The 72089-nt window shown below is 38.3% G+C and overlaps 2 protein-coding genes, 1 long non-coding RNA gene and 1 other non-coding gene across 4 annotated transcripts; 3 read left to right on the top strand and 1 right to left on the bottom strand.

Moving 5' to 3' along the window:
• Positions 1-27432: 27432 nt before the first annotated feature.
• On the top strand, positions 27433-28648 carry LOC126596903 (uncharacterized). The gene is made up of 5 exons (XR_007614065.1): positions 27433-27634; positions 27730-27833; positions 27927-28022; positions 28117-28210; positions 28326-28648. It is a non-coding gene; the product is annotated as an uncharacterized LOC126596903 (long non-coding RNA).
• A 42-nt stretch (positions 28649-28690) lies between these two features.
• On the bottom strand, positions 28691-31733 carry LOC126595402 (uncharacterized). The gene is made up of 6 exons (XM_050261708.1): positions 30881-31733; positions 30546-30796; positions 29946-30428; positions 29337-29507; positions 29150-29206; positions 28691-28753 (listed from the first exon to the last, which is right to left on the bottom strand). The coding sequence occupies exons 1-6, from the start codon at positions 31731-31733 to the stop codon at positions 28691-28693; spliced, it is 1878 nt and encodes a 625-aa protein (XP_050117665.1).
• On the top strand, positions 31083-31187 carry LOC126598249 (small nucleolar RNA R71). Its single transcript, XR_007614763.1, has one exon. It is a non-coding gene; the product is annotated as a small nucleolar RNA R71 (small nucleolar RNA).
• A 19533-nt stretch (positions 31734-51266) lies between the features above and the next one.
• Positions 51267-54845, top strand: LOC126596902 (probable receptor-like serine/threonine-protein kinase At5g57670). The gene is made up of 7 exons (XM_050263596.1): positions 51267-51741; positions 51849-52103; positions 52296-52453; positions 52549-52628; positions 52776-52911; positions 53211-53360; positions 54431-54845. The coding sequence occupies exons 1-7, from the start codon at positions 51534-51536 to the stop codon at positions 54593-54595; spliced, it is 1152 nt and encodes a 383-aa protein (XP_050119553.1). The 5' UTR covers positions 51267-51533; the 3' UTR covers positions 54596-54845.
• Positions 54846-72089: the final 17244 nt, after the last annotated feature.

Raw genomic sequence — 72089 nt, 5'->3', positions numbered from 1 at the left:
TAGGAGGGCTTGCTAATAACCTCTAAGCTGACTCAAAAACATAAAACTAAACTTAAAAATACTTAACAAGACTCACAAGACTCAAAGCAAACTTAAAATACTCAAAACAGCTTAAAACAACTAAATAAACTTAAACTAGACACTAGGAATGACTTTGGATGAAAATTGACTTTTACTTGAATCAAAACATTTAAAAACACAAATTAAAACAGATTCTAACTAATTAGACACAGTAAAGTAAATGGGGATTGACTTTTGGATGAAGTTGAAATAAACAAACAAGTAAGTATGAAAAACTAGACAGATTGTAAAACAAATTTGAGAAATAAGATGATGGATGGGATAGCTAGAGGCTTTTTCTCCACACATGACATGTATGCAAATAACTTAATTTCCAGTTACTACTTCATTGAATTATGAATGACAATGCTCCAAATTAACCGTGACATCATTAATTAACTCTCAGATTTTCCTTGTTTTATTGGATTGGATGACATCATTCGACAACCCAAAACGTTCTTCAAAAGTTCCCTACATGACATCATAATAGAGATACAATCAAATATCATTACGTTTAATGAAAATCATAAGCATTGACAAAGCACTTCCAACTATGACATCATGTTACTCATGCTAGGAATTGAACTTAACGCGATCGTTTATAAGCGACCTTCACAACATGTGAATATAAGTTTGTAACGATTATGTGAAACTTCCTTATATTCTAGCAACGGATTTATGCATGCCAATTAAGTGTAGACCCTTAATTAACAAATAAAAATAAGTTATCAATCAAATAGTTAAGCCAATTGCATTCACGATTCAAGAGTTCATAACTGGAATTTATCAAATTATATTGCACACATAATCATGGCTTTGAAATCACCCCTAGCCAAGAGGGGTTTAGCCACTCATATTTACAACAAAACGAAAGGAAATGAATTTAAACATTAGAAACAAAAGAAAGAAAACACCTAAACGCTCCAACGATCAAGTTGGACAGCAAGCACGTCCAAGCACTTTCCTTCCCTTCCTTTGCTACAACACAAGGTGTTGGTAAGTGTTTGAAGGTTTGTTTGTATGGAGGAATGGATGTGAAGATGAATGGATGTGTTTGGATGAAGGTTGTATTGAATGCGGCAAAGAGTGGGGAATTATGTAGATGATGTGTGTGTGTTTTAGATTGATCTATCTCCCCCTTTGGTGAATGGTGGATGGATGTATTTATAGGCTAAGGAGAGGGTGTAGTGGGTGGTGGTAATGAGTGGATGTAGTGGTAGGTGAATGTGTTGGGTGGTTGAAATGAGTGGATGTACTGGTAGGTGAATGTGTTGGGTGGTTGTAATGAGTGGATGTGTTGGGTGAAATGAGTGGATGTAGTGGTAGGTGAATGTGTTGGGTGGTTGTAATGAGTGGATGTGTTGGGTGAAATGAGTGGATGTAGTGGTAGGTGAATGTGTTGGGTGAAATGATTGTGCTAAAATGGTTATTTATAGGGAGAAGATGATGCACAAACTTCAAATTTCGTCCATTCCTTTTGCTCCAAGCATATGCTGTCCATTCCATGCCCAAAAATGCTCCAAAATGCACTTCTTTGCCATATTAACCCTTTGGACCTACAAACACACGAAAATATCTTAAAATACTAAAATAACTACGAACTAACAACATAAATGCCAAGAAACAAGCTAACTAAGTCGCATAATTATGCTCCTATCAATGATCTATATCCACTTTCATGGATAGACCTATTAGTAGATTCATCTGCGGGCCACAAACTTTTGAGTTTCATGGATGCTTACTCCAGATATAGCCTAATAAACATGTACGAGCCAAACAAGGAAGCAATATCCTTTTTCATTGACTGGGGTACATACTGCTATAAAGTCATGCCTTTTAAACTTAGAACGGAAGATTGGGGACACAATGAAGGTCTATGTGGACGATATGGCTGTCAAGAGCTAAGAAAAAAAAGACCATATAACACGTCTCCAAGAGAGGTTCAATCTACTCCGGAAGTATAACACGAAGCTGAATCCTGAAAAGTGTACATTCAGAGTAGCATTAGGAAAGTTTTTAGGTTATATGGTCACTAAGCGTGGGATAAAGGCTAACCCAGATCAGATCAAAGACATCATAAATATGAAATCACCCAGAACCATAAAAAAGATACAAAGCCTGACAGGGCTAGCGGTAACCCTCAACAGACTCCTTTTGCGATCCATCGACAAGTGTAAACCATTCTTCACTGCAATAAAGAAGAGAAAATGTCTACTTTGGACGAATAAATGTGAAGAAACCTTCACTAAACTCAAGGAATACCTTTCCAAACCCCGTTGATGTCCAAACCAATTGACGGAGAAGACTTGTGCTTATACTTGGCATATCTTACTGTGCAGTAAGCACAACTCTAATCCAAGGAAACTCAAGGGAGCAGAAACCGGTATACTACATATCAAAAGCTTTTCTTGAACCAGATAGAGTATCAAAAAATTGAAAAACTCATCCTAGCACTAGTAATGGGAACCAGAAAACTTCGACCATATTTCTAATATTTCAGAGTAATCTATACGATAAAGTATTCATTGAGTTCTATCTTGCACAACCCCGACGCCTCATCTAGAGTCACCAAATAGGCTATCAAACTAGGGTAACGTAAGATAATCTATCGACCCAAGGCATTAATCAAGGCTCAAGCACTGGAAAACTTTGTAGCCGAATTCACGCCAGCAGCTTAAAGTACCACAGACACAGCAAAATACCAAGGCTACCCAAAAAATGCATTCCTTTGGAAGTTTTACGTAGACAGGTCTTCTAACATACACGAGGCTGAAGCAGGGATGGTTTTGCAAACACTGGATGGTTCTATTCTCAAACAGGCTTGGAAACTTGGGTTCAAAGCAAGAAACAACGAAGCGGAATACAAAGCTCTCTTGACAAGGCTCAAAGTCGCAGAAGAACTCTAGGTGAAAAAAACTGCTAATCCATTATGACTCGATACTTATAGATAATCAGGTTACAAGGGATTACATCACCTATAATTCCACTATGGGGCTCTACCTGGTAAAGTTAAAACGCTACTCAAGAAGTTTGAAAATATGAAATCAAACATATCCCCAGAAGAGAGAATAGCCACGCCGACGCATTCACCAAGATAGCTTCAAACATAGATTACTCCATCCAACGAGCAATCCTATTCAAATATCTAGAAGTCCCTTATATCCATGAGATTGAACCTGAGGTATTGTCATCATTAACGCTCGCGAGAATTGGATAGACGAAATCATTGACTACATACGAAATGAAAAACTACCAGAAGTCTGCGACATGGCTAGAATGATAATCCATAAGGCGTCAAGATATACCGTTGTTGGAACCAAATTCACACACATCTGCAGACGGAGGCAAAAACCCAGTCGTCCTAGCCCATGATCACTAATGAAATTGACTTGGAGGGTGTGGTTAAATTCGGGGAAGGACTACCTAAATATCTCTAGGAAGGAGAATCAAATCATGGGTCTAGTTCTATGAATGAATGGTGTGAACCATCCTTGATGAATAACTTTTGGCGGGGTGTTGGGAGATGAGTTCTCCATGGACGTGTCTACGCATAGACGGTGATGTAAGGGCCTCTTCTAGGCATCGAGAAATTATGTATGTTTAAGTATGAGAGAGATAGGTTGATGGAAAGATGTATATGGTAGTCTTGTAGAGAATAAAGTGATCGTTTATGAGAAAGATCGATGTCCTACCTAGAAAGAATTAGATGTCCCCCTGATAAATACCTATGCTAGTGTATTTATAGGGATCTTAAGAGTTCTTGTAGGGAAAGTAGTCTTCATCAAATCGGGAGACTATCTAGGAGGAAATCTAGGATAAGATACCCAAGCTTGCTAGATTATGATTATATTGCCTGATACCTAAGATATCCTATTTTGACCTTAACTAGGGTTTCCTTTACTTGGGAGACAAGTAATATCTTTAATAAGCCAAAGCATATCCTATCGGACTACAATCTATGGGCTTCGGGGATTCTGATCATTCTCTCCACCTGTCATGGACCCAGAAAATCATGATCCCACAATTACCCCTAAGTATGCTCCTAAGAATGTGCTTTACTTTGAAGATGGATAGTTACCAATAGACCATGAGTGAATTGTCCTAGAATAAATTCTTAAGAATGGCTTTCGAACTTCTTGTTGATTCGAAGCCAACTAAGACCAGCTAATCTTGCTTGCTTGTCTCTTTAACGACTTGATTTTTCAGACTTCCGAACGATATTATAAACCCCTGGTCGAAGTTTCAGATGTATAGCTGGAAAGATGAATGCAAGGCGGATTGTGCTTATATATTCCTGGAAGAACTTAAATGCCTTAGGAATATTCTTCTAAGTTTATTTTACTCAAGTCGTTAAGCCTGGTAGAGTAAAATACTTGGACTTTTCATCTCTTTGCTTCCTAATCACGGAATATAGTTTAATCCATCAATCTTTCCAAAGTAAGTTAACTTTAAAGTATAGAGTACTGAGGTGAAACACAATTAAGCTTGTGGGCCCAATACAGAGTTAATCAAAACCCTCTTGGTGACGTTGATTTGGAAAAACATCACCTCCCAAACTTAGTGTTTATAAAGATTCCTATCGCGATATCCAAAGTACCACCTTACTTTGGTACTAGTAATTAAATATTAAACCCATGGAAAACATTTTGCCCCAGACTTGCGAGAATGCATTGATCAAATTAAGGATGAGAAAGTGTCGAAACATACTCGGAATGGCCTCTAGAGTTTAATGTCAGTCTGACATGTTTGAGTTGTCGTGTGTGTTAATTCCGTTTGTTCTTTCACCTTGCCCCCATTCAAGGCCAGATGATTGTAATAGTACAACGTGTAACCAAGAAGGGATTTTCTCCTTAGTCTGAATTGTTGATTCATCCCTACTGAATCTTAGACAAAAGTTCGCTAGGGACTTGTTTGCCTGCATGTGGGTCGGAAACACTTTTTGAATCTTGTTGTTGACCCTATGCGTCAAACTTGAGCATTTTTTATCGGACTACACTTAGCTGGCTTAGCTAATGCACTTCCATGTATCGGAGCTCCATTGGAATAAAATTTCTCTTAAGGATTTCCTAGTCTGGATGCCTCATTCAAACTTGCTGACATACAATGTTGTAGAACATAGTTGGCTTAGTACGGTGGTTCAGAATAGAAGATGTCGTACTCGGATCGGAGTTCAGAGCCACCCTTAGATGATTTTTGGACCATCATTTTGACTATTCCCTTGAATGACGTAAAGCCCGAGTTTGAATGTTATAACCTACAACCTTGCTAGTTGCATAAACTTTCCGAATGTCAGATGGTGCATTGGACTTCCAGGTCAGGGTGTCATGTGCCCATGCTTAAAGCCTGCCAATTTTAACCGCGCTTATTATGGCTCGAGCCTCTTAAGCTGCTAACCATTCCAGACTAGATGGGCTTAACAGAGACTCATTTGACCACTTTGAATTTTTATAATTGCCTTCATGCGAAGTTTCAAAGTTCTTCGTAGTTCTGGAATTTGGGGTATTCCATATACCACAATGAATGGTGTAAGAAAGAATTAACAATAGTATGTGAAGATCTAAAAAAGATCATTCCCAACTTTGGGTCTTCTATCCTGGACATGCATTTATTTGTGTATATAATAAAAAAAAGTAATTATCTTTTGGAATGGTACCATGGTTTAGGCCAAGGTTGTTTACCGGTCGGATGGGCCTCCAAGTTGTACTCCTCGTTTATCTTTCATGATGTCTTTGAGAATTCCAGAGGATATATAGGGATAGATAGTGTTCTTTTGGAAATGTGATTACTTGTGTCGCATGCCAATTCCTAGATTGTAGAAACTCCAAGACTTTAAGGATTTGATTGAGTCTATATCCAGATCAAAGCGCGTGTCTTGCAAAACAAGCATGGTCATCTAATGGAGTCACAAGGACTCTGCCTATTGCTCAAAGTTGGTGAGTCCATGACTGGACTATGAAGGCATTTCTTACGCCTTACTCTGAGTGGTTTTAGAGTGAGGCAAAGTCGTTCGCCGTTAAGAATTCTTTAAGTGTGGGAATTTGGATGAATCCTGCCATGTAGTGTAAGAGTCATTTATATTCATGAATTTTTTCTTCTTACTCCATATGGTATGCCCCTTTTCCTTTTCCATTACAAGCTAGTAGTGGAGGAGGACAAATGTGGAGCTGTCATGCAATTCTTTGCGAGTGACCTTCGGTTTTTGCTTGTTAGAGCAGACTTTAATTGATTGGAACTTTTAGGTTAACTATTGACTTGATCATGACTGTGTGCATCCTGAACTCATAGGCCATGCAGCACATTGTACGTCATTTGATATGAATTTTGGAGGAAGAACTTGAGGAATCCCGCATAAATTTCCAGCATGCGCTACTGGTAAAATACCAATAACGTCTTCTATGTAACTCGGAATTGAGTTTTACAAAATTCTACAGAAAGCTATCTTTCCTATCTTTGCAATGAAATGTGGTATAAGGCTCAATTTACTTCTAGTAGGTATAGTTTAACTGGGAAGTTGTCTGTGCTGCTGCAACGTGCTTCTTGTGCTGGCTTGTTGTTCAGCTGATTTGTGTGCTAGATTTGAGACCATTCTTTCTTCTAGAAAATTTTGCAAAAATAAGAATATTGTAGCTTAGCCTCTTATCTTTCTAGGTATATATGGCATGTTAGGGGGAAAATTAGGAAGGCCTTGAAATCTTCGTTCTCTCATAGCGGCGTAGTTTTAACTGGAATGCAGCTTTGACTGCCTTCGTACGTAAAACTAGAAAGGTTGGCTTTGTAAAAAATTCTAAAACTTTGACATAACAATATTGGGTGTCTTGGTTTTTGTTTCCAACTAGTCTTGTGTCAAGATTCATTTAGGAAATCGGCTTTTCGTTGAAAATCATTCAAGTGCATAAAATGGGTTTTAGGCACGATTACATTGCCCCTATAGCTTTGCGCAAACACATTCCCCTTGTCGGAGCATTAATGACTCAAACTAAGTCCCATCTAGATGAGAGTTCTATGAGTTAAACCTACAATCATGTGTTGGTCCGCACGGAGCCAATTCTACCTTCGCTTCCTGGCTTGAAAGCTTTTCTTTCTAAGTCTTTTTGTAATTCTTTGTGTTGTAGCATGATCGCTATGTTGTGTTGTCGAACCATCATGATTCATATTCAAGTTTGGAACTCCGATGAAACTTGAGATCTAGTTCCAGAGTTGAACTTTTATGCCATTTCTAAGGGTGACTTGCCCCCAATGTACTTCTCCTCCTCTTGAGAGCTTGTGTTGTTGTCGGAGTTACTGACTCAACCAGAATAGAGTAAGACTGAGTTTGTCCAATGCCATAAGATGTGAAAGGAAGAATGGATGGGTAATCAACACATACCCCATGAAGAATGGATGGGTAATCAGCACATACCCCATTTGAAAAAGCGGTAACAAATAGTTAGGTCAAGCTCTTTGTTTCATGGTAAAGTGATTTAAAAATTTCGAAGTAATAGGATATTAGAACAAAATAAATAAAGGTATTAGAAACCCTCCATTTTTGTGTTTTTTCTCAAAAAAGCCAGGCCTTGTGACAAACTCTTCTTCACATCATATGGAGTTGCCGCTTGTGATTCTTCAATCAATCATGAAGTAATTGTGATCGTCATCCTTGTTTCTGTTGTCACTCATGGATAGGAACTTTACCATAAAATCAATGTCCATTTGATCCCCACGGGTTTCCTTTTAAAGCTTAAGACATTCTCAACATATCTTCAAAAGGAACCTTCCCCTAAATATGCCGTCTTGACCTTCAAAATATCCAAAATGTCAAAAAATGTCAACCTTGGAAAGTTGCGCACTGGGCCTTATATTCTTTACCCTGGTCAAACGGCTTGGAATTAAATTCTAAAATTTTGGCACAATTGTCTTGAAAGACTTCCAAATATACTCCAATTGAAATTACTCCAAAATTCCTTCGTTTGATCATTTTTTGCCCAAAGTAGATTTGCATGTTGATAGAGTGATTTGGAAGGGGGAATATGAGTTTTCTCTCAATGAAAGCACCAATTATTGGAACAAAATTCACTCACATTTACTGATGGAGACAGGAACGCAGTCGAACTAGCCCATGATCATCGATGAGGCAAGAATGGGAATGATTTGGGGGGGGGGGTGTGGTTGAATCCGGGAAATATTGCCTACATGTCTCTGGGAAGGAGAATCAAACTGCAAGTGTAGTTCTACGAAAGAATGGTGTGAACCATCCTTGTTATGCATAAACGGCAGGTAACTCTTCTATGTGTTGAGAAAATATGTGTGTTTAAGTCTGAGAGAGATATAGGTTGTAACATCCCACATTGCCCAGGGGAGTGGATCCTGTAAGCCTTATATGTATATTCCCATCTCTACCTAGCACAAGGCCTTTTGGGAGCTCACTGGCTTCGGGTTCCATAGGAACTTTGAAGTTAAGCGAGTTCACGTAAGAGCAATCCCAGGATGGGTGACCCACTAGGAAGTTCTCGTGTGAATTCCCAAAAATAAAACCGTGAGGGCGTGGTTGGGGCCCAAAGCGGACAATATCGTGCTATGGTGGAATCGAGCCTGGGATGTGGTGAGGGGCCGGGTCGGGATGTGACAATTTGGTATCAGAGCCAATCCCTAGCCAGATGTATACCGACGAGGACGTTGGGCCCCTATGGGGGTGGATTGTAACATCCCACATCACCAAGGGGAGTGGATCATCTATGCCTTATATGTATATTCCCATCTCTACCTAGCACGAGGCCTTTTGGGATCTCACTGGTTTCGGGTTCCATCGGAACTCTGAAGTTAAGTGAGTTCGCGCGAGAGTAATCCCATGATGGGTGACCTACTAGGAAGTTCTTGTGTGAGTTCCCAAAAACAAAATCGTGAGGAATGTTACAATCCACCCCTATGGGGAGTAGATTCTGTAAGCCTTATATGTATATTCTCATCTCTACTTAGCACGAGGTCTTTTGGGAGCTTACTGGCTTCCCGTTCCGTAGGAACTCTAAAGTTAAGCGAGAAAGGGGCCAGAGCATTTCCAGGATAGGAGACTCACTGGGAAGTTCTGCTCGCGTGAGTTCCCAGAAACAAAACCGTGATGGCGTGGTTAGGGCCCAAAGTGGACAATATTGTGCTACGGCGGAGTCGAGCCCAGGATGTGGTGGGGGCCCAGGCTGGGATGTGACATAGGTCGATGAAGAGATGTATATAGTAGTCTTGTAGAGAATAAAGTGGTCGTTTATAAGAGAGATTGGTGTCATACCTAGAAAGAATTAGATGTCCTCCTAATAAATACCCAAGCTAGTGTATTTATAGGGATCTTAAGAGTTCTTGTATGGCAAGTAATCTTCATTAAATCGGGAGACTATCTAGGAGGAAATCTAGGATAAGATACCCAATCTTGCTAGGCTTACGATAATATTGCCTAATTCCTAAGATATCTTATTTTGACTCTAACTAGGGTTTCCTTTACTTGGGAGACAAGTTATATCTTTAATAAGCCTAAGTTTATGGGATTTGGGGATTCTGATCATTCTTTCAGCATGTCACGGGCCTAGAAAATCATGGTCTAACAACTGTCATTTGCGAAAAGCTCCATGAACATTCCTACTTTGGACCTTATACCTTGTGTGTCCCACTGGAGATTAGCCTACAAATTCTAAGTGACATCCATTCCAGGGTCTGCGACAATCATGCCGGAGGAAGATCATTGACCTAGAAAGCAATAACTGCAGGTTACTATTGGCCCACCATGCGATAAGATGCAATTAGTTGTGCCCAAAGTTGCGACAAATGTCAAAGGGGGATCGATTTAGTAGAACCCTTTAAGAATACCCTAGGAAATAGACAATACTTGATAGTGGCAACAAACAATTTTTCAAAATGGATAGAAACGGAGCCCTTAGCAAGAATCACAGTTGTGGTCATCAAGTCTTTCATTTGGAAGAACATCATATGCTAATTCTAAATTTCCCACACCATACTAACCAATAATGGGTTATAGTTCACCAGTTTCGAAGTCACATACTGGTATAAAAAACTCGGGATCTGTCACCTCACCTCCATTCTAAGATATCCATAAGGTAATAGACAGGCAGAAGCTTCAAACAAAATTATCCTACAATGTTTGAAGAAAAGACTAGAAGCAAAGAAAAGCAAGTGGTTGGAAGAACTGCACGGAGTCCAATGGGTGTACTACACGACAATCTGAAAAGCCACTGGAGAAACACCACTTTCTATGGCTTATGGAATAATGGTCGTCATCCCAGTTCAAGTCACATCTAAGCCAAATTTGTATACCAAAGAATGAACCGTCCTAGAAAAAATATTGGGATTTTGAAAACTGATCTCAACTTCATGGATGAGCGTCGAGAATGCGCTTAAGTCCGACTAGAAACCTACCAGTAACAGATTTGGTTGTATTATAACAAAAGTGTCAAATCCAGGATATTGCAAGCCGGGGAATTGGTCCTAAGAGAAGTTTTTGAGAATACTAAGATCCTAGGGGAAGGTAAACTTGGAGCAAACTAGAAAGGATTGTACAAGATCACCAAAGTAGGGGGCACCATAATCTATCACCTAGAGCATATGGACGGAACCCCAATCACCAAGAAATGGAACATCGTTAAACTCAGAAAATATTATCCGTAAGCACACCACACGAACTACATGTGGTTTGATTCCCTCCAAGGGATATGTCCGCAGTCATCTCTAAACTCAAACGCAACGCCACCGTCTGTGTGAAGATAAGTCTATTAAGAACTCATCTCCTCACACCGTACCATAGGCTTATCGTCTAAAGTGATCCCTGGTGTAATTTTTACATCATATCATCTTTTTCTTAAAACTACACCAGTGATTCGATTCTCCATCCCGAAGATATATACGCAATACTTTTCGGATTCAATCACACCCTTTTATCAATCTAATTCTACTTTGAGTCATGAATAAAGAAAAGTTATTTGTCATAAATATTTGTTCTTTCTTTTCCTTGTGATGTAGGAGAGTACCCTACTCATTTCAAACAGGGCACCAACTTTGAAAAACTTCACACGAATGCAAGTCTAAAATGTTCAAGGTAAAATTGTCAAAGCAGTTTCCCTTAGCCCAGTCCATCTTGAATGGTTAGCAGCTTAGGTGACTTAATCCGTAATAAGTGCGGCAATGATTGGCGGGCTACAGGCACGGGCACATGATGCCATGACTTGGAAGTCCAATGCACCATCCGGCCTCTGGAAAGTATATGTAACTAGCAAGGTTGTGTGTTATAATATTCAAACCCAGACTCTACACCATTCAAGGGAATAATCGAAAGGGCGATCTAGAAATCATCTGATGGTGGCTCTGAACTCCGACTCTGAGTACGACTACTTATTTCCAAGACCAACATACTAAGTCAAGTATGCTCTGCACAAGGTTCTAAAAGACGCTAGGCACTAGGCGAGCGACAGGCTAGGGCCTAACACCTAAGCAGCTAGGCGGAGGGGAGCCTAGGTGGGTTCATGTAAATTTATTATATATTGTATAAATAAGTGTCCATTTATATTTAGAAATACATAATTATATACATAAATTACGAAATAAAATGACATATAGATTATAAAGTATTAAAACATATTGAAAACACAGGAACATGCATATAATAAGTGTTCATCCAAGTATTCAACAAGTCTCTTACATTTTATTGAAAAAATAAAATGTAAAATGACAGTTATCAATTTTCTATCTAAGTGAGAGTCGCGACCTAGGTGGGCTAGGCAGATGCCTAAACGGGTCTGGCGCACATTCTTAATTTTCAAACACCTAAGGACAAATCGGGGTAATGGTCAGCCGCCTAGTGCCTAGGCAAGGCCTGGGTGGCGCTAGGTGGGGATTTTTAGAACAGTGGCTCGGCAGCACCATGTGTTAGCAGGCTTGAAGAGGGTATCCAAACTAGCCAATCCGCAAGAGGAATTTATTCAAACAGAGCTCCGATACGTAGAATGCTTTGGGTTAGTTTATCCGAGTAGTCTGATTGGAAACACTCAAGTCTGATGCATAGGGTCTGACAAAAAGATTCAAAAGTGTTTCCGACGGACATGCCGACAACCATGTTTTCAAAGAACTTTCGTTTAAGATTCACTGGAAACGGACGCGCAATCTAGTATGGGAAGAAAAATCCTTTATGGTATGAAAGGTTTTTCTAACTTATCTCCCGCAGTTACCAAGGGGGTTTAGGAGGTAATGTTTTTTCAAGCCTACATTACCAAGGGGGTTTCTTAAAACTTTGTCCTGGGCCCATAAATTTATTTGCATTTTGCTCCGTTACGTATTTTATTTCTCGAAGTTTGTTTACTTTGGAAACATTTATCGGATTGGAAATTCATTATGCCAAAAGATACACAAGACAGGAAGATTCTCACACAAACGAATGATTGTTATCAAAGTTATAAAGAAAATCATACTAGTACAGTACTTTGAGACAGAACAACATATCAGATTGGAATCATTGGTCTTAAAGAGAATACCATTGTCATCACGCTGCACCAACTTTGCTGCATTCTAGACACTAATTACATTGAGGGCGAGTATTCAGATAGAGATCTGCCACCATCGCCGTCCACAAGTAAAAGAAATGGAAAGAGACTAGGGCTTAGAATGCTAGAGCATCCCATTATCCTCAAATGAATTGAACACCGGTGCAAATTCTTCATAAGGTGTCCAACGAAGGAAAAGGTTTGTGATGGGGAACTCTAGTGCAATTTCAAACATGCCAGACACATGATGCCACATGGGTGAGTGTTTGAACGAAGGGTCGTCACTATCATCGTCAACGAGCATCATATAAGGAAGAAAGCAGTGACAAAAGACCCTTTAGTGGATCTTCACACTTCGTGCAGATCTTACCCTTCCACGAATCCCACATGGAGAGCCTTACAAAGGGATGAATGTCATAGAACAAGTTGCAAGAAGTGTGGAATATTATAGAGCGAGTTGCAGGAAACAAAGAAACATTTCTGAGAATGCGTAAGGGTTTATTGTGTGCAACATAATTTTCTAGGATTGAAGTTTTCTTCAACAAAGAACCAAGAGGAATACTAGGGTTAAGAAAAGGAAAAACAGAAGTCATGGCACAAATGAGGAAGGAATAAAGAAATTTGTGATTTGAGAGGGCTATATAAAGGCAAACCAGGAAAAAAATTCACCATTGAAGATAAAAAGATGTCATCCTAGACCCGCATGGACGAGAATCAAGACCAATCAATGAGATGCATGATTTCTTTCTCAAGGAGCATGTGTGCAAAACGGAGGCGTGCATTATCATGATGGTTAATTTTAGATGAATGCATGAAGGAAATCGAGAATGACTCAACTGCCTCAATTTAATAAGCCAGACCAAATTTCAAGAATTTAAAAACCAAACGGTATGTATTCCAGCTTACTTCGAAAGGCATGGTCTTTGGATAACAATCCATCCTCAAGGAGAACGAGTTGCCTCTTAGATGGATAGTTAGGAGTAATTGTGGGACCATGACTTTTCAAGGCCGAAGTAAGGCTAATCCGAATACAGTTAGCTCAGAAAGCCAGTCATGGAATCACCAGCTTTGGGCGAAGCTGTATCAGATAGAGTATCGGTACCACCATCACTCTACTCTAAGCTTGTTCCACAAGACACGCGATCTGATTTGGATATGGACATAACCAGATCCTATAAGTCTTGGCGCAAGTAATCACAACTCCTAAGAGGATGCAATGTCTACTTCTAGATATCTTCTAGGATTCTCCCAGCTTAGAATGAGGATTTTAACCTAAAAAGGCTTCTCTCCGACGATATAAATATACTCATCTAGGGTTCATCTATGGTAACACAATCTAAACCCTTGTATTCTCTTGCCCACTACTTGAGTCTAAAATTATTCACTAACTTGACCGTTAGAGAGCCTTTGGCCGACACCAACCCCCTAGGCTTGATCACGGTTGTTTCACTATATTGCGTATTGCTTGGATTAGTGCTCAACCACCACTCACGAAGGTGCGCGAATTTGGTTCCAACAGAGTGTTTGAGAGTATGGGAGTTTGAGCGTATAGGTGTGAGGATGTGTCACTCTTGATTACTCTTCCAATTTTGATGAGTCATGTTTCATGTGTACGATTTGTTAGACACACAATGCATGCCATGTAAGCCCTTACATGTCGAGATTTTAACGTGTTGGTAAACATTTACTTCACTGAAAATTTGATGTCCACTGATCAATTTGTCTTTGGTCAAGCGGTATTTGTCTTTAGTTGATTGGGGAATTCTCAACTCCAACTCACATGAATGACAATAACGATAAATATTTCATGAAGTTGAAACCTAGTTATGAACTTATGGTTAGCTCGGTTGCGGTGATGTAGCTTTGTTATTACTCACCTATACTTGTAATCCATTTGTATGTCAAAGATATAAGGATTAATCACTCGCATTACTAGTTAAACTTCAAAGTATGTTACTAACAGCTAAGTCGAGTCAAAGCAAATTATAGCCAAAGACCGAGAGAGGATTTGGATCCTTAATGCAACTCCCCATAATATCTAATGGGTAATTAATGTTTACATGCCTAGAGTCAGTGTTCTAAAACGCGACCTAGGCGGCCGCCTAGGCGTTGGGTGATGGTTTGCCACCACGATTAGACCAAAATCGTTGAAGAAATCGGAAAGGGGTTTGCGGTTTGGCCCTCCCCACTGTGTTTCTTTAAAAACTAGGGAATAAACTTTGTTTTTTATTAATAAGAAAACAAGGCCCAATTCATTTTTAATGAAAAACAAAAGCCCAACAACGATTAAAATGAATAAGCTTACTAAATGTTACAAAATCAACATAAAAAGTTTTAAAATTTTACACATATACTTAAATCTGCCTCGGTCGTCTAGGTGCCCGTCTAGGCCCTGCCTAACCACCTAGGTGCTAGGTCCCAGTCAGCCGTTCGACTAACGCCTAGCGTTTAATGGAATCTTGCCTAGAGCTATAAAACCCAACAAGTTTTAGGCCTCATTTGGCACACCGGATAAGACTATCGGATAGTATTAATAATACGAAACGGGTGTTTGGTGAGCTTCGTATTAAATAAGCACCGGATTATTTAATCCGGCCCCACTTATTTTATACCCCTCCCACCCGCTTATGAATCCCGTCCAAAACCTCTGTATTATTTAGTCAGGTGAGATTTCTCTTGTTCACTCCATTCCTCTCTCGCATGACTCTCCTTCAACTATCTCACCCGCCTGCTCTCTCTCGTTTGGATCTCAAGTTCATCTTTGTCGTCTTCTTTTTTTCTTTATGTTCCTCCCTCCTCCCTCCTCCCTCCTCCTTCACACACACACACCTCCCACCTCCTCCGTTCGCCTTCGATCTCTGACAAAACAACAATACTTCCGTGGGTTGAAGGAGGAAGATGATGATTCAAATTTTCCGATCTAGGCTCCAACGAGAAGGATGAGGAGGAGGAAGGGAGCTGGGCTCCGACAAGGAAGGGAGCTAGGCTCCGATGATAAAATTTGGTTTATTAACATTGAAAATATTTAATTTCTGGGAATTTTTTGTTTTTTTGGTTGGTGAATCGATGTGGGTTTTGGGAGATTTGAAGAAATGAGGAAGTGGGTTCGTATGGGAGGGTGGGAATTGATGGCGTGGGGAAGATGGTGTAGGTAGGAAGACACGACTGGGAACTGGGAAGAGATCTGGGTTTTTTTCTCTTCCTTTTTTATTTTTATTTTTTAATTTTTGTCTGTAATGATGTTTAATTTTTTTTTTCTCACTTGTTTTTCTTCCTTTTTTTTTTTTTTCATTTTAACAACACTTATCCTGTGAAATTATTTAAAAAAATTATTATAGTCTGACCTATTATCCGATGTATAAATTAATTCAATGCAACACCAAACGCTCGATTAATTTAGTCAGTCATATCCGACAACTATTTATCATATCCGACTGAAATAGTCAGTAAAGTCCAAACTGCCAAACGAGGCCTTAGAGTTTAAGGATATCAATGGAGTGAATATTAAAAACCGGTCCTCTGATTTGACTGCTTTCCCCCTTCCCCATGATTGATTACCATGAAGATAACAACTATACCTAAAACGAGAGGCCCTGCATTGCACGCGTACACCGAGAACTGGAAAAAGCAGTTAACACTTGGACCCTCCCATGTCCATAGATACAGATAATTTTGGGGACCAGCGATCCATATTGGAGCTGTTGCTGTTCGCCAGCTCCAAATATACATAGCCGTATACGGTCAAATTCTTTTTTAACATTTCAAAGATTCTACTGCTCCCCAACAGTCTCGTTTCAGATTTTACGGACTTGGATTCTCTGCCCTCCCATTTCGGTGTCCTTTTCGTGCCCTCCTGTTTTGTATGGTCACGGTTAATCCATGCTAACATTTTATATTATTTTTTATAAAAATAATAAGACAAAAAAAATAGTAATATAAAATATTGACGTGACTTAACCGTGACCATACAAACAGAAGGGCACGAAAAGTGCACCGAATTGGGAGGGCAGAGAATCCAAGTCCTTCTATCTCCTTTCAAAACTCGGTTAATTTGATTAAAGAAATGATCTTATTGTGAACAGTAAAGCATGCATCACTTTCTTTGTTTATTAAAAAACTGCATCTGCAAAGATAATTTGGTGGAAAAGGTCAAAGCATTTTTATAGTTCTTGGTTCGCGGGAAAACAACCCTTTCTGAAGATAACCCTTTATTTTAAAAATGTTTTTTCCTGCTAGGCCCAAGAACTGTTGGGGAACTCCCTTTGATGATTTTTTGTTTTTTTTTTTTTAGGTTTGTTAAAACTTAAAAATATATGGTTATTGAGCATCCAGTCAAAATATAGGCTGACCAAACAAAAATTAGAGTAACCCGGTGGTTCTACATACTCCACCTTTCATTATTCCCTTTGGGCTTTGGGCTTTGGGCAGTAAAAGCTAGGGTTTCCCAACAAATCTTGACCAAACAATTTGTCATGATTTTATGAGCAGAATAAGATTGTTGCAGTCATATTTAGAATATGAATGTGATTGTGTAAATCCTAATAGATATTGAAATGTATCTTATATTCCTATTAGGAATAGATTACCTATTAAATGTTGTAATCCTAAGGGAAATGTTTTTATCTATCCTACTACTACAAATAAAGGCACAATGAGGTAAATTAAACACATCTCACAATTAAATCACTAACTCTTCTCCCTCAATATTGTCGACCCCCTATCTCTCTCTAAATCCTAGATCGTTCAATAAAATAGGCTTACAACACGTTATCAGCATGCTCTTGCCAGAAGCTGAGGAATTTGACGGATCATAGCAGGAGGCTATCTTCCACAAAATTCAAAGGCTTATTCATTTTTTGCTAATCAGGTATGTTTAAAATAAAAGAAGATGTTTGAAACGTCCATGAAACATGAAAACATTCCCCATGATGCATGAACCCCTCTATATTTATATTTTCCGTTCGATGTATATTGTAAATGTTCATATATTTGTCAATATATATATATTTGTTTCATACATCGCACAATTAAATTGTTATGTGGAATATGTGAGTCAATGTATAAAATTAAATTAGAGGCATATTTAGGGTTTTCTCAACCCTATGGGATTTCGAAAAAAAGGGAAATTAGACATGGTGCGGCACACCCACCGTACCATCACTGTGCACGCAGAAACCAGGCCTCGGCCTAGGGTTAATCTGATGCGCCTGAAGCCCTTCGCTCGTTTGCACCATGGCCCGCGCCATTCAACCAACCCAGATTGGCTGGGTTTTTCCCCTGCATGCAGCAACTTTTATGGTCGCTGGATGTTGTATTGCCCAGGTCCATAACCTGCACCTTGGCCTGCGTCACGACCCGTGTCCTCCACGCCAGCCCACAAGGCTGGGCTTGGTCCCTACAGCCCACTCCACGCATCACCTGTAGCCAGCCTATGCGGCTGGGCTTCTTGTGCCAAACCCACAGCCCAGCTTTCGCTAAGCCTTGTGTCGTGCCCTCCCCTAGGCCAAACATTGAAACCCAGCTGTTGTTGGGGTTCCCCCCCGGTGGCTTGCAGCCCATTCCCGAGGCCCTTTTGGGCCTTGCCTTTTACTTAAGGCACCCAACCCAAGCCCAAATATTTTTTTGGGGCTATATTTTCGATCCAATAATATTATTTTAATATTATTTAGCTTCTATAATCGACCCCGTATGGCCCGATTTATTGAATAAATTAAAAGATACATGCAATCCATTAATTTGATAATGAATCCAAAATTATTGACCTGAAGATCACTTTTGAACATTAACGATTCAATAATTTATTTTTATACTTTGAACTGTGACATACTTTCGTAGTAACGAAGCTCTCACACTTGAGTTCCTGAAGAACCTCAAATCCACTATATTTAAATTAGTATATTGCATTATGTGTTTCTTGCAGGAACCTCTCATTATGAACTAATTGCTCATAAAACCAAATTGAACATGTAGTTTCAAATTTAGTGCCTTTGAAACCTGAAGTTTTCATTCAAAACATACCACATAAAACCTGTAGTTTTCAGGTATAAATTAAACCAATACATGTCTATAGAACCTGTATGTTCTACGATTTATGTCTATGGCTTACCATATGACTAATCACATTTTTCCCTCTGTTTTAGGGACATTTTGAACTTGAACAAGCTTGATTTCTCAACTCTAGAAGTCTCTGGAAGAAACTATCTAAAGTGGGTTCAAGACGTGAAGCTCTGTCTAACTACAACGGGTATTAGAGCCACCATCGAGACACCTATCGCTGACAAACCTGTTGACGAAGCTCAGAAGGCTATTGCAATGATCTTCATTCAAAGACACATCCATGATGCACTGCAAACTAAGTATCTCGTTAAAGAGGACCCACACACCCTCTGGCTTGCTATGGCCGACCGTTTCGATCACCAAAAAGACATATACTTCCCTAAAGCAAGACACGACTAGCAGCATCTTCGCTTCCAAGACTTTTAAGTCCGTGAATGAATACAACTCTGAAGTTTGTAGAATCTGTTCATTGTTGAAATTCTGCAAAGTGGAACTAACCGAATCAGATCTCCTGGAGAATACTTATTCGACCTTCCATGCTACTAATATTGTCCTGCAGCAACAATATAGGGCACAGAAATTCACAAAGTTTTCATATTTCATCTCTGTTTTACTTCTCGCTGAAAAATAGAATGATCTTTTGATGAAGAATCATCAAGCTCAACCAATTGGCTTGAAAGCCGTGCCTGAAGTGCATGCGATTAATTCTAGCAGCCATAAACAACGAAAGAATCGTCGTAGCCGTGGAAATGGGTGGCAAGCCCCACCACAGGCCCAAGGTCAACAAAGTGCCACACCTAAGGGAAGAAATGTGACCTAGCAGCATCCACCACTTGCCCCTAAGGCCCTAAATTTCAAGAACATGGGCAAAGCGCTCGTTCAGCCTGCTTCTACTAAAATGGACATGTGATATCGCTGTGGATTAAGGGATCATTGATCACGCGTATGCCGAGCTTCCCCTGAGGCTATTGCCAAGTATCATTCCCGTCGTGAGTCTAACTTTGCACATGTGAATCATCCGGAAGATGGAACTACATCAATGAAGATATTAGATTTTCAGGAGGCGTCAGCTCCTATGGATGAATAAATTAGACATGTTTTTAGGGTGTTTACCCCTAGTGGGTTTGAGTGGCCGGCCTTACCCCCCCCCCCCAAAAAAAATATTTTTCTAGGCTTGTGGTTTAATTTTGAACAATTTTTCTAAGTATTTGGAATAATTTGTTTGGTTTTGGTTTTTTTTGAATTATGAATTGTTATTTGAATGGATATTATTTTTTTTGAATTGCTTAATTGAATGAATGGACTTATATTTATACATGTGACCAATTCAATCAATTTATTTCTAGGTATGTTTAGTGGGGAAGTTAGTTGTATGGCAAATAGTACAACCACGCACACCATCTTGCGTGAACGACACTATTTTACTAACTTAATACCCAAGAAAGCTCATTTGACAACTCTCTCAGACTCATCCAACCTGATTGAAGGATACAAAAAGGCACGTATCATGTTGTCCAATGGTACAATCTTGACCATTAAGGAGGCACTCTATTCTCCACGTTCCGGAAGAACGTTGCTGAGTTTTACAGATATTCGAGATAATCAATATCATATTGAAACCACTGAACATAATGGTTCTGAATTTCTTTGTATCACTTCAGACGAATATGGCCAGAAGCATATTCACAAGAAGTTGGAATGTCTGCCGAGTGGGTTGTACATCACAACCATTCGCGACATAAAAGGCCACAGTGTGGTCGGCCCTATACATGAGTTCCATGACACTTTGTTGCTTTGGCATGACTATTTGGGACATCTTGGATGTGACATAATGTGCCGTATCCTCAAATCTTCACACATAAGTTACATCCCTATGTTGGACTCCTGCCATGCAAAGCGTGTTCTTTAGGGAAGTTGAATACTTAACCCTCATATACAAAGATTATTCACGACCCCCCTAAGTTTCTTTAGAGGATTTAAGGGGACATTTGTGGACCTATCCAGCCAACCTGTAGACCATTTAGATACTTTATGGTGTTGGTTGATGCATCGACAAGATGGTCACATGTTTACCTGTTGTCCACATGCAATGCCACGTTTGCTAAACTCCTAGCTCAAATCATTAAGCTTAGGGCTCACCACCTTGATTATTCAATTAAGTCGATTCGACTAGATAACGCTAGAGAGTTTACATCACAGAGTTTTGACGATTATTGCATGTTAGTAGGGATTGATGTGGAACATCATGTACCCCATGTTCACACCCAAAATGGCCTGGCAGAAGCTTTCATAAAGCACCTTCAATTGATAGCTTGAACTTTGGTTATGAAAACTAAACTGCTGGTATCTACTTAGGGCTATGCAATATTACACGCAGCTATGTTGGTCCGTATGAGGCCCATCGCTACTCAACTACATTCACTGTTATAGTTGGTCACTCGATATGAGCCTGACGTCTCGCGTTCACTCATCCTTTCCAACGTATGAGGTTATTCTAGATTACAGTGATGCTTCAGATGAAACATGTCGGCCTCCCGAGAATCACGAGATTTTGGTCCACTACGCAGTATTGGATGAGGTTTGGAATAAGAATGAGATAATCGTTGACGATGCATTCGCATACTCAGTAACTACTGACATCATGCTTAGCGATGACATTGAACTACGTTCCGTCGATGAATGCCGATGTAGAACCAATTGGTTAAACTAGAAACAAGCAATCCAAGTCGAACTCGATTCACTCTCGAAACGTAAAGTGTTTGGACCTATCACTCCTACACCACCACGTGTGAAGCCCGTTCGCTACAAGTGGGTTTTCGTGAGGAAGCGTAATGAGAAGAATGAAATAGTGCGATACAAAGCACACCTCGTAGCACAAGGCTTCTCTTAGGGCCCTGAGATTGATTACGAGGAGACGTATTCCCCTATAATGGACGTTATAACGTTCCACTACCTAATTAGTTTGGTAGTTTCTGAAAAACTGAATATACAGCTGATGGACGTGGTAACCGCGGATCCCTATAGGGATCTAGATACAGAAATTTACATGAAAGTTCCAGAAGGACTTCCATTGATTGGTTCAAATAGTTAGACCACATAACACTATTTCAATCAGGTTGAGGAAGTCACTCTATGGATTGAAACAATCCCGGTGGATGTGGTATAACCGTCTGAGTGAATATTTGACAAGTCAGGGTTATGTGAACAATGAATTATGCCCATGTGTGTTCACAAAGAAGTCACATTCCGATTTGCAATCGTTGCAGTTTATGTCGATGACATGAACCTCATCAGGACTCCCGCAGAGTTTAAGGAAATTGCTGCACACTTGAAATCAGAATTTGAGATGAAGGATATTGGGAAAACTTGATACTGTCTCGTCCTGGAGATCGAGCATTGTTCGGATGGAATCCTAGTACATCAATCGAACTACACCCAAAAGGTGTTGTGTCGTTTTAATGAGGATAAAACGAAGCCTTCGAGTACACCCATGGTCGTTCGGACTCTAAATGCTAAACGATATCTCCTCCATCCAAAGGAGGATGAGGAAGAGATTTTGGAACCCGAACTTCCTTACCTAAGTGCAATTGGGGCTTTATTGTACTTGGCTCAGTGCACTAGACCCGACATTTCCTTCGCTGTGAATCTTTTGGCAAGATACAACAATGCGCCCACACGCAGGCACTGGAATGGTGTTAAAAACATTTTCCACTAGCTCAAGGGTACTACAGATTTGGGCTTGTTCTATACCCACGAATCTTCGAGTCTTGCCACCCCCTATGGTCCTCGGATTGATTATCACCTTGTTGGTTACGTAGATGTTGGATATCTGTCTGACCCACATAGGGCACACTTTCAAACGGGTTATGTCTTTATCGTTAGAGACACCGCTATATCTTGGAGGTCTACCAAGCAAACGCTAGTTGCGACTTCGTCGAACCATGCTGAGATTTTCACCCTGCATAAAGCATCGCATGAGTGCTTTTGGCTAAGAGAAGTTATGGGACACATTTGAAGCACTAGTGGCCTTATATCAGTCATTGGCCTTCCTACGACGACCTTTGAAGACAATGCAGCATGTATCAAGTAGTTGAAGAAGGGATACATCAAGGGAGACAACACCAAGCACATAGCGTCGAAGTTCTTTTACTCACACCAGCAACAGCAGCATCAGAACATTGAAGTCAAGCAAATCCGTTCCCAAGACAACATGGCCGATCTCTTCACTAAGTCATTACCCAAGTCTACTTTTCAGAAGCTCGTCCAAGGAATTCATATGCATAAATTATCTGAGTTGAATCGTTTGTAGTTCTCTTATTTAGAAGTTATGTCTAGCTCAGGGGGAGTATCTAGAAGCATACTCACATGATTTTAATGTACTATTTTTCCTACAATTAGGAGCATTTTTCCCACTGGGTTTTTGCTACCTAACATGGTTTTAATGAGGCACCCATCCTAAGATGATCATACTCCGTTGAGTTCACTACTTTTGTCCTCTTGACGTTTGTTTTAGACATTATGTATACTTCTCACTTTTCTCCTTAGTCTATAGGTTTTTCTCATGCCTTGGGTTTTACTATAGCGAGGTTTTGTGAGTTTTACTACAAATGTATACTTCAAATAAATTTGAGACTCGTGATCACCCGTTGTGCTGATGACTTCATCAACTATTCTACCTTATCTGCTGAAGATCTGATGTGATGGTTTGTTGAGTATTTACACACTCAAGGGGAAGTGTTGCAGTCATATTTAGAATAGGAATGTGATTATGTAAATCCTAGTAGATATGGGAATGTATCTTATATTCCTATTAGGAGTAGATTACCTATTAAATGTTGTAATCCTAAAGGGAAAGGTTTTTACCTATCCTACTACTATAAACAAAGGCACAATGGAGTGAATCAAACACACCTCACAATTAAATCACTCTCTCTTCTCCCTCAATAATGCTGGTCCCTTCTCTCTTTAAACCCTAGATCGTTCAATCAAATAGGCCTACAACAAAGATGAACTTTTCACTAAACCAAGTAATTTTTTTCTTTTTAAAAAGGAATCAACTAGTGAATTGATCACAGTAGTCCACTCTTGCAGAGGCAAAGAAGACTAACAGACGCATTTCAACCTCCCTTTGGCCACCATTACAAACCGATATTAAGAAAGGACCAAAAGTTACATATACATATAAATATATATGCATGCTAAAATATTCTATATTTTCAATGTGGAAACATGTGAGATGTGACACAATTTGTGATCCTAATATTCATGTATAGACATTTCAACATGTGTTATATACTATAGCCGATGTATTACTTGCTCTTATTTTCTATTACTTCTTGCTAGGGCAAATCCTTTTCTTTATTAACAAGCATGAGCAATTTGATTCATTCATATGGTGATTTCACAAGGCTTCCGGCCGATTGACGCTAAAAACATATAAATATAAATCCATAGTTATTCAAGTTTGACTCCTAATTAGTGTGTGACTGGGTTCCATATATATATATATATATATATATATATATATATATATATATATATATATATATCCTATTCGGCTAAACCTAAGATGACATTATCTAATAAGTAAAGCCTTAATTATTAAATAATCTCTAAGCAATATGATAAAAGGCTACTGATAGGATTTTTACAACTCATGTGAATGCGATAAAAACCTCCTATTTTACTTGCAAGAATTACAAGGATATTGTAGTATAAACGGATCTCGCAAGGTCATTCTCCACAGGGATTATTAAATAAAACGAAACAAATCAGATTTCAATTAATTATTGTAAAGTAGAAATTTAAGTGAGTGATTTTATAACCTAATTAAAATAAAAACGAATTTAATGAATTAAAATAAACAATCTGCAATATTAGGACTAGAGAAAAAAAAACAGTTTTGAGAAAATCAAATTGAGAAGGCACTAGGGTTCCACCATCACCTAGTAATCCTATGAATTTTTACTCATTACTTATGATCTACACATACCACTTTGAAGGTTAGATTTTCCTAATTCATATTCTACTTGGAACCTCCAACGTAGAACGTATATCTAACATGCAACCCGTCCGGACGTTCGGATCAAATATGAACATGAAAGACTCATTATGCTTTATGAAAATCCTTTGAAAAACCATGCAATCCTTAAGACGTGATATTCATCATAAGAGAAATTACAATTATTAATCACAAGAAGCCAGCGTCAATTTCAGGGAACCTTCCGACCAAAATTGCATCAAATTACTTTTCTAAAGATCCTAATGGTGATCAGGCATTACGACAATTAGATAGTTTTTATCCCGGTGATTAACAATTCAAAGTACGCATGCAATCGATCATAAGCAATTAAATAAAAATCACATATTCATGCTAAGGCTCAAGGCTTCGCCCTAGCAAAAGAAATTAGTTCTGCATATTCATAATTGAAATCATAGAAAATATTATTAAGAAAAGGATTGAAAACACCTTCAAGTAGAAAATCTTCAAAACCCTAGCACTTCTCCCTGTCTCCAATATTGCATAAAATAAAACGTACCCTAAAACTGTAGACGGCCAAGCAATATATCTGCTAAGCCCCCACAAAAACCCTAGCAAACTAAAATTAATAAAAACCCTAAATAAAAATAGTAAAATTCGTCTAAAATCTGAACAGCCACGTTTTGGCCCAAAAACTGCTCCAAAACTGGCCCAATATAGCTGGATTTGATGTTTGGAATATTCTGAACACTTTTCCAGAAGGCCACGAACCCATCCGAGGTCATCTTGGGCTCCAAAAACGTCATTTAAGCCCAAAAACGTCACTTTCCAGCACTGCGCACTGCTTCTTTATTTCATCGCCAGAAAATAACTGCTTGGTGGAAAAATCCCAAATTTTGATACGATCAAGCTAATTGACTCACGAACGTCCTCCAATTGGAATTACTCCAAAATTCGTCCATTTGGTCCTGTTTTGCTCCAGAGGAAGTCGAAAGTCCTATATTGAAAATACAATTCAAAGTATCAAAATTCTTCCAATATATTAACCAAAATATACTAAGATTAGGGTAAAATATATAATATAAAATCTACTCATCAAATACCCCCAAACTTAGCTTTTTGCTTGTCCTCAAGCAAAACAAAACTCAAACAAAAATAAAAACTTAACAAACTAGACAACTAGCTAAATTTAAGTGACAAAAAATTTTCACCTTCAAAGTTGCAATCCATAGCAAATTTTAAAAACTAGAACATCTTTTCAGAAGTTCCAACCAATCCCACCACAAAGTCTAAGCCATTTAGAATCAATTAGAAAAGAATTCACAAACTTCCTTTGGTGTAAAGTGAACCAACATAATTAAGGAGACTCGACTAAAACCCTTACCTCTCGTCCTTATTTATTTCACACATAGTAACTTTAAATATAACTCTCTTTCTTTTTCTTTTTTTTTTTTTTTCACTTTTTTTTTTTTCATATATAACAATTTTTTTTTTTTCCAGTAACAGTAGGGGTCGTGCAATGTCGGTTTACTTAAGCTTTCGATCCAACCCATGTAGCAAGCTTTAGGTCAATGACTCCCAAACCACCAGGGCTTTAGGACACTAGGTGTAGAACACCCCTAAGGACTTATTAACCCGAGCTGAAAAGACTACGAAACCAACTAACCACCCTGCCTCATGCCAAAACTCTACCGTTTGACGCGAGAATCACTGCTGATTAGGCAGGACTGGCCCGGTTACTAGGCAGAACCTCGGGTGAGACAATTATTACTTTATTTATTTTTTTTTTCCCACTAATAACTGACTTTACTTAAAATAAAAATTAAAAATTAAAAATAAACTTAGACTAAAAGCAAGTATTTCAATCTCACTCCCCACAAACCATGTTGGTGTGATGTGCAAAGTTCAAAGTATAATTCATGAATTAGTGTCTAAGCAACGATAAATAGAAAAGACTCTAATGTGGGATTAACCTTCACCATGTCCATTTGTTCCAATGTTTAAAATAATCTATGGATATTAACTTAACAAGAATGAAAATTTTTAAACGGACACAATAAAAATAAAAAAAACTAAAATTTACTTTCCCACCCCCAAACTTATTTCACACTTTGTCCTCAAGGTGTAGAAAATAAAAGAAATATGATAAAAATGAAATAAACTTAAACTAAAATATAATAATTATAAAAGTGAAAATGATTAACAAAACTAAAACAAAGAAAGATAGTACCTGGCTGGACAATGAAGTGGCTGGACAAAACGCCTCTAACCCATTCATGGAGAACCGGCCCACAACCAAGGCCATGTGCACGGCACATGTGCACCAACTCCTAGCACTAGTTGTGGAAAAGCATTGGATTCGCTTCTTGGAAAGGCATGCAATTGGCATGCCGTGTGACAAGTGGTGGGCAGCTGGCGTGCAAAATATTTTATTTTATTATTTTTTTTTAAAATAAACTTATCAGATAACAGTGCCCACTTGATGGAGATATGACCAAAGCCTGCATGCCTTTCAAAAAAAAAAAAAAAATCCGGCAAATATTGGGTCCCGAGCCGAACGGCTCTTCTTTTTCTTTAATGCAAACCGAGTCCCATGAATAGACCTGGGAATACACCAGCTTTGACACGTGGCAAGCATCACGGCAGGGAGCTCCATAGGATTCCAAAGTAAGGGTGAAGATCAATCCAAGATGCCCATCGTCCTCTCTCTAGAAAATCTGAAAAGGTTTTTTATCTCTCTATTTTCTTCTCTCATTTCCCCATATCTCTGCTCTCTCTCCTTCATTACTCCAAAAAAAAATGCAAAAAACCTTCTCCCTTCCATTTATTTTTTTTTTCGCATTTCTCTCGATTTGCTCTCAAACCCCATCCATGGTGGAGCGACACAGGCATGTCTGATTCCTCTATAATAGGGCTCTGGTCCGCAATACGGAGACCCAAACGAGCAGAACTAAAACAGTTCGTCCAAAAATCCCCCCTTTGCAGGTAAAAACGAAGCCATGCCATTTCTCCTTTTGTTCGTTCAAATGTAAAGATGTAGCTCCATTTCTGCTAACTTCATCACCAAGAGTAAAATGAAAATGTTTGTGACTGATGCATTTGACTGTTCTGTGTATGTCTCAGTTTCCTCGCAGATTGATGCATCCGTAGCCGTCCATAACCCAACAACAACACACCGCCGTGAGTACCCCGCCGTGGTGGAAAATCGGAAAAACGGAAACCCAAAGGTAAAATCATCCTCCAATCTTGTGGTTGCAGTGTCCAATTTAATTGTTAGAGAGATCTGGAACAAACACTAACACCTGCATGTGGTTTATCAGTGGGAAGAGCCCTAATGGTTTCAAATCCGAGACAACAACACAAGAACACCCCCGGAGTCAGCAGCTCAGCTCAACCAAGGATCTGCAAATGTTGAGGTAAAACCCGTAACCCTTTTTATTGATGAATGATGATCTGAGAGTTGAATAATAAAACCACTACTGTGACTGAAAACTTTTCCCTCAACTCCAGCGTACAACCGAGAGACAACAACTATGAGCTTCCGGTCTAGTGGTTCCTGAAGCAAAATCAACAGCAACTGTCGCGGCCTCTGTATGTCATATAGGTACAGATCTCGTTCGTCTGCTTTTGCTAAGCTCAACATTTACAAGTTCAACAACAGTTCATTTGAATGCCATATGTAAACCTGTATGTACTCATATTGTTGGGTCTTTATGTAGGGGTATACGGATCCATGATAGAGCCAAGGACACAGAAGTAAACACACAAGAGCAACGGAGGAAAACAGCACAGGCCGCATGACCCAGATCGATGCATCTGGGAGGTAAAATTCGAATCCCTGCAAGTGTAGTTGTTGTAGATCTGGTAATAATATATATATGTACTCAGTTCTGTGGTGTATGGATCTGTGATTTAATTGTGCTTCCTCCATGCATCGCAAAACTGAGCTGCAGAAATTAACTGCTCTAAATTCTGTTTATGTGCTGGATCTGCAACAATCACCCCCAAACTTGCATCTGTGAATGGCTTTTTATGTGGACTACTGTAAATTTCCAGCATAGTGTAGATGTGGTTGATGTGAACGTTAGGCTTGCTGCTGGGTGCAGGATTCCAGCATAGGACGCGCTTTATTTTCCACGTTCGCAACCTGCAATTAACCAATATGCGTCAAAAAAATTAAAATAAAATCAAATAAACTGGGTAAATAAAATCAATATGCAATCTTCCATTTTTTTCAAATTTTGTTTTTTTTTTATTATTTTTTTGTTTTGTTTTGTTTTTTATTTTTTTTTATTTTTTTATATTAAAGAGAAAATCAAACGAAAATTAAAATTAAGAAAGAGTTTAGAAAAATTGGGTTGCCTCCCAATAAGCGCTTTATTTTAAGTCTGTAGCTAGACGTTGCGGAAGTCCGGTGGCTAGATCATTGGTGCCTTTAGAGTCAAAGACTTGCCTACACCAAATTTCTCTATGCATGGTTTTAGTTGATGTTTGGTCACTTTCAATGAGAAATCTGTGCCCTTAGCCTTAATGTCCACATTACCATTCTGAAAAACTTTAGTAACCAGAAAAGGGCCTTTCCATCTAGACTCTTGTTTCCCTGGAAATGACTTGAAATCTGAACTTAATAACCACACTTCTTTACCAGGCTGTATTTTCTTAAAATTTGGGCTGCTTGGCAAATTTTCATGTTTTTTCAATGTGTTCATTGGCTGGTCTTCATGTAGCACCCTTTGCTGCTGTGGTTTAGGACTTGTAAAATCAGGAGTTAAATTCGGGGGCTTTATGGACAGATGGTCAGTTGATGATCTGTTCATAAACTTGGCACTTGGTAAACCATCCAATGCATCAACACGCATGCATTCTTGCTTGTCACCTGAATGTATGCTTGCTTCAAATAACTTGAAAACAACAGTTTGATTTTCAACTCGGAATGTTAATGTTCCGGCTTCAACGTCAATAAGAGTTCGGGCTGTTGCCAGAAATGGGCGACCCAAAATAATGGGCGTTGTCAAATCCTCATCCATGTCCAACACCATAAAATCAGCTGGTAAATATAAATTGTCAACCTTCACAATAACATCTTCAATGACTCCTCTAGGGTAGGTAATTGAACGGTCAGCCAATTGAATAATACTGGAGGTTGGCTTCAGCTCTCCTTCACCTAAACGTTTGAAAACAGAATATGGCATTAAGTTTACACTAGCACCTAAATCAATTAAAGCACTACTAAAATCACAATTTCCAATGGTGCAAGAGATAGTAAAACTCCCTGGATCTTTTTTCTTTGGAGGCAATTTATGTAATAAGACCGCACTGCATTGTTCTGTAAGAATCACTTTCTCAAAATCAACAAGCTTCTTTTTCTTTGTGCAAACATCCTTCAAAAACTTGGCATAAGACGGAATGTTCTTAATGGCATCAATTAACGGTAGATTAATTTGAACTTTAGCCAAAGTTTTCATAAAATCTGTTAACTGTTGATCTTTAGCTTTAGGTCTCAACCTTTCTGGATACGGCATAGGGGGTTCGTAAACACGTTCTGCAGTTTTTGTGGAAGCTTCTGCAGTATTTTCGGATCTGTCTTGGGACTGCCCAGAATCTGCAGAAATTTCAGAATCTGCAATAATTGCAGATTTAGTTTGGGGTAGTTCTGCTGCCTGTGAATTCCCAACAGAATTTTCATGTTTGTTGTTGTAACTTTTGCCAGACTGTAGAGTCCGTATAGCATTGCATTCTTCTCGTCCTCTTGGATTAGGTACTGTTTGACTAGGAAATGTACCCGGAGCTCTTTCTGAAACCTGTAAAGCAATCTGCCCCATCTGTTTTTCGATGTTTTTCACTGCTGCATGTAGATTTTGAATTTCTTGAGTGGTAGTATTTGCCAATTTTTCAATTGCAACTTCCCAAGCAGCCTTAGGTGCAGCAGGTTGCTGTACCTGCTGTTGAAATTGAGGCCTAGTGTGCTGTTCCTTGTCCCACCTTAAATTAGGATGATCTCTCCAACCTGGGTTGTAGAAATTAGAATACGGGTCATATCGGGGACGCTGGAAATTGTTAAATGAATTAACCTGCTCTGCTGTAAATTCCGGATAAGCATCTTTATGTGGACAGCTCAAAAAATCATGATTTGTCAAGTTGCAAATGCTGCAGGCAGCTTGTAAAGGCTGCTGTACAGCAACCTGTGAACCTGGCATTCTCTGTAATAACATGTCAAATTTTGCTTCTAGCCTTTTCTCCATTTTTTCAATTTGTGCTGTAACGTATGGAGAACCATTTGGCATCTCAAAAGCTGACCTAGATTGTGGTTGCTCCACTGCCCACTGCTGAGTATCTTCTGCCATTTTTTCAAATAACAAACAAGCCTCTTGTGCATTTTTGTCTTTGTACGTACCTCCGCATGAAGCGTTGACAAGAGTTTTTGTAGTCATATTCAACCCTCTGAAAAATATGTGCATTTGATCAGTAGTGTTAATACCCGAATGTGGACATTTTCTAATCAACTCCTTAAATCGCTCCCACGCCTCATGAAACTCTTCATTTGGTTTTTGGGCAAAAGATAAAATCTGAGTTCTCATGTCAAGGGTCTTAGAAGCCGGATAATACTTGTTTAAAAATTTTTCACTGAGTTGGGCCCAAGTTGTAATGCTTCTTGATGGGAGTGTGAGGAGCCATCTTCTTGCCTGATCTTTTAGAGTGTATGGAAATAACCGCAGCTTAATAGATTCGGCTGAAAATCCCCTCACCAAAATGTTTTTGCAACCCATTAAAAATTCCGCAATGTGCATGTTAGGATCATCAGATGACAACCCATGAAACGTAGGTAGAATATTCAACATGTGCTGTTTTATTTCAAATGCAGTCCCTTCCTCCACTGCCGGATATGTGATGCAACTGGGTATATTTGTGGTATGGGCAGTCAGTGAATCACCCAGGGGCAGACCTGCCTCTGGAATTATAAACGCCATTTTTTCTTTGTTGTGCAGGTCAAAGTCTGATTGCAGAAAAGTCTCCTGCAGAGGACGAACCCGCTGCAAATTTTGCTCCCTGCGTTTCCTCCTTAAATGCTGCTCAAATTCTGGATCAAATGGAATCAATTTCTGCACCGTTGAACGGGTGCTGACCATGCACAGATTTCTGAAATCTGTAAAAATAAATGAAAACGAAAATTAAATATTTTTTTATTTTTTATATATGTATAAACAGCAATAACTAATTGAAAATCTGATTCGTAGGGATTATTTTAAATAATCCCCGGCAACGGCGCCATTTTCTTGATAGGATTTTTACAACTCATGTGAATGCGATAAAAACCTCCTATTTTACTTGCAAGAATTACAAGGATATTGTAGTATAAACGGATCTCGCAAGGTCATTCTCCACAGGGATTATTAAATAAAACGAAACAAATCAGATTTCAATTAATTATTGTAAAGTAGAAATTTAAGTGAGTGATTTTATAACCTAATTAAAATAAAAACGAATTTAATGAATTAAAATAAACAATCTGCAATATTAGGACTAGAGAAAAAAAAACAGTTTTGAGAAAATCAAATTGAGAAGGCACTAGGGTTCCACCATCACCTAGTAATCCTATGAATTTTTACTCATTACTTATGATCTACACATACCACTTTGAAGGTTAGATTTTCCTAATTCATATTCTACTTGGAACCTCCAACGTAGAACGTATATCTAACATGCAACCCGTCCGGACGTTCGGATCAAATATGAACATGAAAGACTCATTATGCTTTATGAAAATCCTTTGAAAAACCATGCAATCCTTAAGACGTGATATTCATCATAAGAGAAATTACAATTATTAATCACAAGAAGCCAGCGTCAATTTCAGGGAACCTTCCGACCAAAATTGCATCAAATTACTTTTCTAAAGATCCTAATGGTGATCAGGCATTACGACAATTAGATAGTTTTTATTCCGGTGATTAACAATTCAAAGTACGCATGCAATCGATCATAAGCAATTAAATAAAAATCACATATTCATGCTAAGGCTCAAGGCTTCGCCCTAGCAAAAGAAATTAGTTCTGCATATTCATAATTGAAATCATAGAAAATATTATTAAGAAAAGGATTGAAAACACCTTCAAGTAGAAAATCTTCAAAACCCTAGCACTTCTCCCTGTCTCCAATATTGCATAAAATAAAACGTACCCTAAAACTGTAGACGGCCAAGCAATATATCTGCTAAGCCCCCACAAAAACCCTAGCAAACTAAAATTAATAAAAACCCTAAATAAAAATAGTAAAATTCGTCTAAAATCTGAACAGCCACGTTTTGGCCCAAAAACTGCTCCAAAACTGGCCCAATATAGCTGGATTTGATGTTTGGAATATTCTGAACACTTTTCCAGAAGGCCACGAACCCATCCGAGGTCATCTTGGGCTCCAAAAACGTCATTTAAGCCCAAAAACGTCACTTTCCAGCACTGCGCACTGCTTCTTTATTTCATCGCCAGAAAATAACTGCTTGGTGGAAAAATCCCAAATTTTGATACGATCAAGCTAATTGACTCACGAACGTCCTCCAATTGGAATTACTCCAAAATTCGTCCATTTGGTCCTGTTTTGCTCCAGAGGAAGTCGAAAGTCCTATATTGAAAATACAATTCAAAGTATCAAAATTCTTCCAATATATTAACCAAAATATACTAAGATTAGGGTAAAATATATAATATAAAATCTACTCATCAGCTACCTAATACTAATGGCCGCCTAATCATCAATATGCTACTTGTTTGTACCATACTTGACCAATCCCGAAACTACTAAGCACCGATCAACGTTATACCGTCAAGGATCCAGAAGAGTTTCCCTTCAACCACGAGGCCAATTACAAAGCGGCACGTGTCGACATCAGAAGCCAATCATAGCGCGATACGTGTCAACATCAGAAGCCAATCACAACACAACACGTGTCAATGTCAGAATGAGACTAGAAACTCTCTTTTATAAATAGAGATCATTCTCTCACAATATTTCCTAATGTCATTTTGTACTAAATCATTCACTAGTACTCACTAAAGGAGAGCTTGAACCTATGTACTTGTGTAAACCCTTCACAATTAATGAGAACTCCTCTACTCCGTAGACGTAGCCAATCTGGATGAACCACGTACATCTTGTGTTTGCTTCCCTGTCCCTATCAATTTACATACTTATTCACACTAGTGACCGGAGCAATCTAGTGAAGGTCACAAACTTAACATTTTCTATTATACCAAAGTCCTCACTGATTTTGTGCATCAACACTACTAAACAATTTGTCCATTTCTAACTGCTTGTTATGTTGGATCTATGTACTGGACTTGTTTTTCTTTTGTTGTCTGTGTGCGCGCGCGCGCGCGTGTGTAAGTGTCAATTATACTTAGCACTTCTCCTAATTGATGTCGGTAATAGTTTGGTTTATGTTTTTTTAAAGATAATGGGTAGTCTGGTAGGGTATTGTTCGCGTCAGGAATTTCCGTCGGGGACGTTTCCTGGCCAACGAGCACATAGCTCCCCGGGAGGTTGGCGCCGGTTGAGGGCTGCTGTCAGACTTTTGCTTCACTGTCGAGCTTTGTCGGGCAAGGCTTGTCGGGCAAGGCTTATCGGGCAAGACTCGTCAGGCAAGGCTTGTCGGGCAAGACTCGTCAGGCAAGGCTGGAAGAGAAGGACAGCGTTAACTTTGAGAGGTGCCTTTGTGGGGCCTTAGTAGTAGGCCTTGAGGCTCACAATCAAGATTAACTTCTAAGTACTCAGGCGTGCCACTGCCATCTTTAGCATGGCAGATGTAAAATGGATGTCGAGTTTTAGTTGTATATATATGTGTATATATATATATATATATATATATATATATGCCTGAGAAACCAGGTTAGTTATAACAGGTGCCTTTGTGGGGCCTTAGGTCTAGGCCTTGAGGCTTCCCATCAATAACTAAACCAGTGCTCAAACACATAATATTTGTTCGATTGATTGCAGGAGTCTTACAACTATTATACTTATGATTACTCGAATCCAAGAGATAGAACGAACACAAATAGGTGCCTTTGTGAGGCCTTAGGTGTAGGCCTTGAGGCTTCCCATCAGAATTCGTTCTTTATACTCAAACGTTCTAGACCGCGGAACGGAATGAATCCAAATAGGTGCCTTTGTAGGGCCTTAGGTGTAGGCCTTGAGGCTTCCTATCAGAATTCATTCCATGCTTAAGCGTTCTATGATAATCATAATATAATAGAAATAAAACTAAGGGGTAGGTCGATTACTTGTGCTCCAAGTAACTTCGGACTTCTTGTTTATCAAGGACTATTGTGGATGGGTTAAGTCCACATAAGGTTCTTTTTTATGCCTTGAGGCCAAGGACTTTCAACTGATCAAATTTACATGCCCGAGGGCTTAGAACTTAGATCTGGTTTGAACAATGAAGATATATTCAAATCTGATCCAAGTACTGAGAGATTCTTTTAATAGTCATCTTACTAGAAATAACTTGAATACAGCTGGAAGTATACAACATATTGTTAGGCTAATGAATGAAAAGACAAAAACAAAGAAGGTCGGGCAAGGTTTAACCTTGTCGGGCAAGCCTGGTCGTCTTGCAGGTCCCTATCTTTGTGGCTTATTAAGGGTCTGAGAGCTTTTAGAGAGAGGTAAGGAGAGGAGTTTACAAAAAGAAATCGATACTACAACAAGGTTGAATAGGGTAGCAGAGCTATTACAAAGGTTTGAGGAAGGCTTGTCCCGAGATGGATGAAGGTTTGGGTTGACTACAGCTTCGTTTTGAAGGCAAATCTGGCTTTGAGCAGAGTTTGTGCTTGCATTTGTTTGTTTGATTGAGTATCTTTTTTCCTGATTTCTCTTTCTTCTTTTATAGACAACTCAACTTGGCCTCTTGTAGCAGCAGCCTTGCCCGAATGCAACTTGAGAGGCAGTGACTCATCAACTATTTTACTTGTTCTGCCATTATAAAGTACTTTATGGGCTGTATAACTGGTCAGTCTATACCACTTGGCCTTTGGGTAGGTGAGCAAGTGGTCTTCATGAGCTGCACCAAGTCAGAAAAGCCCTTTTCTGCTTTCTGGGCTTTGGCTGGGCTTAGGCCGATTCTTCCTTTAGGCATCCTTTTGGGCCAGCCCATTTCCTGAGCCCAAAGTTCAAGTTTTGATCCAAACAGGTATAGGGAGAACAACTTCGTTTGTACTTGATATCTTGGACGTAGGTGCAGCTGTCTGCAAAGTTTAAAGGCCACTAATGGAGATTGAGAAAGTATATTAGTTTAAAGAGGTTGCTGACATGGGGTTGGGGTGGTTGGTCTGGTGACTTCTTTTTAGAAATCTTTTGTACATCAACTCATATGTACTAATTAACAGTATCATGCCTTCTGCTCCAAATTCACTCGTGTCCAGTTTCTTATCCTCATTGATTATTGTTTGATACAAGAATTTGAATTATGAGAAGTAATTAAATAGTTTCATGTTAATTGTTTCCCGGAACATGTTTAAAACATGTAATTTATATCGATTAAACTTCGTGTATATATGCAATCATGGAACCAAATAAAACAATAGCAGCAGATCGATTGTAGGTTTCAACTCTCATTTTTCAGAAGTGTAATTACCTACGGTAGTCACTTATAAGTATCAAATTATCAACTAATTAAATAACTACTCTTCACGTTTACTTGTGTTTCCCCATAGGTTTCCCCCACTTATCATTAATGTGTTCACTGTACAAATATCATAATAAGAACCGTACATTTATTTATTTATTATTATCTAAAGACCATCTCTGTTAAAAAAAAAAAAAATCATTTAATTTGAAGTTCGTTTAACTATCATATGGGAAAACACAAGTATTATCCTTTTCATTTTACTTTGGGAGGAATATGCTGAAGAATAACATGTAATTCATGATTTTCCCTTTAATTCATTTGGATTTATTTATATATAAAGGAGTTTCCAATTTATTTTTATCCATTGATTTTGGCGTGTACTAAATACCACAAATGATGATCTATTTAGTATCAATTGAATAATTATTTTTGAAACTTAATCCAAGCATGTCATATATATATCTTTCATCTTGACTAATATTTTGTATGGTTTATTGTTGTCACAAGGCCTAAACATTTTACTTTACAATATTACGCATGCAATATTGTCTCTATTAAATGTTGCACGTCTTGAAAACAACATTATATTGCAGAAGATGTCATCTGGTTTCTATATTTAATATATTTAAAATTGAGACACTTATTACAGGTCAAGCATCAACATATCTAATAACTTCTCTTGAGCAATGTCTAACATTTAGGTTGCCATAACTTACAAAGTTCCGATTGAGTCCACACTTAAAACCAAAGTTAATTTTATTTTACAGATGCCAAAATTGCTACATAAACATATAACAATAAAAAAATTGGCAATAAATTCTCTCCAACCGAACCTTCAATTTCTTACGTGGAGCAGAGCCAATTGAAGGCAAAGCCCATATGGCGGCAAATTTGACAGGTATTGTCCAATTAATTTAATAATTTTATAATAGGTGTAATGCAATATAATCATAATAAATATTTGTTGTGTGTTTCAAGTATTTGATTGGTTATCTCAATAATTGAACATCACAAAGAGATGAAAAAAAAATTTCTAGAATGACATTATTATTTAAGATATCGGGTGGAGCATAAAATTGTACAAAATGCCAAATTGCCACATACATCAAATATGTTTACGTTTGACATCTCTTTTAGAGATGCTCTTAAATTTTTCAAGGAAAAGTCCCTTTGTAACAAAAAGAAAATAAATTGACCTTTTTAATATGTAAAATGCTTTAGGATTGGTACCAAATTATTTTCCAAACTGTTTTCCAAAAAAAATATATATATATTTTCCGAACTGTTTCCTATAGAGTAAGAACACTCTTTTTGAATTAGAATATAAACTTGAAATTTGTACAACAGTCATAATTTTAAACTGAATTTGGTGGCTATGTATTCTCCGGTTTAGATTTACAAACATAAAAATTGGAAATTTTGTGTAAAAAAAAACATAAATTCATAAATTCAACCTCAAACAGAGTCGGCTTAGAAGGCAAAAGAGGCATGTATTTTAGGCCTCACTTTAAACGAGGTCTGATAATTTTTCATACTCTTAGACCATTTCCAAAGGAAATGTCAAATTTTAAACATAAAATTTAAATTTGATAGCTTATGTGGTACTTTGACATTTTTTAAAGTTTTGCTCTCCACCCGATATGTCAAATTTTAAACAAAAATAAAAGTTCATATTTATTTTCTTTGCATTGGTAATGAAAGAAAGTGAATTAAAAGGTATAAAAATATTTAAGCATTGCATTGGTAATGAAAAGAAATGAAAATGCAATGCTTTAAACCAAATAAAAAATAAATAAAAAATATGCATTTAGTAATTAATAAAAAAAAATTGAAGGTGCTGTCAAATTTGGCAGCAAGAGGGAGATATGTCATTTCATATCATGCGACATCATATTTGGTTTCTCGATTTGAAAACATTATTGCCGTCTTTTCTTACCATTATTGTTGATTTGGACATTTTGATATCTCCTTTAAAAATGCTCTTATTCTACATGCAACTTAAAACTTTCCTCATTTATTGTATTCTCGAAAAAAAAGAAGGAAAAATAAAAAATTTCTCGTGTTCTCCTCAATCTAATTTGGTGTGCCTGAGTTTCATATATATTGTTTTGGCGATGATTGGTACATTGGATTAGAATGTTTTTTAATTTCACTACTTAATTTAAATAAAATTACATTGAAGTACTAAATTAGAAATGATTAATTGCATTTTTGTCTTAGGCCTCAGTTTGTATATATTGGGACAATTCTACTTCAAATTTCATCTAAACAATTGTTATTTTTAAATCCCATATAAGTAGGAGTTTAAAACAACCACCATATTTGCCACCACCATCAACACCACCACCACTACCAATCTTAACCCCCCTCCCCCAACCCCCCACCATCACCACACCACCACCTTGCCATCACCACAACCATACCCCACCACCATCGTTGTTGCGGGCAACACCCCTCCATCGTCATTGCTGGCAACACCACCTCCATCGTCATTGTTGGCACCACCTGTCACGCCCCGATCCTGACATACGTCCAGGATCGATACATGACATAACCAAATTCCCGCTTCTCTAACATACCTCGCTTCTGGGATATTTACAAGCCTAATTCAATACTCGAATTGCATTGTAATTTTTGTATACTTTATGGTTACATCTAACCTCCTCATTAGACTACCTACGTACCCTCGATAGGGATCAAGCCATTTGTAGTTCACCATTCACAAAATCAAACATTTATCCCCCTGAGTTCAAACAAAAAAGCATATCGATCTGGTTAGAATTAGCCCCCTTCCTTTCTTTTTCCTTTTTCCTCCTGATTCCTTATTTCCCCCTCCTCCTTTTTTTTCAATTTTGATGGTCCACTTAACCCTATATCGATCTGGGCCTCTTACCCACAAAGTGGGAGATAATTAATTCCTAAAATCTATAGTATCACAACTTCAAACATCCGTAACTATACCGTTATAACCCAGACTCGCAAACGGCTTTTGCCTATGTGTTCGTGGTTTCGATATCTATTCGAAAACGTTACTTGTGACCTCGAAATGTCAAAGAGTAAATAATAATTTTCTAAACTTCACTCTTCGTAACTAGTTTAATTGAAATCTAAATTCAAATAAATTAATATAAATTCTCAAAAAATAATATAAAATCTCAATAATACAAATACGTAGATTATAATAGTGAAATCCAGGATCGGGATTTCACACCACCACCACCATCATTGTGTCCAACACCACCATCTTGACATGACCTTGACCATGACCACCACTGTGGATGCAAATTTCTTCCTCCTTGCTCTTGGAAAAAATTGCACCTACAAAACCAAGGCCAAGAGCCTCACATGCCCATGATGAATGGCGGAGGGGGGGGGGACTTTGGCCGAAGAACCTCCGATGCCAAAGTTAGAATTTTTAAGGAAAAAGTGTTTGGAGAATTAAGAGAGTTTAGCACGAGAATTCCAATCGAGTTTTGGAGAGAATGAGAGGCCTTTTATAGGGGTGTGGCCAGCCTCCTTGGGTGAGAGAGGACCGGCCACTTGGTTCTCTTTGTGGGCTAGGTTCTTGATTTGTGTTTAATTGGGTACAATTGAATAATTAACTAATTAATTAGTCAATTAATAGAATAATTGCCTAATTGATTAGCTAATTAATATAATAAAAAGTGAAAGATTTGGAAGTTACCTTGTGGAGAGGATTTGACGAGGATGGATGAAATAGGTTTTGAATTGTTACCTATTTTGGGCACTTTTGACTTGGTTGAGGGATGATTACCCGCTGCTCGCGTGTAGGAATCCCGATATGCCTCAAGGGTATTTTTGTCCTTTTCTATACAAAAATCCACGTGTCGTCTTGTGATTATTTTTGGCTCCACAAATGCCCCCACACCTATTGGGCTTCTCGTAGGAAATGGCAGCAGGTGTAGAGATCTTCTTGCTTTAGGAAACGTAGGATTGTTTCCTATTTTGATGTTGATTCCCTTTTTAATAGGAAATTAGATCCTTCTAGGAAAGGGAAATAAATTTCTCTCAAAGTCTATTTAAGTCCACCTTAAATGGGTTATTAAATCAACTTTGGAGAGCGATTTATTCTACCTTACAAGAAAGAGAGCTTAGAGGATATTTGTTCCCCCTTCTCTAGCAATCTTCTACATCTTGCCCGTGCAAAGGACCGTCTTTCGTTGCTTTCTTTGTCTTCTCCGCACCGTACCGAGGTAAGAAAAATTTAATTTTCCTTGTCTTCTTCTTGGATAGTGATGTCACGAGACAGCCGTCAGGGTGGTGAGGCACGTCGGCTAGCAGGGACCAGGAGTAGGCTTGGCATGGGCCGATGAGGTGTTATGGCAGGGACCACTGCTTGGGTTGCTCGGCTTGGCTAGAGCCAATGGCAGCTTACGTGGCTAGGGCTGCAAATTGAGGCACTGGGGCGCAGTGCTAGGTGAGCCACATGGCTCATGTCTTTTGGGCTCTTGAACCTAATGAGAGCTAAGCCAGCGATTGAGAGAGATAAGGAGGTCGCGAGCCTCATGGGCTGCTGAAATGCTAGGCATGCAGGCCTCCTACTTACTGGTTTTAGAGAAAAAATTAGGGAAAAGCTAGTATGGGTTAAGCTCCCTTACTGAGTACAGTGAATGACATTAGCTGCTTAGTCCTTTTCGCCGGGAGAAAGGTGGGCTGCTCCCGAGAGAGAAGGTAAAGAGGATAAAGGCAAATGTATTGGCTCGTCTGATCATTGTCGTGGAGCCTACTATTAATGAAGGTGGAAAAAACAGATCTTCCCCGCCTGCTTAAGAGATGCCAGTTAAGGAAAAAACTGAAAACTTCCTCCGCTGCTCATGAGGGTCGGCCTACTGCCGAGAGGCCTATGATTGACATGACTTCTTCCAATGGGAAGAAAAATGAGGCTGCTAAATCTGAACCTACAGAACCTTACATGTCGAGAATGGCTAGTACAACTGCTAATAGGATTGCTCAGCGTAGAGTTCATGTCATGCCCTCAGTGCTGAAGTCTGTACCAAGATGTCCGTTGGGAGCTAAGTTTGGTTTACCTTTGGAGAGGCTTGTTATTATGAAGAGCGATAAGGTGGAATCAGCTGTTAAAGTGGCGCCAATGCCCACTTCCCCTGCTGTTGAGACTGATTCTCCTGCTGGAAATGAGGAGACTGCTTGTGTGGGCAGCTGTGAGAAATCCACTAAGCCAGTTTTTTGGGAGGCTGCTGAGATTTGTGCACTTTTGAAACCAGGTCTGTTTGAAGGCATGGGCACTTGTGCCAAGTTTGTCGATGGCGTTAGAAGGGTTGTTTGCCCAGGTTCCTTTGCGAAGCATATAACCGAGTATAGGAAGACTGCCCTACTTGCCATGATGCAGAAGATGACTATTCTGGTAGCCAAGTCTATGATCCTTGACCAAAAGGATACCAAGGTTGCCAAGGAAATGGCAAGGGTTGTGGCAGTTGAAGCTTATTCTTTAGCTGAGAAGATCAAGAGGTTGGAATATGAGCTCGTCACTTTGAAAGGGTCTAATATTTATGCTCCCACTTCTCTGAAACTTGATATCGCTCGCCAAGGGATCATCGACTTAAAGACTAAGCTTAACGTGATCCAACTTAAGTATGAAAGTGCAGAGAAGGAGATCGGATATGATATACCTTAGATTCAAGATCTTGATCGTGCCATTTTTTAGCTTCGTTCTGTTGCTTATGCAAAGGATAAAGAGTTGATTGCTGCTTATAACCAAGTGATCCACTTCAAGAAGGTCATTGATAGGCTTGAACCCCAAGTGTTGGAACTCCAAGGTGCACTGAAGATCAACGAAAGTTTGAAGTAAGAAGTGGATGAGTTGCAGCGCATCCATGTTCATCTGCTCGAGGAGATCGGGCAGCTGAAAGATGTGAACGCTAGGCTTGAGGCTTCGCTTGTTCAAAGTCAAGCTGATTTCTATAAGCTGAGTTATGTAGATTATCTCTTTGGTAGACCATCTAACTTTGAGTTTGCCAGGAGAGACTTCGAAACTTTCTTTATTTCTCTAAAAGACTTGCTTGCCTTTACTTTTGAGACATTCATTGGTGAAGTAGTCGGAGATGTTGGTGCCTAGGCTAGAGCGACCGGGGGTGACACGCTGAATGGTGTCGATGCTGAGAATGTCACGATTGCTAAAGGTGTGGCGACCGAGTAGTCGTGCCTGCTGAAGGGTAATCTTCTAGGTAGTCTTTAGGATTTTCTTTGTTTCCCTTGTTGCTTTTTGCTTTGCTTGAACTCATTCAGTCTTTGCTAGTTGTTTATCAATTTTGCTAGAAAATTTAATAAACTTGCTTCCTTCGCTCTTCTCCATCTTCGCTTCTTTCATTCATGCCCTAACTTTTAGACTTTATAGACCAGTGGCAGGCATGCTATTTTTCTATAAGCAGACAGGCCTACATAGCCGATGCAGCCATAAGTGTTGGTGTAGAACTTTGCAAATTTGTTAGCCATAGAGTCGGCAGCTGGACGCCTTACTTACAGAATCAGACAAGTCCGCGTGACCACTAAGCTGTTAACCTTGGTTTTCTCCAATTTTTTAGGTTGAGTAGCAAGTATCACAACACTTTAGGACTTGGTGTAGGTCATTCCGCACTTGGCAGAGGTGAAGCTTATCGACTATGTAGCATGTCGGTAGTGAATAAAGCTTCGTATATGCATGCTAGCTTGTTTAACCTTTCACAAGAATGTGCGGTTGTATAAGTCTAACGTGGATTTACTGCTCAAATGGCAAGTCATAGGCAGTCTTCTGGAAACTGTAGGCTACCTTAGTGTACTCGGTAGCAGCTTTAGGGTTTCAGAGCAACCATTTGTAGGACGTACTGCGTAATATGCCCCCTCTATCTCTAGGGGCCCATTTCCCCTCTGATTAGGCCAAGAGACCCAAAATCCTTCAGCTAGCTAAGCCTTGAAAAAGGCCAATGTTGCTACTTCTAGGAATCCCGACGTAAGCCATCGTGCACCTAGTTATACCAGGGCAGCCTGGCTCATCCACGTCTGGATATTTAGAGTGTAAGTTTATCTTCTCGCCTTAGAGAGCAGATCCATGTAGATGTTGGGGAATTGGTTTACCCTCTCATACTAGAGAGCAATTAGTTTACCCTCTCGCATTGGAGAGCAAACCCATGTGGGTGTCGGGGAATTAGTTTACCCTTTCGCACTGGAGAGCATGGTTGGTCCCTCGGGGGGGGGCGCAATTCCTGCGATGAGTCCCTAAGAAGGGCACAGTTTTCTTTTGAAGTGCAAGAGTGATCAGTTTTTGTAAGCATGTAGCCGAGCCAAGTTGCAGATTACTTCTAAATTCCTTATAGAAAAATGAGTGAAACGAACAAGAACTTAGTTGTAAGGTAGGAACTGCATAACAACTGGATAGTCATCGGCTTGTGAGGTGGTGCATGTGGAGCTGTTTGAGTCTTCGGGCTTTGATGTAGCGGGAGGTTACACATGGTACTTACTCAGATTGTAGGCACTCCATTATTTTTTGATCTTTTTGTTGTTTCATGGTGGCAAGGGTGTAATTACTTTTGCCACCTAATTTGATGATCTTGTACGTACCTTCCTAGATGGGATCCATCTTTTTGGATCCTTCTCCGTGGGCAGTGATGAAGGCTTTTCTTAGGATTATATCTCTAGGCTGGAGCTGCTAGATCTTGGCCCTTTTGTTGTAGTTAGAGATGAGCTGCTATTGGTAGGCTACGATGCGAGTAATGGTATGCTCGCGCTTCTCCTCTGCCAGATCTGAGCTTGTGGTCATCTCTTTACTGTTCTGCTCAAAGCTTGGTAGTAAAGCAGTGATACTTGGCTTGACGACATAAGGATGAATGATTGCTTCTGAGCTAAATGCGAAAGAGAAAGTAGTATCACCGGTTGCTCGTCTTTTGGCGGTGCAATATGCCCATAGACATCCGGTGAGTTCGTTTGGCCATTTTCCCTTCTTGCTGGTAAGGGATTTCTTGAGGCATTTGAGGATCATCTTGTTGGATACTTCGGTCTACCTATTGCCTTAAGGATATCTTGGCGTGGCCATGTGCTGCTTGATGCCATATTTTTGGAAGAACTTCACCAAATCTTTGCCAACGAATTACAGGTTGTTTTCAGTGATGATGGATTGAGGGATGCCAAATCAGAAATTAAGTTCCTCCATATAAAGTGTTCTATGTCCGTTTGAGTCGTAGTAGTCATGGGCTCCGCTTTTACCCATTTGGTGAAGTAGTCAGTTGCCACGATCATCATGCCTCTGCCCCAGTTCTAGGCAACATAGGTCCTACCAGGTTGATTGCCCACTACATGAATGGTCAAGGACTCGTCTGCGGGTGTAGCTCGTTGGCAGACAGTGATGGTACCAGATTGTAGCGTTGGCCACGGTTGTACTTTTGTACTAACTCCTTAGCGTCTTGGTGCATAGTAGGCCAGTAGTAGCTTGCATTAAAAGCCTTCTGTGCTAAGGATTGACCTCTGGAATGGTTTCCAAAAAAGCCTTCATGCATTGACCTTAGAACTTTTAGGTCGTCAGGAGGCTCTAGGCAGTGAAGATGTGGTCCACTGTAAGATCTTTGGATGAAAATGTGGTTCCACATGTATTAGTGTGCTGCCTTTACTTAGAGTTTTCTAGACTCCAACCTTTCCGTGGAGAATGTGCCATTGACTAGGTAGTCTATAATATAACTTTGCCAGTTTGGAGTTGTACTAACCTGTGACACTTCGGCTACTGGCTTTGCCTTTATGCTTGGCTTGTCTAGATACTCCACAGGAATAGAACGTTTAAGTTGGTGGTTGAGAGTGAAGCCTAGGTCAGCTAGTGCGTCCGCGTGAGTGTTGTCTGCCCGTGGAACTTAAGTGAGGGTGTAAGTCTGACACGCCTCAAGTAGTCTGGCTCTGGAAATCAGAATGAATTGCAAGCTTTTTCATCACCAAGTCTTTTGCCATTCAGAGGCCTGCTAGTACGGTCTCGTACTCTGCTTCATTGTTGGATGCTTTGAAGCCTAAAATGATCGCCTGCTCGGGCATCGAACCGTCTGGGGTGATAAGGACTACGCCTGCTCTTGAACCTTTGTAGTTCGATGCGTCGTTGACATGCAAATGCCAGAAGTCTTCATCGGGTGGAGCAGGCATGGCTAGGGCGTGGTCGGCTACTTCCAGGGTGTCATTGGGCCGTTCTGTTGGGTCGTGAATGCATGGTAGGGAACTATGGAGCTGGGGCCATGCTATACGTAGTAGAAGGTGGTGTTCGACTGCCAGTACATGTTACTCCTATGTAGAATCTTTTGGGGCTACGAGGATAAAACTTTTTTCAGAGTGTGTCCTTCTAGTGTTTGTCTGCCTTTGGCGCGACTTTGGGCTGAGTTGTTGTGTTCGTCAGAAAATTTTACATCCGCCAGCGTCTACGCCTTTATCATTGCTCGTTTGGATTGGGCGGAATAGTGAGTCATAAGGATGACTACGTGCGTCTGAAGGTAAAACTTGAGCTTCCAGGTTGCAACAACTATCGATAAAGTTAGCTTTTGAATTTTTGGTAACATCGAGGATAGCTTTTGAACTATGGAATACAGGTAGTCGGGCCCCCAGCTCTTCTCATATAATGGTAGAGCTTGGAAACTGTATCTCCTTGAGCAGTAGAAGTGTGGTAGACTCCGAGTGAGATTTTAGTTGGGAAATGTCAAATTTTCAGAAAAATATGGTGAAAATGCTCCGGTTCGATCGTCGGTCTGGAAATTTGGAACCGGGACGGTTGAACTAATCTTGGATCGATTGGGATGCTTGGAAGGCCATGGGAGCAGGCTGGGCCACGGAAGTGGGTTGCTCGGTGGGATCAGGCTAGGCCACGGGAGCAGGCTAGGTCGTAGTGTAGGCTGGGCCACGAAAGTGGGCTACTCAGTGGGACCAAGCTAGGCCACATGAGTGGGCTACTTGGTGTATGGCGCACGTGGGTGCAAGGCTAGGGCTCGGCTTGGCAATGCATTGGGCTCGCATTGGGTTTGGATGGCACGAGCCGACTCGACTAGGGCTTGGGCCCTTGAAAGTTGAAGTGGCACGCCTCGAGTTGTGGTAGTGGCTCAATGAACCTCACCATAGGTGGGCACCGTGGTGGCATCGCGGTGGTTGCCATGGTGGAGCCTTGTGGTGGTGGTGCCGCTCCACTTATTGTCACGTTTAGCCTCGTGGATCATTGTGGTCCCATTTCTTGAGCATTGGAATTTTTGTTCATTGAAGTTTCTAAAATTCTAGCCATTGTACTTTTCTTTTACGTTTTATCAAAGAATTTTTGCAAATAAAAAATTCTAAAAATAAGAATGTATAAAAAATCTACAAATGGACAAGAAAATAGAAAACCTTGGATGCAAGAGTCTTCTACGAGTGTGGGACTCAACTCTTAATGAAAGCACCAATTTGTGGATGCAAATTTCTTCCTCTTTGCTCTTGGACAAAATAACACCTACAAAACAAATAACACCTTAGGTCAAGGCCAAGAGCCTCACACGCCCATGATGAATTGGGGTGGGCTTTGGCCGAAGAACCTCCGATGCCAAAGTTAGAATTTTGAGGGAAAAGTGTTTGGAGAATTTAGTGAGTTTAGCAAGAGAATTCCAATTCAGTTTTGGAGAGAATGAAAGGCCTTTTATAGGGGTGTGGCCGACCTCCTTGGGTGAGAGATAACCGGCCACTTGGCTTTCTTTGTGGGCTAGGTTCTTGATATGTGTTTAATTGGGTATAATTAAATAACTAACTAATTAATTAGTCAATTAATAGAATAATTGCCTTATTGATTAGCTAATTAATATAATAAAAAGGGAAGGATTTGGGAGTTAACTTGTGGAGAGGATTTGATGAGGATGGATGAAATATGTTTTGAATTGTTACCTATTTTGAGCACTTATGACTTGGTTAAAGGATGATTGTCCGCTACTCACGTGTAGGAATCCTGATATGCCTCAAGGGTATTTTTGTCTTTTTATCCAAAAATCCACGTGTCGTCTTGTGATTATTTTTTGCTCCACAACCACCATTGTTAAATACTAGTTTTACTGTTTGGCTTCCCTTATCAAATCTTGTATCTGGTAGTACACATGCTTATAGTTTAGAATTAGGGTGCAATGCTAATCTGGAATTACTACTGGGGATTGAACTTGTCAAAGCACTAGCTATCTTCGCTACAAAAGGTTATCATACATTTGCATATGCATGTCAAGCTTATTTTTCGAGAATTCCTTTTGTCTACTATAGGTGTCTAGTCAGAAGTTTCATTTGTTTTCCAACTGTTTAGGCACGCAAAATAAGACAGCCCACATAGGCCATCTAATACATTTTCTTGTACGTGGATCTCTCACCCTTGATCTGGGAAGGTCCCTTTGGCTCATGACACGTGTCTCCTTGTTCCCATTATTTGAAACATCCATCTCTTCCATTATAAGGGTTTTCAAGGTTTCATTTGTTCCTTGGTTAGGATTTTCAAATTTTCACAAAAAGAGTGCATTTAGCTTAGAGCTACCTCTTAAGCTTCTAAATCGAAACCCTAGCCACAAAACCATCTCATGCACAAACACCCAATCACTGCATATTAGGGTTGCATTGTTTTAATGGTTTTGCATTATGATTTTGGTCTAAACCTAAGTTTTCATATCCTTCATAGACCATTCCCTCGGATTCATGTTAGGTTCTTCTTCAACTGTTTGACTGAAGAACCTAAATGGTCAGTTGAATTCAAATCTCTTGTACAAATCATAAAATCATATCACATCATTGATCGTGTTAATGGGTTGGACTCAGTGGAGAGTCACCGATTTTTTAACCTAAAGGTGGGTTTTTCTAGTAAAAAACTTCCTTGTGTTCAATACTTTACAAAGCCATATTTATAACCTTGTTGGAACTAAACATTGTAGGGTTAGCTAGTATTGACACTTTATTAATCAAGTGAACTTAACTCAAGTACTAAGATTAAAACTTAAATAAAGTTTATATTGTTAAGTTTTAACCTTCTAAGTTTGTTTGATTTATGTGCTTGTGGGATTCTTACAATTTGTACTCAGTTGACTAGTGCATTGGCTAGTCAATATAGTGGCTTTTTAGTTTTTATTGTAGGGTATTCCACCTGGTACCAATTTCAATTGGTATCAGAGCCTTGCTCTAGACATACATAGAGTAGTCTGGGATTATACTGGTATTGGGTGGACTCACATCATGGATCGTGATCGTGTTGCTAGATTTGTTCTTTGATGGCATGAATTATGCAGAGTGGAGTGATAAGTTTCAAATATTCCTTAAGGCACATGATTTTCTTGCAGTTGATTATCTTACTTCCTTTTAGAACTGTTGATGGGGAGTTAGTGATCAAACCAAAAAGTGAATGGACTACTGGTGAAGTAACATATGCCATGGCAAATAGAAAGGCACGAAATGCCATTGTATCAACCATATCACTAACTCAGTTTGCTCATATTCATTGTTGCATAACTACCAAGCAAGCTTGGGATAAACTCTGAATCCTTCATGAAGGTGACAAACAAGTGAGGGATTTGAAACTTCAAATGACCCTCTTAAAGTTTAAAGATTTGAGAATGCTTGAATCTGAAACCTTTTCTGCCTTCTATGAAAAAGTTGAAATGTTGACAAATGAAGCCTTGGGATTGGGGAAACCTATTTGTGAAACAATAATTGTTCAAAAGATCTTAAGATCTTTGCCAGAAAAGAGATTCTAAGCAAAGAATGTTGTCATCCAAGAGTTTCAAGATTTAAATGAGATTAAGCTCGAGAAGTTAGTTGGGAAACTCGTTACTTATGAGAGGGAACTAGACATGGATGATGGTGTCTCCAAGAAGGGAAAAGATGTTGCTCTTCAAAGTGTCGATAACAACAAAGTTATAAGTGACACATGTGAACAGTTCTCTGAGTATGATCTTGCATTATTTGTCAAGCAATTTAGAAGAGGTCTAAAAAACAAAGGAAGAGATGTCAAGTGGTCTAAGGGGTCATTAAACAATTGTGGGAAACTTTTCTCTGGTGAAAAGTCTAGTGATTCCTTAGGAATGATGGCCACTTGGAATGACAATGATGATCAAGATTCTGTGTGATCAGACAAGTCATTAGATAATGAAAAAGAGATTGTTGCATTCGTTACATCTGTGATGGATCATCTTCCAGTGAAAAGAATGTGTTGGTGGATGATACTAATGTGTCATCATCTTAGGAGTTGTCAAGCCGATATGAATCTCTTGTTGATGAGTGCTTCAACATTAGATAATATTGAGCTTACCAAAAAGGTATATGTGTTGCAAGAAGAGGTTGTGTCTCTCCGACTAGTCAGATCAGAACTGAGTGACAAAATCATACTATTAGAGGATGAACTTCACAAGCTAAATGAAAGAGGCTCCTTCTATGGTGATGATGATGAAAATGATGACTTAATCGTCTTTCTTAAAGATCATGTTCAGAGTTTAATGATACCACATGAAAGTTTGCTTCAACAAATCCATTTGCTACGGGAAAACAATGAATTGTATCGAGAAGCTAATTTAAAGATGTTTTATGAATTGAATGAGGCTATAGGCAAGTTAAATTGTTTGTCTATGGGTGCTGACTTATCAGAAAGAGTATTCGCTATAGGTGCTGACCCACCATCCATCGTCACCATTACCACCAAGGGCACCACTATAACTATGGGTTGAGAATGAAACTTACATTGATGAGAAAAGGAACCTTGCATGGGTTTACAAGGAGTTCCACTACTCCCTATATGCTCAAATTGATTTTATGGTGAAATCTCAACTGTCATCATATCTACTTTGATTGCTTGTACGAAATCCTTCAATTGAGAGATTGTGCTTCCTTAAATAGATTTCCTAACTATTTACTGTTGCTACCTAATGATAGATATTAGACAGCTTAATAACACACATGATGATAGACTATTTCATAAGTGGGTTACAAATAAAAAATGTTACTCTTATCACATATTTGTATCAATTTCTAAAAAAGATAGAACTCACATATGTTGGTGTGTCATGCGTTACTGGAGCCAGCTGCAAGTAATGGTTATGACTCATTAGTCGCACGTTACCAAGGGCCAGCTGGAAATGGACAATTGAAAATGAGCTGAATTGAGCTGCCCGAGAGACTTATTCCATGCCCCACAAGAGTGCAACCAAGTGACCCCGTTGCCGGTCCAAATTGTCTTTAGTCTCATGCCTCTTACCAAAAGCTAAAGGCCAAAACTCTAATCAAGTTTTTCTATTTAATCATGTTCGTTGTTTTCGTTTAATTTATTTAATAATTTGAAAACTAAAAATAAAAATGAATGTGTGAAAGTCACCTCCATTTGTACAAAACCTTTCAAACAACCAACCGAAAATGCATCTTGAATTTTTACATCTAAATAAAAATATAATAAAGTAACTCATGTAACGACATAAAAGTAGAAAAATTAATGCTTTTGGGATAAAATTTGATAACTTTTTGAGCCCGGCATGGTTCACTACCCACATCACACATACTATTTTAACTTAACCATTTATTACTAGGTGTTGAGTTTTGTTACAAAAGTTACCATTGATAATTAGTAATGAAACTTCCACATATAAGCTATGTATTATTTTGTTATATTTTCAATGTGGGGCTCTATTCTCTAATACAACTTTGCTGTATTAGCCTCGTTTTATGATTCTCTCGGGGAAGCTTATATGAGGGGTTTTAACTCGTAAGGTATTGTAACCTTTTGTTTTCTCTTTCCTTTTTATGATATCCACAAAAAAAGGGGACTTACCCAATTCTTATTGTATATAAATTACAGTTTGATATGTGCACACAAAAAAATTTCTTTTTCAATTTCAAAAAAGTTTTACTAGATATGTGGTGTATTATAATTCGTAAGTAAGAAAGAATGACTTCTTAACCACTGTTCTAAAACTAAACACATGTGCATCGATCATTTATTTAATAGAAATAATGAATCGTTACATGAAGGAGGCAAAATTATTTTTCCAAAAGACCCTTATCAACCATCTATAAAAGCAAATTATCCCATGCGTGGATAACCATCATTTCTGCCAAGTCCCACAAAACCCACCACACCCACAAAAACTGGACAAAACACGTCCTTGAAGTTTGAATCAACACATAAGAAACAGACATCCCTTGGCTCTGACCCTCCTCTTCCTCTTTCTCCTTAAATTGAGAGAGGACTTCGGTCCACTTTGTTTCTGCTTCTCACTTGAGAGCAGGCTCTGGCTGGAGATTTGTTGCTCAATTGCTCATTTGCTCTGCATATGAAAAAGTGCTTTTCACAGTTCAGAAATTTGCAGCAATGAAATACATTAGAACAAACAGCCTGAAAAGGCTCTTCTCCCTCAAATGGAGAAGCCTAGAGGAACCCACAAGCCCCAATGGCTCCAAAGGCGAAGAAAACAATGAAATCTTGAAGAATGTTGAAGCAAAAGAGCCTTCTCCAAGACCCACTTGGAAATGCTTCTCCTATGAAGAGATTTCTGATGCCACAAATGCTTTCAGCTCAGGTAGGTTTTTGTTTGTTTTCCTTCAAAAACTGTTTGATCCTCTCTGGGTTTTGTCTGGGTGATTGAAATTTGATAATTTTCACATTTTGTGATGTGGGTTTTGGCAGATAATCTGGTTGGGAAAGGAGGGTATGCACAAGTGTACAGAGGAATTCTAGAAAATGGTGAGGAGATTGCAGTGAAGAGGCTCACAAAAGCTGTGACAGATGAGAGGAAAGAGAAGGAGTTCTTGAATGAGATTGGGACCATTGGACATGTTTGCCACCCAAATGTTCTGTCTCTTGTGGGTTGTTGTATTGACAATGGCCTTTATCTCATCTTCCACTTCTCCTCCAAAGGCTCTGTTGCTTCTCTTCTCCATGGTAAACATTCCACAATAATTTGTTTAGGGGGGCGATTTCTGCACACCCTCTTGCTTCTGGCCCTTGATTATTCTTTAAAAAGGCGTGCAGAAATCATTTTCTGCCAAAGTAACAATCTAGCAATCTTGTTTTGCTTATTGGGTTTTAATTTCTTGGTTATTTTCTTATATTTTTCTTGAAACCTTGTTGTAGATGAGGATTGGCCACCTATGGATTGGAAAACAAGGTACAAGATAGCTATTGGGACAGCAAGAGGCCTCCATTACTTGCACAAGGGCTGCCAGAGAAGGATAATTCACAGGGACATTAAGTCTACAAATATTCTATTGACTCTGGATTTGGAACCACAGGTACACATAAAACCATAGTCTCTTGCTATTTTTGTTACTCAAGATTTGAGAATAATTTATTGAATTTGATGTTTTTAATGTTTGAAATGTTACAGATATCAGATTTTGGTCTGGCAAAATGGCTTCCATCTCAGTGGACTCATCATTCAATTGCTCCAATTGAAGGGACATTTGGGTACTCAATCTTAATAATTACAAGCTTTTATCCATTAAATCCAATGAAGTATTAATAACTTTAATCCAGATTTCAAAATGGTTAATTGTTTTTCTTTTTTTTTGCCAGAACAAATGATTAATTGTTGATGTTCTATATATTTTGCAGGCATTTAGCACCAGAGTACTACATGCATGGGATTGTGGATGAGAAAACCGATGTGTTTGCTTTTGGAGTAATTTTGTTAGAGCTCATCTCAGGGAGGAAACCAGTGGATGGGTCTCACCAAAGCTTACATAGCTGGGTAAGTAAATGGAAACCCTTTCAAATCTTATTATATGATTTAGTCTATTAATTACAAGTTAACATATTCCTCGGCTGGGAAGGACTTACATATACTCCTCGACATTTTAAGCTAAAAATATATTATCATTTGTTTTAACATTACCACGACCACATATAATTATACTGGTCTTAGACGCTGTCTAATGAAATGCTTGCAAGTCTTTGTCCTATTATTTCTTAACGACTAATTGAAAATATATGTATTATATTTTGCAAATTGTTGTGGTTCGAATGGAATTTTAAATGTGTTTTCAACAGGCAAAACCAATTTTGAATATTGGGGAGATTGAAAGGCTAGTAGATCCAAGGCTGAGAGGGGCCTATGATGTTACACAGTTGAAAAGACTTGCCTTTGCAGGATCTATGTGCATTAGAGCATCTCCAACATGGCGCCCTTCTATGACCGAGGTACCTATTTATTTTACTTATAATAAGCTCATGCGGTGCCTTAATATAACAACGCATTACATATTAATAAACTTATCATATATGAGTCTGACGTATTCAACAAATGACAATGTCACACGATCGTAATTATATTAGAAAATCATATCTTTATAGATGTTTGTGTTTCAATAGTAAAATTCTGATTGACTAGTCACCTAAATAGCTATTTTCACAAAAATTGAAATGTGGGGTTTGTTTAAAGCACTTGTGTTACATTCACAAAAAGATGCTTATAATTTAAAAGCACTTTTAATTATCAAAAGTTTACACAAGTGCTTGGGTTATCTACATGAGCTAGCTACTTAGTTACAGTAGCCGTACTTATGGTTTAAAAATGGTATGTGGTTGCTTGTCTGTAATGACTTTCTGCATCATTTTTCACCAGTTATAACCAGAAACAAGAAACTAATTGTATTTAGCTTTCTCTTTGGGAGTTGGTACATGGCAGGCCATTTGTTTTTTTTTTTTTTTTTTTTTCACGCAATGCCTATTGTCCAACAAATGGTTCCTTCCCACCTAACCTTAATATTTATGCTAAAATAAAGATGTGATCACGCAATCATGCACCATGTTTAGGAAAAAAGATTAAGATTTGATCACCAAAATGATTGTGAGAGTGGGTCCTAATTTGCCTTATTTTTTTAAGTGGTTCTTTTCATTTAACTATTGAATACATAGGCAAAAATGCACAATGTAAATCACAAATTCTTCATCTCATATCATTTCCCCTTGCATAAGTTCATAAGTTTAACATAGAACTATATTAAGATAATTGTACCATAATATACTCTTTCGGGTCTGTACACCTTTTTCTTTCTTCTGCACACATCTTTTTAATTTAGGGCATTTAAAATGAATAAATCAAAGGAGACATAATAGACAAAAGTAAAAAAAGATGGACAGAGAAAAAAGAGTGCAGAAATCATTATCCAATCTAATTAACGAGCTTTGTGAGTTTAGTATACTTGTTATGGTTTGTATATGTAAAATATATCAACATGTAGTAACTTAATGTGCCACTATATTTGCAGGTATTGGAGGTGATGGAATCAGAAGGGGAAATAGACAAAGAGAGGTGGAAGATGGCAGAGGAAGAAGAAGTAGATGAGTTTTGGGGTTTTGAGGATTTAGAATATGAATGCAACACTTCCTTCTCAGTTTCACCACACGATTCCCTTTCAACAGGAAGTTGTTAATTAGATGTAATAATTATGGTTCAAGAGCTAAAAAGAAAAGGGGTTGGGGACGAACTTTATGTCAATTATTATTATTTTATGTGACTTCCTAACCTCAATTTTTATCAACGTGTACATATAAATAGGCTTACCTTACAATTAAACCCTATTTTTTGAAAAAAAAAAAAATAGGAATCCTTTTGTATGAAGGACAGTGTGCATATATTTATTTATAAAGCAAAGGTTGTTGCAAATTTGCAAGGCCACTTCACGTGATGTGTTAATAGTGATTTGACTCCAGAGCGCTGGACATCTATTACTTTTGTACGATTGTGAAATTGAGACCAAAAAAGGAGGCTGAAATGGTGGAATACGTTTAATTGCATACTATCAATTCACTCAGCCACCACTAAATTTAGGAAAAATTTGTATAAAAACCCCTGAAAAACTAAAAACAATTAAGAAAGAACCATACAAATGCTTTTATATATATATATATATATATATATATATATATATATATATATATATTTTAGGCCCTAAATAGTGTTTTTTATTTATTTATTACAAGCTATATTCTATGTCACATCCTGGCCCAGGAGGGACCACTTCCTGGGCCCGCTCCATCACCGTAGCACAATATTGTCCGCTTTGGGCTTACCATTCCCTCACGGTTTAATTTTTGGGAACTCACGAATCACCTGTGCGTCCACAGCACCATTTCATATATATGCATCAAATACTAATTCATATATTTCATGTATATGTATGCATGGCATTTTTTCTGAAAAGTGTTAAAGGATTGTGATTTGAGATATTTGCTGATATATATGGTTATATAAATTATTTTCTGGGAAAGTATACAGGTGTTTCAGCAAGGGGTTATGAATGTTGATAAATGAGATATTCTTGAAAAACTTTATTTTCGCCCACTCACGTTTTTTGTTTTGCGCCCCTCTAGGTTCTAGTAGCAAAGTTCCTTATCGACGAGGATTTGTGGCATGTCCCTGTTAAGATGGCTACTTTTGTGGGTATGGTTTCTACCTACATTGCTGTACTTGACTATGCTCTGACATCACGTGTGATTTGGGTTCATACCTACGCACAGTGCACTCTGTTATTTAGGCACCTTTAGGTTTAAATTTATTCGCATCTTTCCTTATCATCACTTTATGGCTTCGTCACCTTCTAGGTGGCGGCCAACACAGCTCGATTCGAAGTTCTAATGGACATTCCGGATCGGGGTGTGTCATTCTACACTAAGAGAAGCATAGAGGATTTGAACTTGGAAAAGAGTTTAAACTTTAAAGTTTGTATTCTTGTGGCAAAAAATGGATGAGATAATAAGTGAAAGGTTCAAAATTCAATTTACTCTGATATAACAAAATAAAAGAACCTTAATTTTTTTAGGTTTAGTAGTCACCGTTGATTTGATTTTGATAGTTTTATATAAATTAAAGTTGCAGACTTAGGAGACTAACATGCATGCATGCAAGACAGAGATGGCATTTGGCATGCATAAAAGCAATAAAAAAGAAAAAAAGAGCTAAAAAAATATGTAAAAGAAAGCGAAAGACTAACTAATGGCATATATGTATATGATAAGAATATATCATGCATGAAAGCATGACAGTTCAAAAAGATTTATAATAACAATAGACAATTAACAAGTAATTAAAAGCTTATAAAAATAAAAATAAATAAAAAATAACTCGTTAAACAAGATGGAGTACTTATTAATTTTGCAGGATAAGATGTGCATGTATCATAATATGTAGTCTCAAATATTAGTAGTGGACTATTGACCATATAAGAAATGGCTCCAAGATTCTTACATCATCCCACACGTAACACTATATTTTTATTTCTATCAATAACATATTGTGCTTCTAGTGGATAAGGTTGATAGAATTGTAACAATTGTAGGGGTGGTCATGAAGTTGTGTTATTTTTATTTGAGGAATGCTATATTTACTATTTAGTTGTATCATCATCTATGTAATCTCTCTAATAGAGATAGGGTCTGCAAACTCATATGGATCCCATCTCTATTAGAGAGATGGTACAAATGATGCTACAAATAGATAATGCTAAATTTGTTATGGATTTCTTGATTGTTTGTGGGAATTTTATCTGTTTTAGTTTAGCCTTTCCATGTTGCTTCTTGTGCAATCCTCTCGAAGTTTGTTTGTCTTCTACACATTTTTAATTAATATGTTTTTTTTTTAAATAAATACCAGTAAAATTATAAATAAATAAAATATGATGATATTTATATTAAATTAACACTTGAAAGTCAAACTTCAGAGTTGTCAAGCCTATTGCGTAACTTTCATATTGCAAAAGATGGTTTCATATCTCAATCTACACACTTTTTAAAATTTTCAATCGTCGGATCGAATAAAATGAATAAAATTAAAGAATATAAATTATCAGATGTACGTGAGATTTAAAAAGGAACATGTAGATAGCACGACTCAATACACAATCAAGTATTAGTAACATGTATAATACAAGATGAGACAATGACAGGTTTCATTAGAGCGGATGGAAAAGAGTTTCTTTATGGGGAGACTTTGGATGCGATCCCTAACTATCAATATTCTTTTACTGAAGCCTTATTGGTTTTCAATTTTTTATCGAAGTCCCTGAACTTAATGTGATAATTTATTTCTATGTATGTTACTATATTTTTTAAAATAAAAATTGAGATTTATTGTTGTTTATATTAATGAGATTTTCAATAAAAACCCATAATTTGTGGGATTAAAAATATTAAAATATAAATTATACCTATTGTTGTTAGATTAAATGTAGAATTATGGAGAATAATCCGAATAATGACTTTGAGGTACGACTTGAATCGTTTCCTTAAAGTGTTATTTGCCCCCACTCGAATGAGTTTGCTAAAGGGTTCTTGGCAAATCACTTACAGGATACAACAAAGTATGGAATATTCGATTAGCAAAACCAAATTATATTCCCTTAGAAATAACTAGAAAGAAATTGTATGAATGTGATGAAGAGAGAAAAGAGAGCAAAGAAATTATGTAGACAACAAATTTCTGAATGATATTTCTCTTTTACCAATTTACCATTATATAGGGGAGATTGCACCTGTTAGACATATCTTTTGGTTTTGGATATGCCTTCTCGCCATAGAATACAACTGAATTAATATTAAAGAAATATGCCAATTCGCATGTCTGATGCAAAGCATCAATTACCAAAGGTTGTGTCTGTTAGTAAACTATGCACTAGTCAGACATGGATCATGTCTTTTAGTAAAGTTTGAAAAGTCACAATTCTTTAATCTGATGAAGAGCAACTGTTGGGTAAGTACCCAACTTCTTCCATTCGAATATATTAATATATTATTAAAATATTCAACAATCCCTCCCTATTTTAAGAATATATAGAAAATGATATTACAACAATTCTCTCTTTATAATTATCACAAGCATACCGATATAATCATGCATACAATAAAGGTGTCTTTCGAATTAAACCTTTAATTAGTGTAAGTAATTCAAAGTTATAACGAATGCGATGGTGACCTAAGTTTAAACCACCTATTCTTATGTTAAAACCGAAATCACTACACACATAACTATGTCTTATTTCCTTAAAGAAATTTCTGAACCAATTAAGCACTATTATGGCCTTGTGCTTCATCCTGGTTTCATAAACATTTACAAGAGAAAACCCAACTCTTGGTAGAAGCGGCACCACTTCTTATGTTCATATAGGTGATGTTCCTTCCCATGTCCCTGCTACTATAGACATAACTACAAATAACCTCATTAAGAGATAAAACTCATCCTCCTAAACGTAGCAGTCTTGCACTGATCATCTTGGAATGAGCTATATAATAATTTTCAGTGCTTTCACAACCACTTAACAATAACTTGTTATTACCCATTAAACTTTTAAACTAGTGATGTTCTAGACAAAGTCGGGTTACCATTATTGGTGGCTAATTTTCAGTAAAGGGTTTTAGCCCCATTCCACTAGATGTACTAACTACCAAAGCTCTTGAAAGTGCTTTCGTTAACGGATCCGCCAAGTTATTACTTGATTTAACATAAACAATATTAATAACTCCATCAGTTATTAATTGCTTGACATATTCATGTCTCAAGCTAATATGTCTAGATTTTTCATTGTATACCTTATTGTATGCTCTAGACAAAGTAGCCTCACTATCACAGTATAAAGAAATGGATGGCATTGGTTGTGGCCACAACTCTATTTCCAATAACAAATTTCTAATCCATTCCGCTTCTTTACCTGCTGCTACTAATGCTATAAATTCAGATTCCATAGTTGAATGTGCTATACATGTTTGCTTCTTCGAAGCCCAAGAAATTGCTCCTCCGGCAATTGTAAAAATCCACCCTGATGTAGACTTATTATCATTAGCACTTGTTATCCAACTTGCATCTGAATATCCTTCAAGTACTGCTGGAAACTCAGAGTAAGTTAAACTCAGGTTAATAGTTCTTTTAAGATAACCAAAAATTCTATTTATTGCTTTCCAATGAGCAGTACCTGGATGACTAGTGTATCTAGAAAGTTTGCTTACTGCAAATGCGATATCTGGCCTGGTACAATGCATGGCATACATTAAACTTCCGATTACACTAGCATACTCAAGCTGTGCAACAGACCTACCAGAATTATTAAGCAAAGTTTCACTATGGTCATAAGGGGTATTTGCTTCTTTTATTTGTAGATACTTAAACTTAAAAAGCAATTTTTCTATATAATGTGGCTGACACAAAGCGTAACCCCCACTATGCTTCTTTACTTTAATTCCCAAGATAGTATCTACTTCATTCAAATCCTTCATCTTGAATTTTGAATTTAGATACTCTTTAGTTTCAGATACACCTTTCATGTTTGTACCAAAAATTAGCAAGTCGTCGACATATAAACATATAACAACACCATAATCATTTGTGAATTTAGAGTATATGCATTTATCAGCACTGTTATGTCTAAATCCATATGATAAAATGACAAAATCAAACTTTTCATGCCATTGTTTTGGTGCTTGCTTCAATCCATATAATGACTTTACTAATTTACAAACCTTCTTTTCATTCCCAGGGAGAACAAACCCTTCTGGTTGTTCCATATAGACTTCTTCATCTAAATCACCATTTAAAAATGCTGTTTTCACATCCATTTGATGCACATGCAAATTATATAAAGATGCTAATGCAAACAATATTCTAATTGATGTGAGCCTAGCTACTGGTGCATATGTATCGAAATAGTCTATTCATTTTTTCTGCTTAAAACCTTTGGCAACTAGCCTGACTTTAAATGTCTGAATAGACCCGTTTGTATTGTATTTTCTTCTAAATACTCACTTACAACCTATTGCTTTTGATCCTTGGGGCAAGTTTACTAAAACCCATGTCTGATTAGATATTAATGATTCAAATTCATCATCTATAGCCTCTTGCCAAAAGGCTGCATCTCTTGAAGTCAATGTTTCGCTTAGACTTTTAGGATCATCCTCAACATTCAACAATATGGGTATTTTCTTAAGAACCTTTGTTCTATTTCCTTCGACTAAAAATACAATAGATTGAGATGAAATAAAATCAGAGCCTAGAGTCTTTTCTTTTCTTACCCTTTGGCTTTTCCTTGGTTCATTAACAGTTTCAGACTGTTTTCTTTTCTCACCTTGAGATTGACTAGTAGACGGATTAGAGAAATGTGTTTGATCATTCTCTTTTCCAGACACTGAGTAGTCATTATAGAATTTATTTTCTATAAATTCGACATCTCTAGACTCAATTATTGTGTTCGAGTCTAAATTAAGCAACCTATATGCCTTTGAATTTTCTGCATATCCTACAAATATGCTTTTAATTCCTCTTGGACCCAACTTGGATCTCTTAGGATCGAGTGCCTTATAAAAAGCTACACAACCCCATACTCTCAAATATGACAAATTTGGTTTTCTTCCTTTCCAAATTTCATATGGTGACACATGTGTCTTCATAGATGTAATTCTATTGTGTATATGGCATACAGTAAACAATGCTTCACCCCATAAATATTTTGGAGTATTAGCATTAATCATCATAGAATTAATCATTTCAGTGAGTGTTCTATTTTTTCTTTCTGCCAAACCATTTTGTTGTGGTGTATAGGGTGCAGTTCTTTGATGTACAACACCATGCTCTTCACAAAAAATATCAAATTCATGTGAAAAATATTCACCACCTCTATCACTACGAAGGCATTTAATTTTCCTTCCCTTTTGGTTTTCAACTTCAGCCTTATAGCGCTTAAAGCACTCAAAAGCTTCATCTTTATTAGACAATAAATAAACATAAGTAAATTTAGAACAATCATCTATAAATGTGATAAAATATCTTTTTCCTCCTCTTGTTAAAACACCATTAAATTCACATATGTCAGAATGTATTAAGTCTAATAAATTTGTATTTCTTTCGGTAGTTGGAAAAGGTTTCTTAGTCATTTTCGCTTGAATACATGTTTCACATTTATCATTATAATCATCATTGCAAGTAATAAAACCAAGTGTGCGCATGTATTTTAAAGATCTAAAATTTATATGTGCTAAACGTAAATGCCATAAATGAGAGGAAGATTCAACAATATAAACAGAAGAATTCACTTTATTATTGATACTTAGTTTGAACATCCCATCACAAGAATATCCCTTCCCAACAAACATCCCATTTTTCGACATTATTAACTTGTCGGACTCTAGAACAGTCTTTATACCGTTCTTACATAATAAATTTGCAGACACAAGATTCTTTCTAATTTCTGGAACATGCAGTACATTAAGCAACGTCAATTTTTTCCCAGAAGTAAATTGAAGTTCAACGGTTCCCTTTCCTAGAACTTTGGCGGAATTATGATTCCCCATTAAAACTTCTTGATTGTCCGTTGATGCTTCATATGTCTTGAATTGTGCCTTGTCATTGCACACATGTATAGTAGCCCCTGAGTCGAGCCACAACAACAACAACAACAACAACAACAAAGCCTTTTCCCACTAAGTGGGGTCGGCTATATGAATCCTAGAACGCCATTGCGCTCGGTTTTGTGTCATGTCCTCCGTTAGAACCAAGTACTCTAAGTCTTTTCTTAGAGTCTCTTCCAAAGTTTTCCTAGGTCTTCCTCTACCCCTTTGGCCCTGAACCTCTGTCCCGTAGTCACATCTTCGAACCGGAGCGTCAGTAGGCCTTCTTTGCACATGTCCAAATCACCGGAACCGATTTTCTCTCATCTTTCCTTCAATTTCGGCCACTCCTACTTTACCTCGAATATCCTCATTTCCAATCTTATCATTTCTTGTGTGCCCACACATCCCACGAAGCATCCTCGTCTCCGCCACACCCATTTTGTGTACGTGTTGATGCTTCACCGCCCAACATTCTGTGCCATACAACATCGCTGGCCTTATTGCCGTCCTATAAAATTTTCCCTTGAGCTTCAGTGGCCTACGACGGTTACACAACCCGCCGGATGCACTCTTACACTTCATCTATCCAACTTCTATTCTATGGTTGAGATCTCTCTAATTCTCCGTTCTCTTGCACGATATATCCTAGGTAGCAAAAACGGTCGCTTTTTGTGATCTTCGCTAGATTGCTCCGATCATTAGTGTGGATAAGTATATAAATGGATATAGATAGGAAAGCAAACACAAGATGTACGTGGTTCACCCAGATTGGCTACGTCCACGGAATAGAGGAGTTCTCATTAATTGTGAAGGGTTTACACAAGTACATAGGTTCAAGCTTTCCTTTAGTGAGTACAGGTGAATGATTTAGTACAAATGACATTAGGAAATATTGTGGGAGAATGATCTCGTAATCACGAAACTTCTAAGTATCGGAATGTGGTATCGTCTTGACTTGCCTTATCTGTCTCACAGGTAGATGTGGCATCTTCTCTGGAAGTACTCTTCCTCCATCCAGGGGTGGTATCTTTAACTGGTGGAGATGCACAAGGTAATGTATCAATTTCACTTGAAGCTTACTTGTAGTTTCAGGCTTGGTCAAGCGCGATACAAACCATGTAGTAGGAGTCCCTCAAGTTGCCGAGCTAGGGGATTTGCTGAAAGAGGTGACAGACAAGGTAAGCAATCAGAGCTCCGGCTGATTGTTCACATTCTCCCTATCTTGCAGGCAGCATGAAGGATAAAGAGAAGAAAAATGAGAAGAGATGATATGGGATACTTTTGCTTTTGAAGAAGTAACTTTCCACAGGCTTATTCTTGAACTGAGCTGGAGGGTTTTCTGGTTTCCTCCAGAGTATAAGGCCGACTGAAGAATTTGAGGGTCAAAACAAGTCCATCAAATCTAGAGTACGTTCGACCCTACTGATATGGGATACTCTGGAGGATTTTATTTCCGCTGCCATATTCAGTTCGGTAATCATGCCAATATGCATCATTGATACCATTGCAACAATGTTATCAATTCCAGAGTTTTCCACCATATTTGCGCTATTGGTCTTATTGGCATATTCCTCACTTGCTTTTCTGTGTCTACAATCACGAATGTAATGGCCTTTCTTTCCACAATGGTAACATACACCATTTGCATTCTTTTGATTGTTGTTGGAATTGGTCTTCTTAAACTTCCCTTTGTCAATTTTGACTTTGAAGTTCTTTTTATATTTGTTTTCTTCGACAATGTGAACTTTAGAGAAATCTTGATTTGCAAAATTCTTATCACGATTTCGAGTTTCCTCTTCAATTTGAATACCCTTTTGCAAATTCTCCAAACTAATATCTTCCACCATGTGTAGAAGTTTCTTTCTATAGTTATTCCATGTTTGGGGTAATTTTGCCATAATAGCTCCAACTATCATAGGATCCGGAATAACTATTTTAAGTTCACGAAGCTTTGAGACCAAGACCAATAATTCATGAACTTGGTCTAGGATGGGTTTGTTATCAAACATAGTGAATTCATAATATTTGAACATTAAAAATTTATCGGTACCTCTTTTTTCCGTTGTGTACTTGTGTTCAAGTGCTTCACAAATTTCCTTTGGAGATTGAATGTGTGCATACAGGTCATATAAACGATCAGATAATGTGCCCAAGATGTGTCCTCGACATACCAATTCATCTTCTTCACGCTTCTTTCGATCGGCAACTATATTGTCCGAGTCTTTGTCACTTGGTTCACAAATAGGCTCCAATTTCGGGTCCAACACATATATGACATTTAGAACAGTAAGCATGAAACGCATCTTGTCCTTCCATCGGGTGAAATTTGATCCATCAAATTTGTCTAACTTGTAGACATCTTGATTAATAATCTTCAAAGCCATGTTATCAGATTTGTTATCCATAACGAAAATAACACTTTAAGAATGTTAGATTAAATGTAGAATTATGGAGAATAATCCGAATAATGACTTTGAGGTACGACTTGAATCGTTTCCTTAAAGTGTTATTTGCCCCCACTCGAATGAGTTTGCTAAAGGGTTCTTGGCAAATCACTTCCAGGATACAACAAAGTATGGAATATTCGATTAGCAAAACCGAATTATATTCCCTTAGAAATAACTAGAAAGAAATTGTATGAATGTGATGAAGAGAGAAAAGAGAGCAAAGAAATTATGTAGACAACAAATTTCTGAATGATATTTCTCTTCTACCAATTTACCATTATATAGGGGAGATTGCACCTGTTAGACATATCCTTTGGTTTTGGATATGCCTTCTCGCCATAGGATACAACTGAATTAATATTACAGAAATATGCCAATTCGCATGTCTGATGCAAAGCATCAATTACATATCTGATGCAAAGCATCAATTACCAAAGGTTGTGTCTGTTAGTAAACTATGCACTAGTCAGACATGGATCATGTCTTTTAGTAAAGTTTGAAAAGTCACAATTCTTTAATCTGATGAAGAGCAACTGTTGGGTAAGTACCCAACTTCTTCCATTCGAATATATTAATATATTATTAAAATATTCAACAATTGTGTGTGCGTGTACATATATATATATATATATATATAAACATGGGTACATTCATCAAAATTAACAAAAACATTATTATACCAAAACATGGGTACATTCTTCAAAACCACACAAAAAAAGTAATAGATATTAGGCTTAATAACATTAGTAAATATCTTCGGTTAAACTTGACATGGATACATTCTCAAATCAAAAGAAAAGAATGTACCCATATAAGTTTAAAAATGGATTAGAAAAAAATTGAATAGATTTTATATAAAAAAATGGTACATTTTACATATAACAAATTGGTATATTTAAGAATGGGTACATTTTAAGATAAAAAAATTCAAATATTACTATATTAACGTCTTGTATTTAAGCTCTTTTCATTCTTCTAAAGGTAAGTTAATACAATAATATTTGAAGGGGTGTGCTATCCACACAACCGTTTTTACTTCTCATACACTCTTTTTTAATTTTTGTCATTTAATTTTCTTTAATTCATTCAAACCGATGATAAAAAATTATTAACAATGTGTGTGAGAAGTAAAAATAGATTTGTCGATATCACACTCCTATTTGAAAACACTTAACATACTTTTTGTTTTTTGTTTTTCAGGTTTTGTGATTATTGAGTAATGATTTATATTGGATATATCCTACTACCTCATCGGTTAATCTGCTTGCTGTCATGACAGTAGGCGTGTATGCTTCGAGCCCTACCCGAAAGGCAGCAAAGCTGTCATCGATGGAACCCGAGGAACTATGTTTTGTAATTAGGTATATATGTGCCACCAGCTGATCATCTGTTAAATAATTCTGTTGCTACATTATTTTCATGCAGCTTTGCCCACGTCAATTATTCAATCACCTTTTCAAAATTAAATTAATTAATTGATGCTTCAATTCTAATTCTGGTCAACTTAATTTGCCCCTAAAAACCCTAAATTAATTATTAAAATTGTTTTAAATAACAATGTAGTTTAATAGAAATGAATTGTTATTGACATTCAAAAAAATCTCATTTTAAACTCCAAACTTTCTATTTTTGGAAAGAAAAATACACTTGTGAGGAGTGTAGAATGAGATTTTTGGAGTGCCAATAACATTTCTCTAGTAGAATCCTCTTTATTTGGTGTAATATATACATGTCAACTGCTTTCAACTATTATTTTCCTTTTCAAGGTAAGCAGGCTATGAATTCATGCTAATTTAGGGGATGTATGTGTCAATGTAATCAAATTCTTGCGAACCAGGTGGCAAAGTATATTACCAAAAATAGAATTAAGAGTTAATATATAAAACAAGTAGCTTAGGAACTACTTGTATATGCTGTGGACCACATATATTATTAGAATACATCGCTGAGTCACAAGTGACACAGATTATATATACACTAGATTTATACATGACCATCCACTGCATACATAAATATCTTCATATGTTTGGTACCACAATAACAATGTCTGTATGTATGTATGTATGTATGTATGTATGTATGTATGTATGTGTGTGTATACATTTAATATATATATATATATATATATATTTCAGGAAACTTTTTTGATACACAAATTGCCACACGTTTTCATGGGATCCATTCTGTAATATATTTCAACAATATGAACCGTTGATCCTTTAAATCTTCCCTCAAAGATCATGCCTACAAAAAATTACCTAGATTTGAAATCATATGACCCTTTGATTAAAGTTAGTGTTTCTTTATAGAACCTATTCAATATTTTCTTTAATGCAAATGAATGTGTTCATGGTTTTGAATTTGTATAACTTTTTGCTTAGATGATATATGAATGGTGTACTAAAATATATGTTCATATCATTGTTACAAAATGGAACCTATAAAATTAGTGTAAAAAACGTGTGTCCCCAGTACCAACCCACACACACACACATATATATATATATATGCGCTGGAATTAACAACGTATACCTCTTTGCATGCAAACACATGTAAGTGGGCAGTTGAGACTTTTTATTCTTCTCTTTCTTTTTTTTGGACGGCACATATATGTAAATTGCAATGCTCGAAATATACCAATATTTTTCTGATGCCACTTATTATGGTACGTAGTGTGTTAGTTGAACGAGAGAGAGAGAGTGGGTTGAAGGTGGGTTAACTTAAAGAGACTTGGGATTCCATCTGGGAATAATAGCTAGGTGGTGCAACGACAATAACGATAATTGCACTAAACATTGGTGCCCTGGAGCTTTTAGCATTTTTTAACTTTCAGGGGAAAAACAATATGAATTAGAGTTGTTGGTCGGTGCTAATTTAATTAAACTATTATAATAGTATTCCTCTTTATTAATAAGTGAGAGATATTAAGTTTGATTATTGCTAAAAGCGAATTTGAATCACATTATTGAAAGCTCATTGTGAGGCTTTGTCTACTCTCTCACCCCCTTAGTATATATAATATCGTTTGTTGAAAATAATAAAATAAACTCATAGGGTTTAAATCTTCTCTATGTAGTATAAATTAATGTAAAATATCGCTTGTATGAAATAAAAACTATTATATATGAGAGAGACGAGAATTTTGGTGGCTTAACAAAGTGTTTAGGCCCAAAATATTAGTTTGGGCCAAGTTTAGAATTGTACTCGGCACAGAGGCCGTACTTAGGAGTCGCTGGGGGTCATCCGGCTTATGGGCCACATAGCCAAGGCAGGCCATGTCCTATTAGGAATCTGCGGATAGTTGAATCCTAATATAAGAAGGAGTTTTGGCAGGATAAGGATGATGAAGTTTGGGATCGAATGCGGCCTGATAAGAGGGTTAAGTTCAAAGTCCTAAGAGGAGTAGGACTAGCCGAGATAAGGTTGGATCGGGGGAAGGAGTTCTACTCCGAGTATGGTTGTGGTTTGATTAGAAGCAGGTTGACTACTATAAATAGAGGGAGGAGGACATCATTGAAGGCCCCTCCAATTCAACACACAAATTGCCCTGCGTAAACCCTCGTTTTCGCAAAACCTCTCAACAACCTTGAGATTTTTATTTTTTTTTTCGCTGACACATCTTCAGTTTGGATAAACAATACTATGAAGGCAACTGGTGAATATCTTCAGTTTGGATAAACATCACTGTTATCGTAGAATCAGCCGACCGTGGAGCACAATTTGGAAAAACAGCACTGCGTCAAGGCCGACTGGTTATCTATCCAAGTCTCGGTCGAGAAGGGTTTTCGAGTCCTTATTGGCAGAGGTCATCTCAATTGCCTTCTCGACGAAGTAAGGTGTTACGAATTACTGGGCTTGGCACATTGAATGCCGAGTTGTTTATGATTGGTTATTCACAAGTAGGTTTTAGAGTTTGGCATTCTGACGCCGAGTTGTTTTCAATTCTAATTTAGGTTTACAATCAAGACGTACATTTGTTTTGAGTACTTGTGCCCCTATACTTTGGTGTCGATTTGGCATGCTTATACTCTTACGAATATAATCACTATGACCGAATCCAGCTCCGACGATTTGTGAACTTCGCAAAACTAGTAGCCTTGTCTTCAGGCTCTAGAACCTGAAAGCCGAGACGTGTTCCTTCCTCGGCTGCAGTCGTAAGATCAAGAAGTCAGTAGCACACTCAACGCAACATCAACACATTTTACTCCTCGACCGAGCTCGGCTGACGAGTTGGCACGCCTCGCATCAACCGAAGGACGTAGTTAGCTTATTAGTTACTTGGCCTACGCGCTACGTAGGCTTGGTAGTTTTTAGGGTCAACATTTTGGCACGTCCGGTGGGACATAGTGCTAAAACTACGAAGTTCATGACCATCGAGACACAATTAGTAAAAAAGAAAACAACCATGGGAAAATCAGCAACCAATCTGCCGGTTCAAAGTCCTAGACAAGAAGTGTCACATGCGCAAAATCCTATCGTTGCTGTGACCCTTGAGGCTACAAGTGTGACACACCGAGAAAATGAAGTTTGCCTCGGTACCCAGCCTCGAAACACAGAATTACCCAACCGAACCGCCAGTGTTTTCATTGAAGGAATAGTGGAGGACTGCAACCAAGATGGTGGTGAAGGCTCTGACCCTCAAACTCCGTCGTTTCTCCGAAAGCGACTTGATGAGCAATCTCTACAGGTTGAACAGACAGTTGTTAAAAAAAATGAACAATTTGCTCGAGGTAATACGAAGTAATGGTGAGACCCACACCAAATTGCTCGAATTATTAGTTAGCAGAGTATTCGAATGTGGATCTGCTAATCAGGCTCGGTAGCTTCCACTAAGAAGTAATCCGCTACAGGCCGAAGTAGTGTCTACTCGGCCCAAAACGATTGACTTAGAAAAAAGGGGAGGATCAAGTAATAGGTCAGACGGATCCGACCAAAGAATGGAAGCAAAGGTCCAACGAACGATCGATTCGGCCATGAAAAAGGGGCCGAAGTTTCCAAAATTCATCCATCTATATCCAGCTTATGTGGAAAAGTTCGAATATCCTAAAGGTTTCAAGATTCCAAATTTCAGCATTTTTGCTGGAGAATCGTCCTTATCCTCGTTAGAACATGTGGCCCGTTTCACTGCGCAATGCGGAGATGTCAATAGTGATTTCCATAAACTACGGTTGTTCAACTTTTCGTTGACAGGCTCAGCATTCGCATGGTATATCAACCTCCCACCTAATTCTATCCAAAGCTGGGAGGAGTTGGTCGAGAAGTTTCACAAACAATTCTATCGGTCGGGGATGGAAATGTCAATTTCTTCATTGGTTAGGATGTCTCAAGCATCTGATGAGTCACCAATGGACTATCTTACGAGGTTTAAATCGGCCAAGAATTGGTGCCGAGTACTTCTTCCCGAAGTCGAATTTGTTAGGCTTGCTCTGAATGGGCTCAATGTGGAGTACAAAAATAAATTCCTAAGGGCAAACTTCCGGGATATGTATGAATTAGCCCAACATGTCGAGCAATATGATTATTTGCTTCGAGAAGAAAAGGTCTCGAAATCCCCTCCCGAGGAACGATTTATAAAAATCCCACGGTCAGTGTAGACGCGGCCGAGATAGTAATAGATAAACCATATGTTTGCAAGGCATTGACTCAAATTAATTCCAAGGATGCCAAAACCCGTTCGACCACTGAAGAGACGGCAAAAACATTGAAAGTTTATACTTTTGATATCACAAAGGCCGAGGCAATTTTCAACCAATTGTTGTTAGCAAAGATTATCAAACTTCAGCAAGACATAACATCCCCAAGGCCGAAGAGCTTAAAGAGAAGATGTATTGCAAGTACCATAACTCGACTAAGCGTACCACAAACAATTGTGTCGTATTCCGTGATGATATTTAAAGCTGGATTGACAAGGGCAAGCTAAAGTTTCTCGAAAAACGAATGACGGTTGACGCTGATCCATTCCTTTCGGTAACAGTTGGCATGGTAGACGCCCATTTGCCCAAAAGCAAAGGGAAAAGGAAGGCCGAGTTTGTCCCAGTACAACACGTCCCAAAGAAAAACTCTCAGCCACGACTCAAGATTGACTTATTTTCCAATGAACCACCCATCGAGTTTTCGGGACCAGCTGTAGTCGAATCTATGTTAGATTTCAGTGCAGAAGAAATTGATGGGCCGATGGTTTTGTGTAGCAATTGTAGGGTACGCGTCGTATTAACCGAACCTAAGGAGAGATCAACACTACAATAACCATCTAAGTCCGCGACGACACCCCTGAAGGAACTTGGCGAAGGCCAACGCCAAAAAGTGTTCGATAGGCTCGACCCTCAGGAATGGACAAATGATTCTACCTCGGCCAGACGGCAGCTTGACTTCGATGCACCATTTTATAACGAGGATTATTACTTGTGTAATTCCAGCAGCTCAAGTTCATCGGCGAATCAAAAAACCTTTAATCCGCCTGAGCCACGCAACCAACGTTGGTACAGTTACAATTCCCCCACTGGTATGTATACTGCACTATCCAAATCTCAAAAATGTTGACGCCAACGGATAGATTGCATGGCTCGACGACAGGCAGCACAGGTTATTCTGACTACTTAATGGCAGCCAAAAGAGGCAACAAGAAGCGATGATGACCGACGTACCTCGACCATCATAGCTGAATTACTTCAAAAGAAAAAGGCAGTTGATTGCAACTTTGAAACCACCATTGAAGAGTCCGAGAAATGCTTCAAACTTATTCTTCGGCCCGGGAATATGAAAGCTTGTTTTGAGCATTTCAGAAAAAAAAGCCTATAGCAAGCTTCCCCCATTGCCCCCACAAGTTCCATTAATAAAGGTCAGGTTAAACCTACACCCTCCATTCCTTGGTGAATCCTTGGAGTACATGCGCGAATTTCATAAGGAACATTTTACCAATGACTTGTACGCCCTGCTTAAGGCATGTTAAGACGTCCTCGACCTGGCACTAACTTGCCTTGATGCTGAACAGATTATCCAGAAAACCACCGATCCAGCAATGAAAGCCAGGTTCCAACACATACAAGAAGCCAGGGTCATTGGCTTCGAGGTAGATCCATACACGGACATTGATATAGCCGAGTTTCCTTTCTTTCTTGACGACCTTCAATATTTGCGACACCACTTCGAAGTATTTTCGACCGTATCTCTCTTCGGTCTTACGGCCGATGAAAGAGATCGGGTGGCGCGACTGGACGCCTACCTAGACACAAGGGACGCCCGGATCGCATATGAGGAATGAGCTCGTAAGGCATTACAGGGGTAAAATCAGACACCAGAAACGAATGGGCTCGACGACAACAGTCAGAAGCAAGCAAGGTCGGGTTACATGGCACAAGAGCAAGTATGTGTTAAGACATACGATAATCACACCGAGGATGTTATAACAATCGATGCTGTAGTCCTCGACAACCCGGAAGATGACGACCAGGATCCAATGGGCCATTCGGTCCTTAAGAACATGGAAATCAGCATGGTCCATGTTTTACCTGCTGAATTCACACAAGTTGATTTCGTCACCAACACCGAAGATGAGCAAGCAAATAACAACGACAAACTTAAAACAGCCCTAGCCATATTGTTTCCTTGCTCATCCTCGGCTAACCTTCAACATTTAAAGTCGTTGTATGTCATGGCCCACATTGAAGGTTACCCAATCTCCAAAATTTTTATCGATTGCAAGACGACGGTCAATATCATGCCCATATCCGTCATGAAAGCATTACGACGATCCAACGATGAACTCATCCCATCAAGGATAACTATGAGCAGCTTTGTCGGTGATAAGTCTTAAACCAAAGGAGTGTTCCCTTTAGAGGTAAACATTGCCAGTTGCAATCACATGACCACATTTTTTATCGTTGACTCCAAGACCAAATATAATGCTTTGCTCAGACGGGATTGGATTCATTAAATGAATTGCATTCCTTTTTCTTTATACCAAGTTCTCATTTTTTGGGACGGCAAATCGGTTATGGTCCACCTAGCCGATAATCAGCCATTCGAAACCAACATGATTCAGGCCCACTATTATGACGATCATGTCGGTTACATTACCCTACAAAGTTTTAATGAAGATGGACGATAGACT

This window comes from Malus sylvestris, chromosome 13 (assembly GCF_916048215.2).
Source record: "Malus sylvestris chromosome 13, drMalSylv7.2, whole genome shotgun sequence".
Lineage (NCBI taxonomy): Eukaryota > Viridiplantae > Streptophyta > Magnoliopsida > Rosales > Rosaceae > Malus > Malus sylvestris.
Note: the sequence above shows the minus strand (reverse complement) of the source record. Positions and strands in the feature narration are given on the sequence as shown.

What these genes read in the sequence shown, in the direction of transcription:
- LOC126595402 (XM_050261708.1), bottom strand. Translation starts at nt 31,733, where the DNA reads ATGGTCAGCACCCGTTCAACGGTGCAGAAATTGATTCCATTTGATCCA. An exon ending in AGCTTGTTGATTTTGAGAAA is followed by an intron (nt 29,508 to 29,945) that starts GTGATTCTTACA and finishes GTTGTTTTCAAG; the next exon opens with TTATTTGAAGCAAGCATACA. An exon ending in TACTAAAGTTTTTCAGAATG is followed by an intron (nt 28,754 to 29,149) that starts GTAATGTGGACA and finishes GGTTAATTGCAG; the next exon opens with GTTGCGAACGTGGAAAATAA.
- LOC126596902 (XM_050263596.1), top strand. Translation starts at nt 51,534, where the DNA reads ATGAAATACATTAGAACAAACAGCCTGAAAAGGCTCTTCTCCCTCAAA. An exon ending in CTCTGGATTTGGAACCACAG is followed by an intron (nt 52,454 to 52,548) that starts GTACACATAAAA and finishes GAAATGTTACAG; the next exon opens with ATATCAGATTTTGGTCTGGC. An exon ending in GGCGCCCTTCTATGACCGAG is followed by an intron (nt 53,361 to 54,430) that starts GTACCTATTTAT and finishes CTATATTTGCAG; the next exon opens with GTATTGGAGGTGATGGAATC.